This window comes from Clarias gariepinus, chromosome 1 (assembly GCF_024256425.1).
Source record: "Clarias gariepinus isolate MV-2021 ecotype Netherlands chromosome 1, CGAR_prim_01v2, whole genome shotgun sequence".
NCBI classification, from domain to species: Eukaryota; Metazoa; Chordata; class Actinopteri; order Siluriformes; family Clariidae; genus Clarias; species Clarias gariepinus.
Window position 1 is genome coordinate 23,458,407 of NC_071100.1, and position 63,984 is coordinate 23,522,390.

The 63,984-nt window shown below is 38.6% G+C and overlaps 6 protein-coding genes across 9 annotated transcripts; 2 read left to right on the top strand and 4 right to left on the bottom strand.

Annotated features, from left to right (window-relative positions):
• The first annotated feature begins 1,063 nt into the window (after positions 1 to 1,063).
• dhrs4 (dehydrogenase/reductase (SDR family) member 4) lies at positions 1,064 to 6,325 on the top strand. Its single transcript, XM_053500528.1, has 9 exons — positions 1,064 to 1,276; positions 2,776 to 2,891; positions 3,068 to 3,245; positions 3,332 to 3,433; positions 3,880 to 3,950; positions 4,812 to 4,863; positions 4,959 to 5,093; positions 5,272 to 5,327; positions 6,098 to 6,325. Exons 2-9 carry the CDS (start codon positions 2,779 to 2,781, stop codon positions 6,210 to 6,212), a joined length of 822 nt encoding a protein of 273 aa, XP_053356503.1. The 5' UTR covers positions 1,064 to 1,276; positions 2,776 to 2,778; the 3' UTR covers positions 6,213 to 6,325.
• Positions 6,326 to 6,342: 17 nt separating this feature from the next.
• Positions 6,343 to 14,383, bottom strand: tinf2 (TERF1 (TRF1)-interacting nuclear factor 2). Of its 2 annotated transcripts, none has more exons than XM_053500506.1 (10): positions 14,125 to 14,383; positions 13,325 to 13,527; positions 11,792 to 11,884; positions 11,436 to 11,537; positions 11,183 to 11,293; positions 10,576 to 10,699; positions 9,565 to 10,423; positions 9,325 to 9,383; positions 7,044 to 7,126; positions 6,343 to 6,951 (listed from the first exon to the last, which is right to left on the bottom strand). In XM_053500506.1, the coding sequence occupies exons 1-10, from the start codon at positions 14,186 to 14,188 to the stop codon at positions 6,832 to 6,834; spliced, it is 1,818 nt and encodes a 605-aa protein (XP_053356481.1). In that variant the 5' UTR covers positions 14,189 to 14,383; the 3' UTR covers positions 6,343 to 6,831. The 2 variants fall into 2 exon arrangements, with proteins under 2 accessions (XP_053356481.1, XP_053356491.1); XM_053500516.1 differs by lacking the exon at positions 14,125 to 14,383 and adding an exon at positions 13,940 to 14,086.
• Positions 14,384 to 16,185: 1,802 nt separating this feature from the next.
• cideb (cell death inducing DFFA like effector b) lies at positions 16,186 to 19,344 on the top strand. Its single transcript, XM_053501557.1, has 5 exons — positions 16,186 to 16,350; positions 16,751 to 16,865; positions 17,975 to 18,124; positions 18,324 to 18,520; positions 18,869 to 19,344. The coding sequence occupies exons 1-5, from the start codon at positions 16,325 to 16,327 to the stop codon at positions 19,014 to 19,016; spliced, it is 636 nt and encodes a 211-aa protein (XP_053357532.1). The 5' UTR covers positions 16,186 to 16,324; the 3' UTR covers positions 19,017 to 19,344.
• A 69-nt stretch (positions 19,345 to 19,413) lies between these two features.
• On the bottom strand, positions 19,414 to 26,751 carry homezb (homeobox and leucine zipper encoding b). 3 transcript variants are annotated; one of them, XM_053501534.1, is made up of 3 exons: positions 26,675 to 26,751; positions 23,861 to 24,145; positions 19,414 to 22,092 (listed from the first exon to the last, which is right to left on the bottom strand). In XM_053501534.1, the coding sequence occupies exons 2-3, from the start codon at positions 24,134 to 24,136 to the stop codon at positions 20,227 to 20,229; spliced, it is 2,142 nt and encodes a 713-aa protein (XP_053357509.1). In that variant the 5' UTR covers positions 24,137 to 24,145; positions 26,675 to 26,751; the 3' UTR covers positions 19,414 to 20,226. The 3 variants fall into 3 exon arrangements, with proteins under 3 accessions (XP_053357509.1, XP_053357519.1, XP_053357500.1); XM_053501544.1 differs by lacking the exon at positions 26,675 to 26,751 and adding an exon at positions 26,525 to 26,626; XM_053501525.1 differs by lacking the exon at positions 26,675 to 26,751 and adding an exon at positions 25,892 to 26,162.
• A 3,851-nt stretch (positions 26,752 to 30,602) lies between these two features.
• On the bottom strand, positions 30,603 to 37,764 carry LOC128529077 (E3 ubiquitin-protein ligase TRIM39-like). Its single transcript, XM_053502408.1, has 8 exons — positions 37,682 to 37,764; positions 34,358 to 34,419; positions 34,211 to 34,273; positions 33,326 to 33,421; positions 32,955 to 33,185; positions 32,720 to 32,858; positions 32,582 to 32,608; positions 30,603 to 31,198 (listed from the first exon to the last, which is right to left on the bottom strand). Exons 2-8 carry the CDS (start codon positions 34,412 to 34,414, stop codon positions 30,651 to 30,653), a joined length of 1,161 nt encoding a protein of 386 aa, XP_053358383.1. The 5' UTR covers positions 34,415 to 34,419; positions 37,682 to 37,764; the 3' UTR covers positions 30,603 to 30,650.
• A 5,535-nt stretch (positions 37,765 to 43,299) lies between these two features.
• Positions 43,300 to 53,654, bottom strand: LOC128526339 (E3 ubiquitin-protein ligase TRIM39-like). The gene is made up of 7 exons (XM_053498107.1): positions 53,571 to 53,654; positions 48,534 to 49,069; positions 48,117 to 48,212; positions 47,744 to 47,977; positions 47,485 to 47,647; positions 47,336 to 47,371; positions 43,300 to 44,114 (listed from the first exon to the last, which is right to left on the bottom strand). The coding sequence occupies exons 1-7, from the start codon at positions 53,578 to 53,580 to the stop codon at positions 43,570 to 43,572; spliced, it is 1,620 nt and encodes a 539-aa protein (XP_053354082.1). The 5' UTR covers positions 53,581 to 53,654; the 3' UTR covers positions 43,300 to 43,569.
• Positions 53,655 to 63,984: the final 10,330 nt, after the last annotated feature.

Sequence of the window (63,984 nt, forward strand, 5' to 3'; positions counted from 1 at the left end):
TGTACAATTTCACATATTTTTTGAAATTCCTAATAATGTGGTGTAAAAGTGCCATTAAATCTGGCAACCCACGCACAGTTTCTTAACAACGTTGTCAAATGATAAAAAATAAAATAAGAATTTGCAAACAAGTTTTATGACTCAGTATCTTCAAATAATCGTTAAATTGCTAATAAAATAGATATACTTTATTGCAGTGTTATGTTCTGGTCAATTCTGGCAACATTTTCTAGAACACGAGAGGGTTTTCTTTTATATTACAGTGCAGTGTTTCATTGTAATAGATTTTTCTACACTGTGTTGTGTAAGTAATGTGAAGTGTGTTCTAGCAGGGCTCCAGTAATGAATAAAAAATACAGTCTTTAATCAAGATAGCCTATCACCGACTATGCAGTGTAAACCATGGTGCATTAAATAATAATAATAATCGTCATCAGTCTCAAATTCCAACCTATGAAGCTCACACACTATTTCATAGCAAACCTTTCATTAGAACTGAACTGCACTCAGTATTTAACATGAAGATCACTGGTCATGTAATTTTATGGTCGTAGGTATACAGTACTGGCTTCAATTTAGTTCTGCTGTCTGTTGCAACAGCTCCCTCTAGTGGACGAGAGAGATATTTTCTTTTGAGTTTTCTTTTTTTAACTAGTAAATGAATATTTTGGTAAATCCTCGAAATAAGTGACAAATAATCAGAGAAGGATGTATATTAATTGATAAAAAGAATAGTCAATCACACTATTTGCACAATGATCAAGAAAGGATAAAATTGCTTTATGTCCTTTATTGTTCTTTACATTAACTCACTTTAAATCATTATGGCTATATATAATTTACACTCGGGTAAAAATGTAAAAAATAAACATGATTTATGTAATATCTCATATGTCCTATCAAAATATTTCATATGAAAAAAAAACCTTTTTAAACATTTTTACTTCCCCTAGGTAAATATAAGTCTACAGCTGGTTATTAATTCAACCAATACAGTCATACCATAAGCGAGGAGCAGCCAATCAGTTACAGCTACAGTCAGAACAACTTCCGCAAATATGGCGGCCTCTAGACCTGGCAAGAGGATAAATATCAAATAACTTCCTCCTCATTTTGCAAGTGCACTTCAGACTATTGAGAGTAACAGGTTTCATACCCTAGGTAGTGCACTAAACAAATGTATATGCTGTTAGTAGAAGTCAGACGTATTGCTAAATAACCAACCGGATTAAACATATACTCTACTGCTGAGAAAACTTTGACCCAGCTGCCAGAGGTAAAGGTAACAGCCACAGGGGTTTTTTTCTCTCTCTCTCTAACATCAATCAATATATATATTATAGTTTGGTAACTAGTTTAGTTTTGATATTTAACTGCTTAGTAAACGACGGCGCTTATTTCTCAGGTAAATAATTGCTTGCTTTGGGAAATAAAGAAACTTAAACTGGAGTGCAGTGTTGCATTGTGGTATATTTTTACACTGTGTTGTGTTAGTAATGTGAAGTGTTTGAGCAGTCCTGTAGTAACGATCGAACAGTTCAGCCTGTTATCAACATGACCTATCACCCACTTGTCAGAGTGAGCCAGTGGGCATAATAATAATAATAATAATAATAATAAATCTCAAATTCCAATCAATGAAACTCACACACTATTCTACAGCAAACCTTTAATTAAGAACTGCATATTCTGTATTTATCATGAAGATTACTGAATTTTATGATTGCAGATATACAGTATACACTTACTGACTGTAATCTCACACTACCCTTCACTACCCTGTCTCTTAGCTCTAATGAGATATATTCTTAGCAATTACACTTACATCATAGTGTGTGTGTTGTGTTTGTAGTGAGTGTATCAAGGTACAGCATTGTTACTGATTTTTATTATTATTATTATTATTATTTACAAACTTTTATTTGTCAATTCCGGGCTTTGAAATGATCCATCAAAGAAAAAAAAAAAACTTAAAAAAAAGAGGCTGTGTGTGTAAACAAATGATTGAAAAGTCTCTAACTTACTGTAACTAACAAGGTTGGAGTGTGTGTAATAAAGGCATCAGTCAGAGATTAAAACCCCAACAGCACTGCTGTCATGATGCACTCCTTACACACCAGCACCACACACTGCTGTTAACACCAATGTCATAAGATCATAGTGTTGACATTTTGTAATGTTCTAAAACGTTTAGAGTCAGCATGTCTTTACATGATGTTTAGTTGTGGGGTGGAATTTTCATGAAAAGTATAAGGGGTCCAATTAGGACTTTTAACCGTGGAAAATAACAGAACACAGTTATGAAAGTAAAGACTACCTTTATTTCTCTATATACATCCCCATCGTTCCTGAGTACTGAAATTTCCTGAGTTCCTGTAACGTACAAGTGGTTGGTGGGCAATATACATGTAAGGGTGTACATTGTCCTGCAATAACAGATCTTTGGTGATCAAACCAGGCCATTTTATCCATTAAAGGAAGGGGCCTTCAGCGTTCTTGGGAGGCCATAGTTTCAAACGTGAAGCAGGCAGATTGATTATGGCTTAAGCGTACTGAGAAAACTTTTTGCCTTGATGGTATCTAAGCACTAGTGAAACACTGGGTTAAGTGCATTAGTATAGCAGGGAAATAAAGGGAGTTTATATCTTATAACTGTGTCCTGTTATTTTGCATAATCTAAAGTCCCAGTTTGACTTGAACACCTTTTGTAATAATGTGACTGTCAGTATAATTGGAATAGCACGCTCCACTAACATCCACATTTTTTATTCATAGGTAATGTTGAGAGCTGTGACCAAACGCCTTCTGACCAATTCTGTCGCTGGTGGAACAACGATGTCATACAGCAGTCTTGCTGGAAAAGTGGCCATAGTCACTGCTTCCACTGATGGGTATACATATACTGTAGATGCCATGGTTACTGCACCCACAGATAACGTCACTGTAATAATCCCGTCACAGCTTTAATTTTAGATTCAGCGACAGAAGTAGCAATCATGGCTAAGTAAGCTACAGCCATAGTATTAATCCACAGCTGTTTATAACTACGCACTGTGTACATTTCCAGGATTGGCTTGGCAGCTGCACAGGCATTAGGCAGAAGCGGAGCTCATGTTGTCGTCAGCAGCCGTCGACAGTCTAACGTGGACAAGGCCGTGTCGCTGTTACGCAGTGAAAACATCCAAGTGACCGGCACTACTTGTAATGTTGGAAACAAAGAGGACAGAGAAAAACTGATCAACACAGTAAGAAATTTGTGTTTCATACAAAAATAAAAAATACACCTTTTAACATTTTTGGATAAGATGTGTTCCACTTGTTTTCCTTGTAGACTGTGGAGCAGTGTGGTGGTATTGACATTCTCGTGTCTAACGCAGCTGTAAACCCGTTTTTTGGAAATATCTTAGATTCCACAGACGAGGTCTGGACTAAGGTGAGGCTTAGAGATCTTCTAGATTCCTTTGTATACACGTTTTAATAGGAACATTAATTGGAGGCCTCTTCAGTCATACAATTCTTCGGTCAGGCAGTGGTGTGGCAGCAGTCCAATACATTAACTCATACAATGTACATTATACATCAAAAAGAGGTAAAGTCTAAGTCATTGACTTTGATTGTAAAATGGTTGTTGGAATCAGATTTATGTTGTGATCAAAGATGATTTTCTGCTCATCATAGATGTAAAGATCTTCCTGTCATTTTAAACTATTATGAACATGGTAGTGTTCACGGTACCATTGTTAAAATTAGCAGGGGAACGCATTCAGATCTGCCAATATCACATGCCAGGATTTTATCCATATCCTGTGAGCTGCTGCTCCTCTGTTTCATAAACCTGCATGTATGATTCATTTGCATTGTTTTGGTCTTTTTCCTTAGATTTTAGATGTGAACGTGAAGTCTTCTTTCCTTCTGACAAAACTAGTGGTGCCTCACATGGAGAAAAGAGGGTGAGGAATACAAAAAAGAAAGAATTAATTAAAGAGTAAACAGTTGTTCTGATAGTGATATTGATGAAGACATGATTTTTCATTTGATTTATTAATAATTTAACTTGTGATGAGCTGGACATAATTTCCTCAACACATAAGGAATTCACAAAAGATTGTTTCTTAAAGGAAAAAAAAAATAGCTACATCTAGGTGTACTAAATTGTTTTAGTATATGCATCCTGTCTAAATAAACAGTTGTTCTTCTAAATAAGGGAAATAATAAAAAAAAATCTGTAAACAGTATCTGTACTATATACTACAACTGTACTGCTGTTGCTGCTGATGGCTCAGTGATCCCTTCTTTCTCAGCATAGTAAATAAGGAGCAAGCCTTTCATGACATGAAATGTCACTACTACATAAGTCACGCAGGGTATTATTCCCAAAACCAAGTTTTTTCCTCTGTTTACAGAATGACATCAAATCTGCACGGCTGCTCACAGCTTTAGAAATCACAATTAAATGTCTTACCTTTAAACAGGGAAAATACTGTATATGAAAATATAAACTTTCAATAAATTGGATTACAGACGTTCATTCGTTAAATCTAAATCAAATGTACATCACTCATCTAAGTAAGCTGCTTAGCATGTTGCTAGCAAAACCCAAACCTCAAGGGGTGTTCAAGTAGTTTCCTACTACGTCTGTTAAACACAACAAAGTTAGAACTGTCAAAATTTCTGACTTGCGAGTTATCTTTCAGGATGGAAAATTGGATTAGATTTTCTTTTTCAAAACTATAAAATTCCAACACATCAAGTAGTATTAATTAGAATGCCTGTATCATTGGACCACCATTAATTAACATTCTGCTTTTCAGAGGTGGCTCAGTGGTCATCGTGTCTTCAGTAGCAGGCTATCAGCCAATGACGGCAAGTGATATAAGAAAAAAATACATATTTCTTATAATTGAATAAACGAGTCATGCATGCTCAACTTTAATGTGATCTGATCGAATGTGTATTAGGGCCTGGGTCCATACAGCGTGAGTAAAACAGCACTGTTGGGTTTAACACGAGCTCTCGCTCCTGAACTCGCTCAGAGTAACATCAGGGTCAACTGTGTGGCTCCAGGAATCATCAAGACCCGCTTCAGTTCTGCTGTAAGTATTCATACATCGACTATACAGTACATGTATACATTAGTTACTGTCTCAAGCTTAAATGATTTAAAATAATAAATCAAGTAGTGTTTATTTCCATGATCCTCTCTTCCTGTGTTATCCTCAACCATTATAAATCATATATTTGTTTTTACTAAACTCATTTATGTTGTTGCAGCTTTGGCAGAGTGAAGAAATCGCGTCTGAGTTTCTGAAGATGCTAAGCATAAAAAGGTATCTGGATTTTTGCAGTAAGAACAGTTATGCACCAATCAGCCATAACATTATGACCGCCCAGGTGTTGTTGAGTAGGGTCCTATTTTGCCACCAGAACAGCGGTGTACTGTGTGCTCTAAACCTTTCTATCAGAACCAGCATTATCCTTTTCAGCAATTTGAGATACTGCATCAATGAACCTTGGCCACCCATGAAGCAGTCGTCCAGACATTTTGACCTTTGTCAAAGTCACTCAAATCTTTATAGTTGCCCATTCAACACATGAACCTCATGAAAAGGAAGGTTCAGTTGCTACCCAATATATCCCACCCTCTTCCCAGATGCCATTGTAACAAGATATTGTAACTGTAGCTACTGTGACAGGGTCATGATGTACACAGAGAGTGAAGGCTGGACCATGTAGTCTGATCTAATAGAAGAGTTACTGTAGTTTAATTAAAAATAAATGGAAAAAAAAAAGAATAGAAAAAGTTAATACTGGTTCTAGTCATCTGGTTATCAGAAAACAGGTCAGTACTGTTTTGGTGGCAAAAAGGGAGAGGACCTATACAATAACAAGCTGCTGATCAGTGTACACTTAGTGATGTCATCTTTTATACTAAAGCAAGAATGCATGTGGCAAAACAATACAACACTGTACTGTTGCTTGATTTTGCCAATCATGTGACCAATCAACAGAAAAGGTGCTGTGTTTAGTGGCAGGCACTGAAACGTGAAAGGAAAAAAAAAATTTTTTACGCAAAATGACATGAATGTTTTGCTCCTAGGTTAGGGAAACCAGAGGACATTGGAGGCGTGATCGCTTTCTTGTGTACAGACGATGCCTCCTACATCACCGGAGAGACTATTACAGTCACAGGCGGAATGAACTGCAGACTGTAGGGGTGAAGCATGGTGTTGAAAATGCGCTTAAAAAGCATTTAATTTTGTATATCATTAATCTACTGATGTTTAAATGTCTAAGTATTACTTATGAAATTGCGCAATTTTTAATAATAGCTATACAATAAACCATTTTTACTTAAGCTTCTGATTTTGTTTTTTAGAGCTACAAGAGCTGCATGTGAAAATTTTAACAGTGAGCAAATTTTACTTTCTGCTCTAGAAAGCAACATCAAAACACTTCCTGGTTTTGTTAAAGTATATTTATTGATAATTTAAACACATTTTCCCATAGGTAGTATCAAATATGATGATTCAAATAAAATATATAAAAGCCAAACTAATTATGCATGGATATAGTGAGTCTCTTAAAAGGTTATGCATTAATATAAAATAAAATAAAAGGGTAATGTCCATTTACTACTTGGTAATGAAGCATAATTATTTATGCTGATAAATGTACTGTATAAATGTAAAAACAATTTATGACAAGGTGACATTAGGAATGCTTTCATATATGAATAAACAATAATAATTATAACAATAATAATAAGAAAGGCTACATTAGGGGGAGTAAACAGTTGTGTATAATTCAGCCAAATGGTCTTTAAACCAAACCTCATCTGCAGGCATTCCCTGGAGAGAGGAGGTCACGGCGGAAGAAGGCAGGAGTCCAGAACTCGTGTAAAGTCGGAATATAAGTGTCACTCTTTGTCTTGCAGTATCGCTTTGTAAACAGCTGTAAGAAAGAAAATCTCACAACTATTAATATCACATTAGTAAGTTGTGTCCCTTGCTTATTATGCTTTTATATAACAAACATGTACTAACCCTTCCTTTAACCTTCTCAGTGGCTTCATCTTCTGAATCTACAATAACGTCTTCTGGAGTTTCACCTACAGGAGACCCCGTGTCTGCAAGAAACGGAAGGGTTTAGCAAGCCGTATCATAAATCAGATTGCATTCATTTTTAGGAACAAAACATCAGTAAACAACAAAGTGAGATGTTTGCCAATGCCACATAAGAGTCAATCTAAAGATCACTCACAGATCTTAATACAAACTTTTTGTAGCCTGGCCTTGGAAGGGCTCTTTCTTTGCTACAGGTTTTCTGCTAAAGGGCTCTTTCTTTGCTACAGGTCTCTGGGCAAGGCTCTTCAAAGTGTAACAATGCACAACACAAGACAGTTTGTAACCCAAAAAAAAAAAAAAAGATTTTGTTATCTAGATTAAATTTATGATAAAATAGCACTAGTTTAAGAAGAAGCAGAGCGTGGATACTCTCTCTTGGTTGACCGATCTATGATGCCATCATTATTGATAATCATGGAAAGAAAAACTCTGTGAAGTTACAGACCTTCAAAGAGGATGATAATCTTCACGAATACAGTAGATGAATAAAACTAATCCACCCTGAATTACCTGCATATCAATGTGTGTCATTAAGACTAAGCCTGTAATAACAGTCAGTGACCTCCCGTATCTGCAATTAGTCCTTTAAGAGGGAATGCCACCAAGTGTAAAAACAGGCTCCTGCTTTCTACACGTTTCATCTGTTGAGCTCCAGTATGGTGACGCTGTATGAGATGAGATGATGAGAATCACCAGGTCCATCATGATAGCACTTTGAACCTCATGACAACTAATCATCACCAGGGATTGTAGACTGACAACAGCACAAGGATAATCAATCCAACTCCCACTGCAACATGTCTAACCTGCATTAAAGTGCCAGTAACAAGCTGAGATCACTGAGGTTTCCAGGAAACAAACCCTGGGTACAGAATGTTAAAATAAAAAAAATAAGAATACAATGTTGACCCCCTGTGCATCCAAGAAACCTTGAGTTGCTTTATTTCGGTGTACCTTAATTTTCTTTAGTGGTTTCCATCATCATCCACAATGCTGATGACTGTACACTAATGGAGGTAAATTCAGTGGGAATTCAGCAGGCGTCCATCTCTACCTAAACGGAGCAAATGTGCGCTTTAAGCCTTTAGTTTGTCCAACTCTCTCAGCTCCTTGTCTGTATACTCTGCTCAAACATGTCAGCTTCTACAAATGTGTATCGTCACATTATCCTGATTATCACCATCGTGATCATCATCATCTCATAGGTTGTTCATTCGAGTCCAGCCAAGTCTCCTCTGCAACACCCCATAGCTGCACTGCATTGTGGAACTGTCAAGCCACTGTTTCTTGTCTTTACTCATTATACATCAGATCTTTCATGTATATGCAACTGAATTTTGCTGGAAAATGCTGAATGGGAAAAGAAAGCTGTTGTTCTTATTTGTAAAAGTGAACAGTGAAATCTGTTAGCCATCACAGTTGGTTATTGTAACTGTACTAGTAAATAAAAAAACCTACAGAATCACTTAAGACAAATATTTCAATATACAAGGGGTGTTCACGTCAAACCGGGGCTTGTGATGAAATTTCTTATGGATGAAGGTGTAAAACCGACTGACATTTACAATAGACTTCGAGCACAGTACAGTGATAAGACTCCTAGTTGCAGTAAAACATTTAAATGGTGCAAACATCGTAAAGAAGGCCGTACTTGTATGAATGACAATCCTGGCCGAGGTGGCTCAAAGCCCACTGCAGTCGCTCCAGTGAACGTTCAACATCTGATTCTTGAAAATCGACTGGTTGCTAACTTGCGGAAGAGATGCATCTGTCTATAGTGATCTGTCCACAGAATCATTCAAAGACCACTTACAGGAACGCAGCTGGGAGTTATTGCGACATCTCTCATATATTCCTGACCTCACGCCAAGCCGTTTCCACACGGTTGGGCCATTAAAGGAGTTCGCGGGAGGCAAGCATCTCGGATGTGAAGCAGGTAGTCTGATCACGGCTCTGGCATACTGAGAAAACTTTCTACCTTGATGGTATCCAAGCGCTGGGAAAAGTGCATTAGTGTAGCAGGGGATTATATAGTCCTCATATTCTCATAATGGTGGTTATTCTGCACATTCAAAAGTCTCAGTTTTACTTGAACACCCCTTGTGTGTAATCATTTTTGCGTTTCAGGATTAAAAAAAAATCTTAATTATTCATTCCAACGATTGTGGACTTCATCTGATGGTTTTAACGTCATGTTTACCTGAATTCTCCATCCTTAAAGGCATGAGTGTAGGGATGCAAGGAGAGCCAGCATAAACTCTACATGAAAAGAAAACCCAGGTATTATTAAAAGATACCAGGAAATGTTTATTTATGATCACTATAAACCATTTCTACACTTATATTTGTCACAAGTCACCTCCATTTCTCTTTATCTCTGAAATTGCAGAATATTCCACATATATTTATAGTGTATTAATATTTAAGGAGCCTCTCTCACTGCTTATCAGTATTGCTGATCAGGTTCTTCTCGGGGGTCGCTGAGAGACTGAGCTTCCTCTTTCGCTTCCCAGCATTTGCATTTTTCACTGCAGACACGTCATCAATGGCAGCAGACACTGTAGCGCATTCCCCCTCGGTCTTGGTCTTCAGCAACACCGTTTGAGAGTAATCTTTCATTTTCAGTCTTGGGATGATGACTCTGAGCTGACGCTTCATACAGAGAGCAATGTCAGGATGTAGACCATCTTCTTCCTGTGGCTTTGTGTCTTGGGAATTTTTCTGAGTTGTCTTGCTGCCATCTTCCCTTTTCCTTTTCTTTTTTCCCAAAACTGGCATTTTATTACCACTTCCCAGCTCTCGTTCATCTTTTTCACCAATCTTCTCGCTACTTCTTCTTGCTGGTCCGATTTGAGCTTCATCCTCCTCTTCGACCTCACTGCTGGTGGGTGTAGGGGTCTGACTGATTACTGTAACCAGCAGCTTCCCTACACAGTGCTCCTCGTCCGGGACTTTATCTAAAATTCCACTTTTCTGACATGACCTTAGTTTGGCCCTTATGTAGTTAGAAGCCTCTGTGTCTTCTTCCTCACTGTCATTTTCTGAAATGGATGCTACATTTTGACGGGTTGAAGTTTGAAGTGGGACGTCTGCAGTTGATATTGAGCCGATAACCGGTGTGATGTTGGACATGGTTCCTCTTGTCTGCCTATTATTAGATTTTTGTGCTGATTTGGCGGTACTTGGGATAATGTTCGGTAAGGGACTGGATCCTGATTGGTTTCTGTCTCGCACTTTGCCTGAGAGTGGGAGGGAAAGCGAGGAAAGGATAGAGTCTCCAGTAGAGGACAGAACAGATGCTGGGAAGAGGGTTTTCAGAAAAAGAGGAAAAATAGAGACAAATGGGGAGAAAAAGATGTGGAAACAGAAACCATTACAAAACTGAGCATGTAGATCAAATCAGTCTTTTAAATATCGTCATGACCCTCTGATATGTCATCACCGATCTTACCTGCAGAGTTTATGTGTCCGAGGCATTTCTCATGCTGCAATAGAGTCCTGAGAAGCTGCGGCTGAGACGCAGAGCGTGCACACTCCTCCAGGACAGCCGGCGCTGCAGTGAGCCACGATACAGTCTGAAACAGGCAAGACATTTACTGTAGGTTAGATTGTAAAGTACACACCTCTCAACTCCAGAGGTATCTAATCACTATGTAAGTATGAGGCATGTTCAAGTCAAACTGGGACTGTTGAGTAAATTAAAACTCTCTTTATTTTTCTATATCATCCCCTGCTACACTAATGCACTTATCCCAGCGTTTTATTAGTGCTTGATTACCAACAAGATAGAAAGTTTTAGCAGTACCCCACAGCCATAATGAAACTTGCTGCACCATGTGTAAAATGCTGACCTCCCAGGAACTCCTTTAATGCCCCAAACATGGAAATGTTTTAAAGCGAGATCAGGATTGTTTGCCGGATGGGGCAATAACTTCCCGCTGAGTTATTATCCTGTATTGTGCAAGTGGTGTTTGTGACTACACTGCGGCTAAGAGTCTCATCACAAGTCCCGGTTTGACTTGAACTCCCTTCTGACAAGGGAGGACAGAAGGACTAACCTGAGCCAGATCAGGGACAGGAAGCAGCTGGTCCAATCTGGTCAGAAACTCCCACAGCAGCTTCTCCAGAGCAAAGTCATAATGAGGCCCATACTGAGAGTTAAACTCTTCCTGAAGTACAAACATGGATAAAAAAATAAATAAATGTAAAAGAAAACAATGTTGCTAAGACAAGAATGCCAAAAGAGTAATTGGACAAGTGCTAATTTTACTCCATCACGCCATATTGAACTTTTTCTCCAGAGAGTCTTACCTTGAAGAACTGCTCTCTCTCTGCTGGATTCTTGAGCAGAGTCTGCACAAGTGTGTGGAAGTTATTCACAGCCATCTCTACTTTCTGGTCAGCTCTACTTCTCTACAAAAGGCAAAGAAGAAACAATGCTGTCATATATTATCAGTTTGTACAAGCTGGTTTCATTTTTATATTCTCATATGAACCTTACCCGTCTTTTTGTTCATGGACACCTCAGTAGTAGCTTTATGGTGTTAGTATAAAACGGTATTGTTATTGTTAAATGCAGTGGTTCTCAAACTAATATGCAGTCTAATAGTCTAAGTGTGGAAAAGTGTGAGAAAGAGAGAGAGAGAGAATGGTTAAAGGCCACTTACTTTACTGTTGGATAAGGCAGGTGCACGTAGTTTCTCTAGCTGGGGGAGAATAAGCTCAGGAGACTGGGCAAGATGGAGCTGCTCCAGGATCAGCTACACAAAGAGCACACATCACATACATAGTAGTGAAATCCACAGAAATACAGCAGAATTAACTAAAAATGTAATGTCTGTGATAAGACTCAGATTATTATTATTATCACTATTATTATTATTATTATTATTATTATTATTTGTATTTGTATTCTTTGCAAATACTATGAACTATGATCAGTATCGACCTAATAACAACAAAAATAAAATTATAAGCGACAAAATTGAAAAATAATAGGGACGGGAATCACCAGCAGATACGATATTATCAAGATAACTCCGTCTCGATGCGATTTATATTGATTTTGTAAGTATCATGATTTCATAAACATCTCAAATCAAGATATACAGTGAGTCCCCAACTTAAGTCTGAACAAAGTGAGTATTATACACCTTTGACACAAATGCTGTACACAATGTCAAGCATAAAAATTGAAAAACACAGGTTTGGTGTTTTGGTTCCATATAAACTCTGGCGAGACCGCGCCTTTAAATCACGATGGGAATCCATAAGCAGGCTCAGCTGACCTCGTTTAAAGGGAACCCCCAGAAAGACAATAATGCTACATGGTGTCTACTTCATGCTTGAATGGACACTATTTTGCCTCAGAGCTTTTTCGGACTGTGAACTCTGTTTTGTTAAAGATTTTCCGAAATTAGGATTATTCACCATCAGGACAGCTTTACAGGACAGCCACTTTCTAGCATCGTGCTCCCACATTGAAACCGCTGAGGCCGACTCATTTCTCCTGCTAAATGAATGAATGAATGATTGAATGAATGAATTAATTAATGAGTTTTGAAGTGGCCAGCAATGAGTCCAGATCTAAATCCCATTGAACACCCGTGAGAGATCTTAACATTGCTGTTGGGAAAAGGCACCCTTCCAACTTAAGAGACCTGGAGCTGTTTGCAAAGGAAGAAAAATTCCAGGTGAGAGGTGTAAGAAGCTTACTGATAGTTATCGGAAGCGACTGATTTCAGTTATTTTTTTCAAAGGGTGTGCAACCAAATATTAAATTAAGGGTGCCAATAAATTTGTCCAGCCCATTTTTGTAGTTTTGTGTGACATTATGTCAAATTATGTAATTTTTTTTGTTCCAATTCACACTAAGGGAATAAACATATGTATAGCAAAACTTATATACAATACTTTTCTGTGAGAAATACTTGCTTTTCTGGAAAAATTTCAGGGGTGCCAACAATTTTGGCCATGACTGTTCAACAGCATTACATATCACTGATTCAATTTGTTCTTTAATTTCCCCCCCTCTTTCTGAACAAAATTAAATGTGAACCGAGTAAAGAGTGCAAGTTTTTTTTTTGTTTGTTTATTTTAAATAGAAAAATAAAGCATTTAATTTATTAATCCCACTGTCAATTATTCTTGATAAGCTGCTAACACAATCTAATCTTTCATATTCTTATCTTTAAACTCACCCGTGCCCGCAGACCCACGGTCAGTTTGGCCTGATGTCTGTAACTCAACAATCCAGGAACAGTCTCTGAGACAGAAGTCACGAACTCCTCCAGCTTTCCATAGTGCAGGGCATCCCGCTGCTGCATCACCTTCCACATGGCGGCCGAGACCAGCCTTAGTGGGGGAGCCAAGAGCCGCAGGGAAGCGATGGGCAAAGAGTCATCTGAGTGGAAAAGGGCATTGGAGAGAACTGATAGGAGAACTCAGATCTGATGCTTGGAGATTAATAACTGAGCCAGGTTTTAGAAAACTGTGATGGTTTTAGGTTATTTCAAATGTTTATATATATATATATATATATATATATATATATATATGAAATGATAAAAATAGATAAATGTAGATAAAATAGATAAAAATGTCAGCGTTAATTAAAAACTATATGAAAAACACACCTTTTTATTTACTTTTTATATTAAAATGTGCAATATCACTAATATTTATTTATTAATAACCCACATCCTATTCCATTTCTTATTAATTGTATTTTTGTTTGTTTGTTTTGTTTCGTGGTGTGTGTGCTGTCATCATCTCTGGAAGCAATGAAAACAAATTCCTTGCATGTTTAAACGTACTTGGCAATAAAGCTCTTTCTGATTCTGACTCAGAGTGACTTTACTTTTGACTGACATGGCAACCTCATCTCTTTAGCTGCTGATGTTTGCTTTAAGAACGGCGGTAGTAGTCTATATTGACAACAGATAAGTATAAGATAGTTAGTTAAATAATCTATTGTATAGTCATTTAAAAGAAAACAAACCGTTGCTGCTGCTGCCGCCGCTGTTGTTGTTGTTGTTCCTATTGCGTGTTGTTCCTGACCTCATATCGCGGCTGTCAAATATCTGGCAGCTTCAAAATATTTACCGATCTACTCAAATAAAGGCGATTTTACCTAACGTCAATGTATCTAACGTTAACCGATCATAAATAACTGCTACACATTCTTTAATTAATTTAATCCAGGACAAGCAGACTGTAAACACCGGGTTTCCTCTGCAGTCCTCTTCGGCTCCTTTTTCGCGCCGCAACAAAATAACTGCTTCCGGTTAAGACGTCACGCGTCCGGTCGCGTTTAATATCGGCTGTCAGTTTTAATGCTGTAGTGCACTATTTTCGCGGAGTTCAACTTATCGACTGCATATCTATTGTGTGTTTTATAGATAAGCAACTCACTGTGTGTAGAAAACATCGAGTCAGACACTATTATAAACGATTATGTGCTTTGTTTCAATTCGGTTTTTAAGTTTTCCTTGCCGACTTCTCCTCGGAAGTGACCACTTAAAGACCAAGTGGTGAAAGGGACAATGTTTTAAATTGATGAATTAAAGATGAAATTCTGAATACTTTTTTTTACATAAACTATATGATAAAGAAACAAATGATATTTATTTGATATAATTTAACAAAAAGATTTATTTTTTGTTGCATAACTTTTATACTGTAGACATTGTTGAAATTGGTAGATTAGTTGTAGTTTTCTTGTCTGCCATGCAGTAGGTCCAGGTTCAATTCCCGCCCAAACCCAAGCCACTGGATGTAGTGCTGGTCCCAAGCATGGATAAAATGGGAGGGTTGTTTTAGGAAAGTTGTGCCTATCCCTGGAAACCTTGGGCACAAGGTAGGATGTAGGGCACACAAACAATGGGCAATATGGAAATGCCAATTAACCCAACCACATTACTGACCACTACACCACTGTTGCATAGTTTACAAATAAATAAATAAAGTTTCGCAAACAACAAACAACTTTCTTAACATGATATGATCTACGCCTAAATATGATCTATGTGAGTCGTCTTTCTCAATGTTTCCTTAAAGAACCAATTAGTTTACAACAAATTATTAACTGGAACGATAAGGCTGCTTTCCTTTAGTTAATCAGTATATTAATAATAATTTTTGTAAAGAGGGACTCAATCAATGGCACAGCAGATAGCGTTGCCTCGTCACACCTACAGTCGCTGGTCTCGCCCATTGTGAGTCAGATGACTGTAATCACATGCACATGGCTTATGTTTGTTTCTGATGAGTTTGTTTATTTAAAATCCTGGGTTTTCAGTAGGTATTCTTCTTAAGTCTGTGCTGTTTAATAGCATTCCCAGTTTATACTTCTTATTTTCAGCTAATATTCCTGTTATGGTTCAATGCCTATTAAACAAGAGCCTACACCATTAATTCATGACACTCCCTGTGTCAGCATTAGTTTCCCCTGGGTCCTCTGGTTTCATTCATTTTCTATGACACTTACCCTTTACAGGGTTGTGGGAAGCCTACAGCCAATCCAAGAAGTTTTTGGGTGTGCGGGGCACAATCATCCTAGGTCATGTTTTTGGACTGTGGGAGAGAACCAGAGTACTGTACATGGAGGAAGCCTATGAAGCATAGGGTGAAATTCCAACTTCCAAGCACACAGAGGCATGACTCTTTAACTTAAGTTAAATTTCTCTGCTATGTTATGTTTTAAGAGCATCCATACTCTGCCATAATGATTCATTTTAGAGCTTCTATGATGCATGATCATGAATTGGTTAGTTTGCATATAAGCCTGTACACATGTAGCATTAATCAGTCTTTAACTTTAACAGTGGTGCAAGAATATATACAGTAATAAAAAAATATTATTCTAACTTTCTTTCCAATTTATTTAATTTGTCATAAAACAGTCTTGAACTATTAAACAAACAAATAAACAACAAATCCCTTTCTTAGATACTGTATTTATATCTTCTTGTTTATGTTTCAGATACATCCACTCTGAGCACGTTATCAGGGACAGGACTTTGTCCAATTACACTGCGATATGAATCATTCAGGTCAGGACGAAGTCCACAGAGACAGAGCAGGCCTCAGGGCAGGTCAGCTAGCTCTATCACACACCAGCTCGTTTAATCGAAGGACTACATTATCTGTGTATATAAATATATAAGGAACAATACGACTGGACAACTGAACTCTTTAAAATGGAAACCACATCCTCACTTATTAAGTAAGTGGCTAATGTCTGTGAGTTGCTTCAGGTAAGGTGGTGTTTACATATGTACAGTAAATATTATTTAGATTAAGTTAGACAGAATGCTATTAGTAACTACACTTTCTGTGAACCCTTCCGGCCCTTTTTACTACTTATATTACTAATTAATAGCATTGTCTTCAAAGCCATTTTACAGATTTATAGTATTGTACGTCAATTAGTTTCAGGCTACACATTTGTACAGTATACAACACACACACACACACACACACATTACTGTCACATAGTACAGTGTGTCTGAAAAGAGCTAGTCTTCCTGTACATTTTAAAGCTATTAGTCAAAATATTCTACTCATCACATAAACCATTCATCATTTTCTCCCTCATTTTGATCACATCTTTGCCTGTGTGTTAGATCGGTGTCTCGGCGTGTGTGGTCCGCACCTCAGAGACCTTTTAGAGTTTGCTCATCGAACAGGGAGATCAGGAAGGGGCTCACCGCGTCAAGCTTAGAGGAGCTGAAAGAGAAGGTAAGTCAAGAGTTTCTGATAGGTAGGGATAGGGATAAATCAGGCCTCATAGTGAAAAGGGCAGAGTAGAACCAAGGGATCCTTAACTCCAGTCTTTGAGGGCCAGTGTTCAGCACAGTTTGTAATTCATCAGACACCTAAACTCATCCACTGAACCAGGAAATTAACCAATTAGTTTAATCAGCAGTGTTTAAGCAGAAAAATAACTAAAGTATGTTGGCCACCGGACCGGATTTAAAGATCTTAGGTACAATGAAATTAAGCCTGTACACATTTAAAATACATCAGTCTTTAACTTTAACAGAGATGCAAGAATACATTAAAAAAAATATTCTAACTTTCTATCCAACCTATTTAATTTGTTATATAAAAAAAAAGATTTTTTTGAGGATCTCATTGGAACTGTGTTTGTTGTGGAAATATTTTTTTTTGTTTTAGTTTAAATGTACATGATCTTCCTTCAGACAAAGTAAAGAACCCTTAACAGCCATACAGTACCAATCAAAGGTTTGGATACACCTTCTAATTCAATTGTTTTTATTTTTGGATTTTTTTTTCTACATTTTAGAACAATAGTGGATTTTATTTTTTTCAGAACTATGAAATAACACATATAGAATTATGTAATTAAGTACCAATAACAAAAAACACATTCATGAAGAATTTTATGACATGAAGGCCAGCTGTTCAACAGTTTTTGTAAGAACAGTATTGCCAAGTGCCTTTGCAAAACCCATCAATCTTTATGATGAAACTGGCTCTCATGAAGACCATCCCAGGAAAGCAGGACCAAAACTTACCTCTGCTGCAGAGGAGACAGTCATTTAGTGTCACCAGCCTCAGAAATCACAGATTAACAAACAGCACCTCAGATTAGAGCCGTTATAAAGGCTTTACAGAGCAGAAGTAGCAGATACACTCTCAAAATCAATTGTTCAAAGGAGATTATTGCACATTTGGGATGGTTTCAGGATTATTTTACAAATTTGAAAAAGACCGTTCAATTAGAAGGTGTGTCCAAACCTTTGATTGGAACCGTCTATTTAACCTTTTTTTCCTTAATGTTGAAAATCGTTGTGTGTGTGTGTGTGTGTGTGTGTGTACACTAGGCTGCCCACACTCTGCTCATTTCTATCCTGCTGTCTCTGGTGTGTGAGGAAGATGGCACTGAAGTGGACTCGGATGAGTTTCTCATGACCCTGCCAGACAACACAGTGCTCATGGCCTTGGAGCCAGGACAGACCTGGAGACCACATCCTGTATGTGTTTGTGTGTGTCACATGCTGCTGATATGAATGTCTGGTTATCAGTAACTGATCAATCACTTATCATTCAATATAAATTTAATTTCTCTGTGTTACTTCTAAACAGATAACCATTTCAGAGTATTTGTAATTAAGTTTGTGTGGATTTAAAACCTCACCTGTACTGTATGTGATGCTGGTTATTTCTTGACAGCTAGCCAAGAGAGGCAGCAGCATCAAACCAGCTGACAACAAACCCCGCACTGGTCGTGACATCGCCAGAGTGACCTTTGACCTTTATCGTCTGAACCCTAAGGACATTTTTGGCTCTTTAAATGTGAAGGCAACATTCCAAGGTCTATACTCGGTCAGTGCAGATTTCCAGTGTCTGGGGCCAAAGAAGGTACTCAGGTGAGTCAGGAGACAACCCTGAATCTGTAGTGTGTGTGTGAGCGCATGTTTTTTCCTGAAATCTGGCAGCTGCTGTTAGTACGCAGTTAAATGATGCAAACGTTGATTTGGCAACAACACGTTGGCTAATTATAGAAAAACAGTTGCTGTGTTCTTTACACCGAGTAGTTTTATATTCAGAATTAAACAAGCTGCAAAAATACATCTAACATGGGAGTAAAAAAAGTATTTCTGCCTTCTGAAGATTTCTATGCTTTCATACACAATTCAATAAAAATACAATTGACTCCGAATATGTCGGCTTATTAAACAAACAGCTCTTGTGTTCTTTCTTGATTTTGACACCAGAGAGGCCCTGAGGATGATCTCCACCATACTCCAGGCAGCGGGTCACATGTTACTCACGTCTGCCACTGTGATTCGGCGGATCATACAAGGAGCAGACTATCTGGAAGCTCACGGTACTCGTGAGATTCAGACCGAGTACTGGAACTGACCTGCTGTGTGAGGCTTGGTGAAAAAAATGCTTTGTAAAATGCAACCTATATTAACAATTCTTACAGCATTCTTTGTTGTCCGGCAATTCAGCCATGAGTAATACAGTAGAAAGTGAAGAGGAGGCAGTCTATTAAATCAGTGTGATGTATAATATAGTAATGGAATGTGTAACGCTGATATTAAAGAAGCCTGCAATATGTAAATGAGTTATCTAACAAACTAAGTTTTTATTGGTGTTTTGGGTTAATAAAAATATTTCTCAGTCAGTCTGTAACTCTTCCACATCACAGCTTCATTGGTATATTGTGATGGCACTATAGAGCGATCACATTATGCAACTTTTGCCAAACAGTCCTTTTGTAATCTGTCCAGATAAAATATACTAAAGAAAAATAAATCCTGAAGTCCACTTTATTGAGTTAAAATGTCATTGTAACCAAGGGAAAACATTTTCTAGAAATAGGTACAAAAATCTTCAAAAGCAGTAAAGGAAATTTTCTAGTCAACTAAATAATAATTAAATGCATAGAATATCAAATGCATCATTCAAGCTTTTTGTCTGTTGGATTATGGTCCTGGTCTAATAATTTATAACTGAAATGCGCAATAATTAACATACAAGAAAAGGATGTAAAAGAATAATCTTAAAACCGTTTCAAATGATTTTCACACTGCCTGTTCTTTCAAAAAGCAACACTTTTAAAGGATTCATGGTCTGGAAGATCTGAACCATGTTAGTACACTAAAAGTCAGTTATTCTTGTTTTTTTTTTTGTTGTTTTTTTAAATAAACATCTGAAAATGTGCATTAAAAAAGACCTGAAAACTAATTTCTACTCACGCTCCTATCCTGTTGAACACTGAAATGCTACACATGAAAACAGCAGTTTCAACCAGTGCTTGTGTTCTGCTAGCCGCTCTGAACATCGTCCTTAGTGTTCTCATAAATAATTTCAGCTTAAATGAAACTGCTCAGATAGATAAAACTAATATATGTTGTGTATTAAAGGTCCTGACGAGGCACTGGATTATATCAACGCGACAATCCGTTAGTGGTGTGAAATACTGGACATGAGAACATATGAGACAGAAAAAAAAAAAAAAAAAAAACTTCATGAAATACAGCATTTGGCAGCAATGTAGAGTCCAGCCTCTACTTTCCTGCTATTCTAAATACTCTTTAACATTTAATCTAAAAATACCCCAGGGTCAAAGTTCACCCCCTGGTAGTACTGAGGAAGCCGTCTTGTATAATTCCTCCCATGACTTCGTTTCACTTCCTCCTTTCCTGTTACTTGGTTGAGGTTCCCTAAACCTGAAGCTTGAATTTGTTCCCTCTGTCCATCTCCTGCTTCTGGGACCCTTCCCTGCTCTCTTCTGTTGCTTCATGACACCTGCACGAACACGTTCCCTGTCGTCTGGGTGAATCCAGCGCAGGTTGGAGTGTTTAATGTGGTAGCGCGTGTCCCCATACCACTGAACGATCTCTGTCCGTGTCAAGCCCGTCTTCTGCTGCAAGAGTGTGTAGTCTTCGCTTGTGGGCCACTGACACTGCAGGAAACTCTGCCTCAGCATGTTCAACTGCTCCCATGTTTTCTTCCGGAGGTTGGGCTCGGGACCCAGGCTGGGGTTCCAGCCTTGGAGGAGAGATGGAGATGGAGAAGAGGACGCAGGAGATGGAGAAGGGATAATAGAGGACTCCCGGCGCTCCGGTTTAACGGGAGCTTGGTCGTCTTTTTGTGACAGCTCTTCACTTTGTTCGTCTTTCCTCGACTCCGACTCACTCGCTCCATCTTCTACAGGCCCCTGCTGATCCTCCATGTCGATATCGAGCTCAAAGTCAAGCCCCGCCCCTGAGGTCTCGCCATCTTCCTGAAAATCATCGCTGTTTAGCTGCTGTTGGCCCGACGGCTCTGGTGACTGACTTGGCTTGGCCAGTTCAGCCAGCCAGGACCGACCACTCCTGCGAAGCTGGTAGCGACTGTCAGCGAACCACTTCCGGATCTCGTGCCTTCCAAGCCCGGTGACCCGCTGCAGCCGCTGCACCTCAGCCTCAGATGGCCAGTTTTTTTGGACAAAACTACGCCGGAGTGCCATCAACTGGGCTTTGGACTTCTTCCTCTGCTGGATGATGGGAGGTCCACAAACCACAGCTGATTTTGACAGTGATCGATAAGTGCTGGAGCTCTCAGTCTTGGGCTCATGAGGAGGTAAATGATTTACATCTCTGGGCAACTGAGTGTGCTCTTTGTCCACAGATGCATTTTGAAAATTGGCGACAATATGGTTTACAGGTTGTTCCTGAACAATAGGTGGTAAACCATTGCTGTACTGAGGAATGATGCTGTTTTGCCTGCTGTTGTAGTCATTGACTTCTTCCTGGGAGAAAACTGGTTGTGGTATGTAGTGTGTATAACCCGTATAGATGTCCATCGCAGGCGCTTGTTTCCCGCCCTGATGAAAACTCTCAGGTGTCCTTTCTTCAGGTACTATATAATCCTCTTCTTCGTCTTCCTCACCCTCCTCTCCGAGCGACATTCTTTGCAGATGCCGTAGCTTGAGCCGTGTCTGCTGTATGTCGTCGTCTGCCCAGCTGATTCCATAGCGCACGCGCTGCATCATAAACCACACTTTGACACGCTCGGGTGACAGGGAGCAGCGGCGCGCCAGAGCGCTGGCCTCCTGCTCTGTGGGGTAAGGGAAGGCATTAAACGCTTCTACCAGCTCTGAAACTGCATCCAGCTCAGTAGTCTGCTCAGAGCGCACCCAAACCAGCTTTAGTCCCTCGGACACCAGAGGAAGACACACAAAGTGCGTCTGGTTGAGGCCGGATGTGCCTGAAGAAGCTGTGTCCTCGCTTTGGCTTCCTTTTATGAACTCCAGAGAGGATGAGGCTTTCCTCTGAGGCAAAATGGAGGCAGGAGAAGTGCTTTGGCTGTCTTTAGCAGCAGGTGTTTTTTTCACAGTCTCTTTTTGCTCTGCTGCTGGTACCTGGTTCTCTGCATTGCTTATACTTATGCTGGTCTCTTCTGAGTCCATGGGTGAGGAAGACATGGACCCCTCAGAAAATTCAGACTGTAGGAAGAAAAGGAAAATAACATTATTATTTTCCTCCCGTCCAAATGCTGAATAAGAACACACCACAGGAACTGTCTCAATGCCCAGACTAGCTATTAAAATTATGTTAAGTTAAATTTTACTTATTTATAGGACATTTGTTCCCCACAGGTCTGAAATATACTTGCGGTGGTAAACCAGCAGAGAGGGAGAGCATTACCTGACAACACAGAAGTGCATTAAACTATACCTTTGACCTTTAAGACAATATTTTGCTTTATTTGCTTTTTCTTTTAATTTTAGACCTAGTTTCAGAGATCCGACCTACAAACCCTCCCTTCCATTTACCTATATGTGAAGAGTAAATTGGAGTAAAAAAAGTAAAACTAAAAGCTTTTTGGTGAACAAAGATGACACTGTTTGCTAAAGCCCTTTAAAACCAGAGCATTTTAGCCATTTATTGCAATAAATGTCTTAATAAAAATATATATAGTTCAGGATTAAGCAATTTAAAGTGACATTTTTTTAGCATAACCTATGAAATATGATAAACTGAATTTGAACTAACTATATGGTGGTCGAATATACTTGGACAGCCCACCTATGTGTGGGGAAACACTGCTGTTTACTACAGACATTGCAACAAAGCAGTGCTATAGAAATCCAGGCAGATCCTTAATGAACAAACTACAGGTGACAATGGCACAGAATAATAACATGAAACAGTAAAACAAAAACAAAACAAAAAGAAATTCATACGATACAGCCTAAAATGGAAACCTATCCTGTTTTAAGAAATGTCAGAAAGTAAGATGATTAATCATTATGGTTATAGTCACTGAGACAAATGCCTTAAGGGGAACCGGTGTCAAATAGAGGAAAGAAAATAAGGACTGTGTGTACTGATAATTAATCAGGATGTTCCATATAAAACTAAATGTACTAATAAACACATATAAAAAAGCTCTATTATTTAACACAGTAAATCATTGATACAAGCAGGTTTTCTTTTAGAAGATATTTATTTAACACTTACGAGAGTAGTCACAAATATCATAACTTAGTAACAGCTTCACAACAGCAACATCTTCAAGACAAGCTGAGAAAACTTTGAGCTTTCCGGTTTCTCTGTAATACTACAAGCTGTGCTTCATCACCCTTTTCTTATTAACTTTAAGACAAAAGATCCCTGGTGGACCAGCGACGAGCATCGGTGCTCTCACTGACACAGGGAACCAACCTCAGCTACTTCGGGCGTTTACAGAAGATTTTAAGCCACAGAAAAACAGCTGAATGGTGCAAAACATTTTAAAGAAGGCCGTACGTCTGAATAACAATCCCGGCCGAGGTGGCTCAGGGCTCAGTGCAGTCATTCCCGTGAACATTCAGGACAACACATGACCTCATACTGCCCACCAAAACCACTTGCACATTACAGGAACTTGGCTGCCATTGCGTGAAATTAGAGTAGCTGGCAATTATATAGAGAAATAAGGAGTTTTTACTCTCAGCACTGTGTTCTGTTATTCTGCAGAATCAAAAGTCTCACTTTGACTTAAACACCCCTCGTTCTTACGTAGTGATTCAATTTCCTACTGGTGATATCTTACATTATTATGATGTATGTTCAAGTCAGACTGGGACTTTTGACGGCAGTACATAACATAGGCCTTGATTACATTTTTATAACAGCATACCTCAATAAGAATTTACCAAAACCAAAGAAACAAACGTACTTTTAATGCAAAAAACACTGAGATGGGTGTGTATGTATGCAGTAGCTTACATTTCCTGCAGGTGGGCTCTTCTGTCCCTCTGAGGTTTGGTCTTGCGCTTCTTTACTCTCCTCATCTTTAGCTGAGGTCGGGCCGGGCAGAGCAGTAACTGGATGAACAGAGCGCAGATGCTGACTGAGAAAAAAGACATCCGGTGTTTTGTGGCCGCAGATCCGACATTCATAAGCATCACTCGCCTCGCTGTCCCCCGAATCCGCACTGGCTCGAGCCTTCAACTTCCGTTTTTCCTCGTGCTGCTGCTGCTGCGGGGGTTCACACTGCTGCATGGCGACGTGCTGAAGGAGACGAAACAACATCAAGAACCCAAGTTACAAAAAAGTCACTCGGACATACAGTACATCATAACAATAAGGCAATAAACAGGAACAAGTCAAAATTAGCATAAGCATTAGATAAATATTAATCTAGAGATTAGTTTTCTGACATTAAAAGTTAGTTACTAAGCAAAATAAAGCATCTAGTTGAGATGTTCTCATAATTTTGTTGACATTTTCCTGAATTTGTATTTATACGAACTAGTAACAGTTACCACTACCATTACCAATAGGTAATGCAGTGGAACCTCGCAATACAAATTTTATTTGTTCCGGAGGAGAGTTCTTCGAAGTTTGTATTACGAAACGCATTTTCCCAGAAGAAATAACGTAAATGTAGAAAATCCATCCAGCCACCCAAAAATATTACCAATATTACCAATTTCCAACACAAAAACAATAAAAACTTTCACAAAAAATGTTAAGTACCTAAAATATGAAAGAATTAAATAAAAAAAATATATGAAACAAACAGGCATTAAACTTCTCTTCTCCCTAATATACGATTAGTCTTGGCATATGGATGACGCAGGAGCAAAGGGGTTACTGTTTGGGAAGGGAGCCAACCCCTTCCAGTCAGGGATTCTCTCCGTCCTGGGGCGCGTTGCAAGACCACTAGGACCTGGATATAGGAACTACAGGGAAGATGACTCCTCTGGCAATAGTCCCTCTAAGTCTGAAGGATGGGCAGGGGCATGATCCATCAAAATAACTGCCCTAAGTGACAATTTTTTTTTATTATATATTTCTTGATGGTCGGGCCTCCATCCTTGGTAATCCATCCAACAAACAAAAGTCTCGTTACCCAAGCCCTAGAATTAGACATTCACATTACGTTCAGCTTGCTCTTTTTTTGTCCCACATGAAAACCCTTGGTGTATCAGAATGGTAAACAAGCAATTGTTGGATTTTTTAAATCCTCACTGGCATTTGCACATTAAAAGTTAGGCTGCAACAAAGTTAGCCTGTCTTTCATGGGCTTATGTCCGGGACGTTTCATCTCAGTTAAAGTGCATTGCGTTTTGGCATTCTGTCTCTTTTTTTTAAAGCCTATTTCATCACAACTAAAAACTTGTTCGGGCACATATCCCTCGCTTTCGATGAACTCTTGGATTCTTGGGTGACTTCTTGGCTGCTTCTCTGTCAGGGGGTGATGCTTCTTTGTTCCTTACAACACCATGGATAGCAGACCTTCTTTTCAACTTTTCAAACCATCCTCTACTCGCCTCAAAAGATTCGATATCTTCTTTACTCAGCCCAGGGATTCTCTTCAACAAGTCTGCATGCAACATTCTTGCCTACTCACAAATCGCTGCCCATGAGACACTGTCACCAGCAATCATTTTCTCGTTTATCCAAACGAGCAATAATTTTTTAACGTCCTCTAATATTTTATATCTTTGGCTTGAAAGCAGTGTTAAATCTTTCGCTACGTCAGCACTCAAAATCTTGTTATTCTCCTTGAAGATTGTGCTTATGGTGGATGTTGGCAGTCCCTACTCTCTAGCAGGATCGCCCTTGCGCTGCGTGCACCAGCTGCAATGATGATTTCTCTACATCTTTCTGATTTCGTTGCTAAGTTTCTCTGGACTCATGCTACGGGTTCAGTAAATTTTGCACGAAATACAAAAAAAAATAATATATATATATATATATATATATATATATATAAATGATACAAACAAGAATTATGTGTAAGCTGCTTACAAAGAACTGAACTTAAGCCAAGCATTCCATATCAAGAGTCCTCACAGGAAGCCATGCCACCACACTTCGGCTAAAAATGCTTTTTTTCCACGCTGACTCAAACATGTTTTGAAGGGCTTTACACGCAACTTAGCCGGTTCATCCATTCGTATGCCGAAAATGCTTCATAAACCGAGGAAAAAGTCTTGCAAAATTTCAGTTGTTAAGGAGGAAAAAGTCGTAAGGGAGGGCGTTCAAATGCTAGCGCGATGCTAGCTAATGTTTATTTCTCACACCATGAACATAAAACAAACCGCGTTCATACAGTAAAATAATAATTATTATAATAGTAATAAGTTAAGTGACAGTTTCATGGATTATGTTTGTAAACAATTAGAAAAGGTAAACTATCTCAAGATTCGGTTATTTGCTAAGAGCTAAATCAGTTTAAATCTCCTGTTGTTTAAGCTCCTGACCATAACACAGCAGCGCCATGACAGTTATAGAGCGGCGTGAACTCATGGCGATGCTGCCACACACACACACACACACACAGGACAGCACAGCTCCGTTTCACATTCCTCCCCTGGCTAAAAGCTAACATTATCGATCTGCTAGTCCGAACAAAGGCTTTTAGCTCTGTGGCTAGCTAACCCGCTGGAGCAACACGGCGAGGCATCTGAATGGAGCCGCGTGAAACCACGAGAGCCGACGGTTTCAGCCAGAAAATCTCAGTGTCCCGGGATAACAAAGCTGTCCCGCGTTAACGAGGCGGGAATCAGCTGCCAGCGTAGGTACACTTGCCTCAGATCGGAGTTGTCAATCTGTCACAGTTTGGTTTGTCGCATCTTCGATGTGTGAAAACAGCAACGCTGAACCCGTTACACGGTTCAAAATAAAAGCCCCAGGACATTGTCAGGTTTAATAATTTCATTCATTCGTCTTATATACTGATCCAATGTAAACACAGACACAGATTTGAGTAAACTGTAACGGAGCCTTTATGAGCTAAAATCCAATTTATAACTGGCACTGCACATCATCCTAATTCTTCTATCTTAACATTTACATCTACTCTTTTTTTCATTTACAGCTGTGTGTTCTGCAATGTCTCATCCTGGGAGTGTGATCAAAAGCCCTTAACTGAAGATGAATAAACAACTGTGATTACAGTTCATTATTAACCTCAAATCTTCTTGGGACATTTCTATTGAGACATCGGACATGTGAATTTAAAGTCTAAAAACATAATTTGAATAATGTTCCCGCCTGCGTTCCTGGCCTCGGCTCTAAAATATAATCGAAACGTAGTTTTAATTTTCGTTTATTTTACATTAATGCACGCACAAACTTAAATTATTGATCCAACTGTCCAGATGTTAGGATTTATACCTGACATTTTTTTATGGATCCACAGGCAAAAATTACAGTAAATGCTCGAATTTCTAATAGACTACTGATTTCCGACAATCTCAGTGGAAAAAAGAGGGATTAGTGTTATGTGTGGATGTTTGATTTTCCCTGGTTAGATTTAACACCATCCTGGGTGTGAAATAAAAAGAGAATTATCAAATTTCACATAAGTGAAACATGTATGGATACAGACTATTGGGCTGCCCTGTATTTTAATGTATCCCATTTCACTCATCTACTCATGGAAGAACTGTATGCTATTAGAAAAGGATTTCCAATTTTAACCACATTAATGTTGTAAGTGTTCAAAAATACCCTCATTGTTTTTGTTCCAGAGCAGATACTGAGCCCTTAACCCCTGTACTGCTTAGCTAGTCTTCGATTTTATTTATCGATTTTAATTTCTAAGTTGCATGGGAATGTTAACTATATTGTCAGGAGAAAAGAGCTTGTTTTGAGAAATTCAGTGAGATTTTAGTGTTTCTGAGAATTACTTAGAATCTGTACAGAAAAACCGTACAAGAAACAGTACAGTACATTTTAACATGAAAACATGAAACCCTAATGCAGTTTCAGATCAAAACTCATCATTTAGCAGTGATAAAGATAAGCATTCGAATAAACTTTTCCTAACTTACTTCACTTCATATTCGTATATCAGTGTCTTGTGATTGTGTCAGTGATTCCCAGCCACTGCCCAACCCCAAGCCTGGATAAAATGAGAGGGTTGCGTCTGTGCCAAGCTTGTATGTGCGCATTGGATGATCCACTGTGGCAACCCCTTGCAGGGACCAGCCAATAGTGTCTTTTAGGATTTTGCACATTTAGCTTTGCCCACAAATACCATCTTGACAAACGTTAGATGCAATGATTCATTACATGCTTTAAAATACCACACAGAGAACAAGGATAAGCATAAAAAAAATCCTTTATTTTAATAATCGGAATCAGAAAAAGTTTTATTGCCAAGTACGCACTTGAGACCGAAACTGAATGGCCTCATGTAGTTCTCCTTTATTGGAACATTATTATGTTGTGTGTATATGGCTTGATGGTGGTGTTTTTTATTTTCTAATCATTAATAATTCCAGAGGCATCAGTACAATTCCATGATGTGCTAATTCACGTTTTCATCCTGAGATTATCAAGCTTTAGTAAATTACTGTTACTTTACTAGTTACTGCTAGTACTACTCTCTTTTTTTGCATGCTAACTATTTAAAACTTCAAGACCAAAATTAGTCTGTTAATAAAGGATGGATAAAAGATGCAATCATAAAATAAAAAAATTAAGCACCCTGTGAGTGACAAACGTACATAAGAGTGCACAGTAAAATGCGGTATACATAGGCAACATCATTACAGCAATAATTTTAAGAAAATTTTAACAGCATATAATATTATGCAAAATCTACTTAATCCTCATATCCTGCTAATTATTTTAAGTTTTCTCTAAAACACATTTAGTAATATTACTTTGGTGCTTTTAGTAGATATATTGCATGATTATAACTGCATTCATTGTCTATGTCACTTATTATATCACACACTACAGGCGATTTAGAAACACTGATCAGCCTAGTCTTTGGACTGTGGAAGGAAACCTGCCAAACACAGGGAGAACATGCACACATCACAGAAAAACTCCTAAAGTGCGATTTAAACCCTCAATATTGGAGGTGCAAGGCGAAAGTGCTAACAATTAAACCACCGTGCCACCTGTATGTCGTGTTCATCTCTGTTTAGTGACACATTTTCTTTGGCTCAGGTTTTGTGGAATGCGGGCAAGGCATATTTTCACAAGTTTTTACAAAAAAACACAAACTCAGGTTTGGCTCAGGTGGTAGAGGACATGGATTGGCCAGTTCAGGGCATGGCTCAGATGATAGAGTGTGGCTCAGGCGGTGCAAGGCATGGCTCAAGTGGCGCGGGGTGTGGATTGAGTGGCGCAGGGCTTTTGGAAGGCACCTTGCGGTTTTCCAGGTACTATTGAATCAAAACAGTGTCCTTAGAGCTAGCAAGACATTCCTGGTTCTCAGAGCACCCAGGATTTTAAGAGTGAACAGCACTTTCAACAGGGTTACCAGAGCTAACAGGCAAACAGGGCCTTCAGGACTAACAGAGCTACCAGTGCTAACAGGACTAACAAAGCAATTAGGACAAAGCTCTGAAAAATAGCACTGGGTGAATGTCTAACTGTTAACCTCCATATGGACATGAGAGAGCTGTGTCCAGTGCTGCTCCTCCCTCCAGCAGTTCCTGAAAGTGCAGCACAACATACTGTTTATCTATTCATATGTCGAGCTTCTCTGCTCTCTGCTGGATGCCACACAGCTGCTACTTTTCCTTTTGCCCTTGTCAGTGCTTGTTCTGGGTTTCTCCGCACACTGGACAACTCCATGCCAGAACCCATTGGTCCATTATTTATGTTCGTTGCAGGAAGCCAAATCACCCTGAGCAAAGTTACATTAGGAAATTAAAAGGATGCGTTGCATCACAAGCTGGGAGCTTGTCAAGCTCAGCTATTTTGCTGGCTCACCACTTCCAGTCTACTTCTGTGTGCTATGCGGGATTTTGCTCCTCTCTCTCCCGCGATTGCGTGGCAGTTGTCCACAAAGTCCGACTAACCTGCTGGTGTTGTCACAGCCCCCCCAACCCCATATTTAGGAGAGACCCATCTGATACACCTAGTTGAAGGTCTCGCATTCTGTTAATATTATGGAATGCAGGTAAGGCACATTTGCGAACATATTATTTATTTAAAAAAAACACACACACACAAACAAACTGACAAAACTGGAGCAACAACTTGAATGATAAGACGATAAGATTAGATCAAGACAGGACGGGACAGTGACAACAGCAGATGTAAGACAGAGACTAGACCCAGGACTACACTGACTACAAAGAACTAGATTTAGGTGAACTCAGAAACAGGACTATGGTGCAGTGCATACTGGGAAATGAGGTCCAGTTAAAACTCGTCAACATAAAAGTCTAGACACAAAACACAAATTCCATGGCAAACCCCCTACAGGGGTTATCCCTGAAATTCAACTGATGCCAACAACAGAAAAAGAAAAAAAAAAAGTCTGCATCTACAATAAATGTACTGGCATGATGCAAGTATTAAATCAGATAACAAACACCTGAATAAACTTATCTTAAAATAAAAAACCCAACCTGACAAACAGCAACACAATCAAAGAGAAATTCAGGTCATCAAACTGAATTTGGCTAAACCCTTCAAAAATGATTAGATATCACACCTTTGGATCTTACAAATGAAAAATTGGACATAAGAATCTATGAAAATAAGATTATGATTGTTTTCTTTGTGTTAATTTTATTTAAGAAAAAAAAAAGTATTATTCAGTCTTAATTACAGGAGAGATGATCAGTGGTGCTGAGTTTTTACCACCTTCATTTAAACCAAGACTAAGGTATGGATAGAGTTTCTCAGTGAAAGACTGACCAGTGAAAGAGTAGATAAGAGATTTGGACTCCACATCATAAAAGGAGACCAGACCCTCCTCATAATCCACAAACACCCCCACCTTCTCCACCTTCTCTCTCAGTGTGAGGGGGACAGAGGAATCAGCACAAGCCTTATACTGATTCTTATTCCTTAGTACCACAGTCCAAAATCCATCCTCAGGGCTCAGTGTAATCTCTCCCTTCCTGTTAATGGACTCTCTCGCCACTCCTAATGTCCACTCAGTTTTCTTTCTGACCTGCACCTCATAATAAAATCTCCCTGAGGAGAAACTCTGCTTTCCCAGAACACAGGGACACGAATTAAACCTCTTTGATGTATCAGGGAGATCCTGTCGTGTGTCTCCATCTGTCACTTGTTTTCCATCAGCAGACAGGATGAGATCAGGAAGAGCTGTATCAGGATCCAAAGTCACATCCACTGAGAGAAACACACAGTGTGTGATGTGAGTATGCAGGTAAAGATCATGCAATAGTTTAAAATGATCATATAATGATGCAGCAGACATATTCAAAATGTCTCCCCATCAGGCCCTAATATTTTAACATTTATGCAAACATGCAATGCATAGTAGTGCCAAGAATTTTATTTGCTGTTTTTCAAAATAAAACCTCAAGTGAATGATTTCTGTTTGTGTATCAGTATGTTTTTTCAAACATTTTCAACACCACATTTTTACAATTCCACCATAATGCTGATAACCGAAATAATTTTGGTCATATACAGTGGCAGGAAAAAGTATGTGAACCTTTTGAAATTTCATGGTTTTCTGCATTAAGTTGTCATTAAATGTGATCTGATCTTTATCTAAGTCAAGGGTATAATGTGCCTACAATAACAACACAAAAAATCAATTCTGATCTTTCATGTCTTTATTGAACACACTCATTCAACATTCTAAATAGTAGTGAAAAACATAAGTGAACTCTTGGAATTCATAACTGGTTGACTGACCCTTGGTAGCAATTACCACAACCAGGAGCTTCCTGTAGCTATGGATCAGACCTGTACATTGTTCAAGAGGAATTTTAGCCCACTCTTCCTGTCAGAACTGCTTTAGCTCTGTCAATTTCTTTAGACGTCTCATGGAATGAATCTCTATTCCATATCCATTCTATAGCATCTCTATTGGGTTGAGGTCTGGGCTCTGACTTGACCACTCCAAAAGTTTTTTTGTGCAGTGCCCTTTTTTGTGCCAAATGTAGAACTGCATGTTCTTTCTAAATGGTTAAGTTCTTATTTTCATCCGTGCACAAAACATTTAACCAATACCGATGTAAAGTGTCTATGTGTATATGCTATGTGTGTAGCAATGTTAGGCTGTTTGTATGTTTGGTGCTCCTTTGCCCCCATCTACAAGCTCCCCTTGGTTTGAGGACAGGGAAGGTTGTGCCCACAGTAACATTCCATTACATACTGTATGACTGTTCAATTCCATTCCATTCCAAAAATACATACAACAGTTTTTGACTCTCTAAACAAACTAGAGGACGAGTGCCACCCCTGAATTTCAGGTCAGCTTAGGGTAGTGTAGTTGGGTAGTTTGATTTGATTAATAGCAAGTGCTATCTAGTTGATTTTTTTTGTTTGTTTGTTTGTTTGTTTATTCCTTTGGCACTGTCCAAGGTTTTCATTGTGTCTTTATTTTGGTGTCCATCCTGTTCATATTGTGTGTACATGTCAATCTCACTATTTGTAAATAAACACTAACCTACACACTACACTACACGACAGCCTTAGATTGAAAAATCTAAGTCTGATTTAAGTCTAATGCTGATCAGTAAAACAGAAACATCACTGTACCTGCATACTGCTGAATCTTTTTCAGTTCTGTTAAAATAAATACAACAGAACATAACATTTATTAGTTTTTTTAGATTGTAAAAACTAAAAAATGTTGCTAACAATAACAAATATATCACTATGTTTAAAATTTCTTACCAAATTTCTTTAACTTGTCATTGAGAATCTGCAGAAACTCAGACTGAGCTGCCCTCTCAGTGTCCTCACTCAGGTCAGTGTTAATACTGATCTCAGTCCAGTTCTTGGTGTGTGGAGGGCTGCACATGGAGGAGGAAATCTACAGTAGAGCAGGAGAGAGGAGAAATCCCTCAGCATGGTGAGTGTTGTTCTGTGATGTTCTGCATTGCCAGTGAGCAGAGAGAGGAACACTGACCTGTAGGAGGTGGAGATGATCCTCAGTGTGTGAGAGCTGCTCCAGCTCAGTGTCTCTCCTCTTTAGCACAGTGATTTCCTGCTTCAGCTCTTTGATGAGTCCTTTAGCCAGACACTCTACTGCTTTCTGCTTCTTCTCCATCAACTGGATCAGCTCAGTCTGAATTCTCTGAAGTGAGCCAATCGGTTTCAATAATTCATCATTGTCTGCCTTCTCTTTCTCTGTGTTTCTCTAAAGGAGGAACATATTTTAATTTTCATCAGATAAGACAGAATAGTGAACATGTTTAATGACAGTTTATTAATTTCTACAAAATAAAAAGAAAACTACTAAAGGTAGAAGATATAAAACTCATGCCATGTTGCACACACTTTGCTGAGCTCTACTGAGTGTTTGATCTCTTGGATCTTCTTCAGTCTGTCCTGAATCATCTGCTGCACATCTGTCTGTGTTTTCCTCAGCTGATTCTAAGAAGTTAGCAGAAGACAAAATAATATACATACTAACATATCCTATTCTTGTACATACTCACCAACTCAATATTTATGCTTGAATTATATTCATTACAAAGATTAATTAAAATTATTTATTTTACATACTGTACTCAGAAGTGAAGCCCAATAAAAAGCATATAACTGAGCACTAGATTAATGCCTTATCAGCCGTTTGGCGTTTGAACCAACCCTTGCATAAATTTGTTCGCATTACCTATAAGAAAGTTTAAACTTCATGCTAGCCAGAGTTTCGTTTCTCACCTTTCTCTCTCTGTTCTCCTCCTCTATAGTAACAGTGTTGTGATTCTAGCTTGGGCGGAAATTTCATTTAACAGTAGGGGGGGACAGTAAATATAAAATTTCTCATGAGCAATTTTTGAAGGAGACCCAAATAATACAGTCAAATTGTACTTACGTAAGATATGTCCCCACAGTGAAAAACTTGGCTTCTATTATTATTATTATTGTAGCGTGGAGACTGCGCCATTATGGTTATTTTTAAAGTTTTTCTCAGGTTCAATGACAAAGCAGATTTTCCTTAAAAACTATTTATTGCATTGTTTGTTATGTTGTTTACGGTCAAGCCAACAACATACAATAAAAATTAAACATGACTGTTATTGTGAAAAAGATCTATAAAATAATTAATGTTTTGTAACAAAATCAATTATTAAATAATCAGTTTTCTTTACAGTAACTGCTCTATGTAAAAAAATAAAATAAAATCTGTCATTATCCCTTCAATAAAAGCACCACACTTACCTGATACTGTACATCTGATTGACCCTGGTCTACCTGTCCCTCAATAATTTCTGTCTCCTTTGCCTGTGATTGATATTGTGACATTAGTATTTTCATAAGAACCCATTCTTAAAGCCAAATTGCCTTAATATGTGAACTTGTACTTACTTGGCGTTTAGGTGCACTGACAAATGATCTTATGTCCATTTTTCTTTTCTCTGTCATTTTATCTATGACCATGCAAGGCAAGGCAAGTTTATTTATACTCTAGCACATTTCATACACAATGGTAATTCAAATTGCTTTACATAAAGAAAGTAAAAATATCATAAAAATAATCACAACAATAAAAACAAGGAGTTAAAAAAGGAGGATTGGGAACTCAACTGCTTCTAAAGGCATTTTTTTGCGTTTTTTTTTTCTTTCTACTTACACAATTATCTTAGGTATACATACATATGTTTTTCACAATAGAGAGTGCGACTTTTTAAATATTTTTTTTTTTATGGTGGACAACCCTCGGATTGGGGGGACACACATGTGTGTTGAATATTTAAATTTGCATGGCAAACTACTGTAGCACAACTTGCTGAAAAATTTCATGCTGGATCTGGCAGAAAGATATCAGAACACACAGTGCATCTAAGATTGCTAAATGCAGACCGATTAGATTGCCCATTCTACAGACTCCTATCTACTGCCGAAAGCACATACAATGTGCATGTAAGCATTCAAACTGGACCATGTATGAATGGAAAAAAAGCAGCTTGGTCTGATGCATCATGGTGTTCATTCCATGTGGATGGTTGGGTGCAAGCATATGTTGCTTTTCATGGCAACAGATGGTGCCAAGATACACTTTGAAAAAAGGCATACAGTATCAGCAGATGCAGTGTGTTTTGGCCATGGTTCTTTTGGGAATTCTCGGGTCCTGGCGATTATAGGAATGTTACATTTACAATTACCACCTACCTAAACACTACGACAAATCAATTATGACCCTTCATGCACCAGTATTCCCAAACAGAAGTGGCATCTTGCAGGAATGGTTTGAGGTACTGTACATGACAAAGAGGTAAAGGTGTTAACACCTTACATCACAATCGGTCAAGTAACTGTGGGTTGTGCCAGACAAACAGCTTCAATAAATGCGGCCTCACCTCTCAACATACAGTATTAAAAGAAGCTGCTACTAACATCTTGGTGCAGGATACCACAGCACAACATTAGGTAGGTGGGCTTAATATTATGACTGCTTGGTGCAGTTCCCTTTAATTAATAATATGTCCAAAGACCAAGATAACGAGACGCTCTGGAATCCTACTCCACCCCCCCCCCCCCTTCAAGGACACCTGGCGCAGACTATTCAGGGATGTTACAGGCTTACAAACTGACACGCACGCACTCACGCACTCACAGAACAGCTACAGATAGACACTCTACCTTCCCCATATCCAACGCCTTCGTGTGCTTATTCCCTTAAGTGTGGGCAGGCGGAATCGGGACCAGCGCTCTCTAGCTGCAGGGACTGGAGCTGTTTGCCTACATTGGACATTTCCTATCCCCTGTACCCTCATCGTTGCAATGTTTATGTCTTGTGATTACATGTTTTTCTGTGCTTGTTGCTGAGGTATTTTTTGTACCCCTGATCGCACACTGCCCTTATGGTCATATTCGAAAAGGGCAGTGTGCGATCAGGGGTACAAAAAATACCTCAGCAACAAGCACAGAAAAACATGTAATCACAAGACATAAACATTGCAACGATGAGGGTACAGGGGATAGGAAATGTCCAATGTAGGCAGTCTGGGAGGGGATTTTTTACCCTCGTTATCCTAATGTATCTTATTCCTTATTTTCTATGATGGCGCCCTAGGTGGCTGCCGTCGCGACTCTGTGGTCGCACATAATCATTTCACTGCATATTGTACTCTGTATGATTGTGCATGTGACAAATAAACTTGAAACTTGAACTTGATGTCTGTCTCAATGACACTGAACACTACGCACACACACATGCACACACACACACACACACACACACACACACACACTGTTTTTCTTAAAGAATATATATTTTGTATCCCTACAACAGAGTGAAGTTAATATAGGGATTGTGATTGTTGCAGTGATCTGGTCTGTCCTTTTCCTTCTGCCTTTTCTTGCTTGTTTTGCTGAACTTTCTGCTATTTTCTTTTCACTCACCTGTTACATTAAACAACATTAGGAAATTGTTCTTTACACTCATTTAAGAGTATGTATTGGCTGTTAAACATGTTATTGTAAAGATGAACAAGAAACTCATTGTACATAAGCAAGGATATTGAAAACTTGTTTGTAAGCCAGTGCTGTTTGCTGTCTGATATTCTTCATGCAACGCAGCTTACAAGGTACATCACTCGACACAAAATACAAAATAAGTGTTTCATTTCTGGTGAATAATAACAACTTTTTAATTTAATTAAACATAAATATTTTACCATTTTGGTGTTTTAATTTTAGAGACTCTGTCCTGCAAATGCTCAAAAACTTAGAAAAGTTCAAAGGAACTTAGCTTACCTGCTTTTATTTTTCTCTTTACTTTTTGCAGAAGCAGATTTTTACCCTACTTCTGAAGTTATTCAATGTGCTTTAGTTAAATTCTTCAGTTAAAAGAGAGATTTCAGCTTGATATAAGGTAAGCTTTTTAAGTGCTCCAGTTTCTCTTTCACTTTCAGTGTGACCTTACTTTCTTGTTTCTGAACAGGGACCAGCCCTGATTTTATCACAATACTGTACCTTGTAGTGTGTGTAGTATTGATCAAAAGCGTAAATGGATAATACATTGAATATGACCATAATAGACAGCCATGACACACATATTACATTATTAATAACACAATATGTTAAACTAATAACTGTTATCATCTTCTTTGTACAACAGCTGATTCAATAGTCTACTATTTAATAATTCATTTAGACTACTAGATTCACAAGTTAATGTACGAGCTGTTAATGTGAGAGCTGCAGTTAATGTACGAGCAATGTCCAAGTCAAGAGTTTGCCAAGGGCACCAACAGACCATCGGGTTGCTTTTCATGTGATAATTCCTCTTTAATATCTCATTCAACTCTGTCTCTGTGTCTCACCTCCTTGTTAACACAACCAATCAGATGGCTTAAGCTCATACACTAAGAGGAAAAATGCTGTGGAGATTGTGAGTTATCTCATGACGGTATAATAGCAGCAGACAACATGACATAATTTTGCAAAAGCATTACATAATACATTTACAAAATAAAGCTAAATGTAATACGTTAAAGTTACAAAAAAGCTGAATTACAGTCCGTAATCAAAGTATTAGAGATTAATAAAATGCAGATAATCTGTTCCACCCCATATAACACATTTCCAACATTATAATTAATTTGTGCGAATAAAAACGATCAACGCATTTAGAAAAGATAATAAGTAAATAAATAAAATATGAAATAAATAGACATATAACCTCACCTAACCCTAATTTATGGTTCTTCTTGACACCAGCTGCTTTAAAAACAAACTGAAAGTGACTCCCTCTTGGTCTTGCTGCTGTGTTTGCTTCTTGCACAAAATGCAAAAACCTCACGAAAATATGTAAAATCACTTCGTTTGGCCTTCCCCTGATGCAAAAAATTTTTGAGTAACTCCTGGACGTGCACACAATTTACGCACATGCGCAACATAGGCACAAGCTGGTGTTCTGTTTGGCTTAGTTGCTTGTATGATAAAAATGTGCAAATTTCTTGCAAAATTTCAGTTCTTAAGGTTAACTTCCACTGAGGTACCACTGTATAGTCTAATTTTATTAGTAAAATGTAATATAGCATATATTATATTACATATTGTATTAGTTTTAATTAAATGTTATAATAATTTAATCCAATTAATAGGAATCTCTCTTGAAGCATTTCACTGCATATCGTACTGTGTATGACTGTGTATGTGACAAATAAAATTTGAATTTAAATAATGTGGGAGTAAAATATCTTTCATATTTCCACTTTACAAAATGTACATTTTATATAAGAGAGTTATGACAACAATGCTGCTGAATTGAATAGTTTTCACAATAGCAAACTGGAGCTTTAACAAATGCTGATAGCAATTTGTTTTGAATACCAGTATTGTGCCAGGCTCTGTACCCTTGCTTCAGTCGTGTATAGAGAGTTTGCAACCAGGTGCCTGAATGTTGCAATTTCAGTGATCCACCAAGATTCTTTCAAGCTGAAAAACACATAAAATGTGCAGGGTAGGTGAATTTCCTGAACCAGGGTTGAGAACCACTGATACAGAGGTTGTTCTTTTCCAAGACCTAGGTGCAAGGAAAGAGTCTTGATCCATGTCTTCCTTGTATCCTTAGAGATGGAGGGATCGGCCAAGCAATGCTAGAGGTTTCAAGGGAGCATGGGGCCGTATGGGGTGTGACAAGTGGTTTTAGGTAAGTGGGAACTTGTCTTTCCTTGGCAAGCATCAGTGTTTTAAATCTAGCAGCTATAGGAAGCCAATGGACGGAGTGAAATAATGGGATGGAGTGGAAAAATTTATGAAGATTGAAAACATCATGCAACTGCATTCTGTATCAGCTGCAGAAGCTGAATGCTCAGTATGTTCTCCCTCATACCATATTTTAAGTTTAATAGGAGGTCACTATTAATATTTACAATTATATGTAATATTTTCAGTGTGTAAGTGAATGAATAAAATGTCTAAAGTCTGGTATATTGTATTTACTGTATGTGTGTGTGAGGGTGTGAGTGGAATGAGTCAGCCTCATTGGTTTCAGTGAATCAGTCTGGAAGCATAATGGTAGAAATGGTGAATAATCCTAATTTCTGAAAATCATTACCAAAACAGAGTTCACAGTCCACTCCAGTGGAAAACTTTAAGACAATATGGTGTCTATGATTCCCCTCGTGATTTAAAGGTGTAAAGACTAAACTGTTACATTTCACATACCAGTAAGTCATTAGACTGAGAGTAATTTAGTTTGCCAATGATTTGCAAGACAAGCAAAATATTTTAATAAATCTTAATTTGATAAACAAGTAAGATTTTGCACTATGAGCAGTATGTATAAGCTTTTACTGCCAAGCCAATGATCTGATCCAATAGTTCTTCTCTCTCTCGTGCTGTGGGATTTTGAGTAATTGTCACCCAGTCTCAGTGCATGTGCCTCACTTGTATAGTCAGCATCTGTGTGTGTGTGTGTGTGTGTGTGTGTGTGTGTGTGTGTGAAAGTCGTCTTACACAATAATCTCCTCCTACTCCTCTCTCTCATCTCCCTCCAACCTCAAACTAGCTACGATTCTTTAATGCAGGTTAATTACATTTATTATTTACTGTTATTTACTTTATATTTTGTATTAATAATTTTTATATAAATATTTTTGGATTGTGGAACGAATCATCAGTGTTTCCATAATTTTTTATGGGGAAATTCTCTCTGAGACAAAATGGCGTTCAGGATTCCTCTCGCAATTTAAAGGTGCAGAGACACCACTGTTAAATGGATTGGTATGCTTTACATTGTATATTCGTGTCAAAGGTGTATAGGACTCACTTTGTCAGACTTAAGAACAAATCTGACTTATGAACGTGCTCCCAGAATTGAACTCGTTCATAAGTAGGGGACAGCTTGGACAATTTAACTTTAAAAAGAGTGCCCTTAAATGATATTACCAAGGACCGAGACAAACTCACTTAACTGATGTAGTATCCAAGGGTTTACAGCACTCAAAATAAAACCACATTATAATGTGGAGAATATTAAAAATCTTAATGTGAGTATTTTTAGTGAGACAGAAACTGGATGGCCTTATGTAGTTTCCATTTACTGAAACACTATTATTATGCTGTGTATATGTATGGAGGACTAAACATGACATAATTATAAATAAATAAATGTGTGAATAAATAAGTAAATATAGAAATAAATAAATACATAAATACAATAAGCCCTAAAAAATTGCTAAATATATTCCTACTTTTGTTTATTAACATATTTCTTCATTTATTTATTTCTGCATTTCCACATTTCCACATTTCTTTATTTCTGCATTTCCACATTTCTACATTTCTTTGTCGCTGTATGCTGATATGGTAGGCGGTCCCAGTCTTAGATGGAAACGTGATTGGTTAAGTGAAGTGAGATTGTTTCGACTCAATTAGTAATGCCTTGGCTTGTAATGACTGCTGTCTGGCAATAGTGATGGGAAGTTCAAATCATTTTAGTGACTCGGTTCCGTTAATTCTCGTTCATCAAAATTAATCTTTTTTTGAGTCATTTTGTTCATTTCGTTCTTTTGATCAAAAATAAATTAAAATGTTGCGTTTTCAATATATAATATAAATATATATATAAAATACCCCAATACGTCTACATACACAAATTTTGGCTATAGTTCCAGTTATGAAAATATTACAGTGCAACTAAGGACATATTATAATAAACAGAATGAGCACCTCACCTCTTATATCTTCCAATCTGAGTGTTTTTTTCTTTTGAATCTATTGCACTGCATAGCGTGCAATACTGTACTGCACTGTATAGCGTCTATGGAAGTCACGTGTCAAAAGAACGAACGACTCGAGACTTGAAGACTCACTAGCAGAATCGTTTAATACTGTTTTCTATGTTCTGCACTGCATAGCGTCAATGGGAGACATGTGACAAAGGAACGAATGACTCAAGGCTTGAAGACTCACTAGCAGAATCGTTCAATACTGTTTTCTGTGTACTGCACTCATAGCGTCCATGGGAGACACGTGACAAAGGAACGAACGACTCGAGACTTGAAGACTCATTGCTGAGAATCGTTCAATACTGTTTCCTGTATATAACATACAGAGGTTTTGCAATGCTTTGCGCATGCGCGCCCAATAGAAAATGAACGAATCACTCTCCGAGACTACTCGTTCACCTGAGTCATGTTAAAGATTCGTTCAAAAAGAACAGATCGTTCATGAACGACCCATCACTAGCTGGCAACTATGGTGTATTTATTTTTTTTTTTTACAAGCTGCCGCTAATGAGTTAAAATCATTAGCCGGTAAAATTGAGAACCTCGCAGCAAATGACTACGTTTTATATCGAGTCGAAAGATGAATGGACAATTTAGTTCAGCTTGATGCTGAGATGGATGTTGACCTTAACTAAACTGTGTTTGACGGTCTTCAAGAAGTTGTCCCCCAACTTCATATCCTCACGCAGAAAGAGGAAGCGAACGTTGGGCACTACAGTGCGCTCATCTACTTTTGGGTAAAACACGCCGTGTAGGCCAAACGTTCCTTTCCTCTTTCTGCGTGAGGATACGAAGTTCTTGAAGACCGTCAAACACAAGTTTGGTTAAGGATCCCGCAGAACGTGTGCTAACGGTCTCTCGTTGGCAGCCATTTGCATAGTTTCGAACCCACGGTTTCGACTAAGGCTGGGACTGCCTACCTTATCAGCATACAGCTGTGATGTCTTACATGATGGATTCGAGGGACGCAGATGCAGGGTACAATTTAATACTTTTATTCGTTTTTTTGAAATAACAGAAAACACAACGAAAACAAACTGAAAACGACCTTCCGGTGAATTCTCCCCGGGCCGGGTCTGCAGGCGGCTTACTGTAAAACTAGACAAAGCGAGTAAATTAGAATTACTCTGGAGGCTAACGTGAGAGCAAGAACGCAATTTAGCCTTGAACTTGACCCTTAGGCGGGTTCCTCATGAGGAGTCGGTCCACGCCTGCAGACTCTGCTCGGTCCTGGGGAAACAAGTAGAAAAAAACATAGAAGTTAGTAAGACGTGAAACGTGAGGTTGCACCTCAGTGACCAGATGAAGTGGTATGGGTTCGACTGGGATATATAGTGGGACACACGAGGTAGACACAGGTGAGTTCAATTTGTTATTAGATACACTTAAGGGGGAAACAGTTTCACACGTAGACACACTAGGGGGAGACAAAGCGTCGGCTCAGTAAGCCGGTGAGCCAGATCTTATTCCCCAGGGCTGAGGTGGCTCAGATGTGACAACAGCGACAAAGAAATGTAGAAATGTGGAAATGCAGAAATAAATAAATGAAGAAATGTGGAAATTCAGAAATAAATAAGTCTTGAAATATGTTAATAAACAAAAGTAGGAATATATTTAGCAATTTTCCAGGGCTTATTGTATTTATGTATTCACTTATTTCTATATTTATTTATTCACACATTTACTTATTTATAATTATGTCATGTTTAGTCCTCCATATATATGGCTTGATGATGTTTTTTTTTAATATATATATATAATTTAATAATTCCAGAAGCATCCGTGCAATTGCATGATGTGCTAATTCATGTTTTTATCCTAAGATTACTGAGCTAAAGTAACTGAGTTACTATACTGCTCTCTCTTTCTGCATGTTAACCATTTAAATCCTCAAGACTTAAATAAGTGCAGTAATAAAAAATGGATAAACGATTTAATAATAAAATGGAAAATGAAGCATCAACTCAAACTTGATTTTACATAAGACTACACTGTTACAAGTGGTCTAATGCGCCAAAATATACAGTACTGAAAGTTAGATCTCATCTCTTCGTATGTGCATTTGCCGACGGGCCATAACTCCAGCCGCACATTCCTAGTCATGAAAAGGAAGTTGTGTTTTGCAGTTGTTGTTGGAAATAAGTCTCTCGACAGAGGAAAGGATATTAATAGTTGAGTTTTTTTCAGCTCATAATGAAGTGTTCGTGAATGGGGACTGATTTTAAAAAAGGTGGCAAAACAAGTCCTTCCCATACCTGTCCCATTCCCCTGATCTTACACCACCAGATGCCTACTTCTAGGGGATGTTAAAAAAAGAGTGAAAAGATCCACCAAGAACTGTGCCTGCATTACGCAAGCAAATCGTCTCCTTTTGCAGAAGTCTGGCGCAATCTTTGTTCTGGAAATCTGAGTTGAGAACTGCGTGAACGATACGATAACTGTCTACTGCACATACTCTTACATTACACATACTGTGGTAAAACAACATGCTTATAGTGTGCATGCTAGTTTCTTTTAGGACAAATAAATGCACCGATTACAACAAGGTAATATTGGTCATCTTTTTATTTTAGTCCAGTACGTTTTGTCACTTCAGTATGTGCATGAATATACAATACTGCACATAAAAAATGGGCAAAAATTATTACAGAAATACACTACCGTTCAAAAGTTTGGGGTCACTTGCAAATGTCTTTGTTTTCGTTTAGTGATTTATTTTCTACATTCTACAACAATACTGGGGATTTCAAAACTATAAAATAACACATATGGAATTAGGTAATTACTTAATAATTTTTTTTTTCATATTTTGATTTGTATTCATTTTCATTGAAAAAATCATTCAGGCTTAATTACAGGTGAAATTATCAGTGGTGCAGAGTTTTTACTATCATCATTTAAACCAGGACAGAAGTATGGATAGAGTTTCTCAGTGAAAGACTGACCAGTGAAAGAGTAGATATGAGATCTGGACTCCACATCATAAAAGGAGACCAGACCCTCCTCATAATCCACAAACACCCCCACCTTATTCACCTTCTTTCTCAGTGTGAGGGGGACATCAGAATCAGCATAAGCATAATGATTTCCTTCCCACAGACCCACAGTCCAGAATCCATCCTCAGGGCTCAGTGTAATGTCTCCCTTCCTGTTAATGGACTCTGCAGCGACTCCAAGATCCCAGTCAGTGTTCCTTCTGACCTGCACCTCATAATAAAATCTCCCTGAGGAGAAACTCTGTTTTCCCAGAACATTAACACACTCATTAAACCTCTGTGGTGTATCAGGGAGATCCTGTTGTGTGTCTCCAAGTGTGACTTGTTTTCCATCAGCAGACAGGATGAGTCCAGGATGAGCTGTATCAGGATCCAGAGTCACATCCACTGAGAGAAACACACAGTGTGTGATGTGAGTATGCAGGTAAAGATTAAATCATGCAATGGATCATATTATGATGGAGTACATTAAAGCAGACATATTCAAATTTCTTCCCATAAGGCTCTATTATTTAATTATTCATGTAAACACACAATGCTGATAATTTTATTTCTTGTTTTTTAAAATAAAATCTCTAAAAGGTGATTTCAGTTTGTGTATCGGTACATTTTTCAGAACATTTTTAGCACCAGATTTTTACAGTAACACCATAATAATAATAACTTTAAAAATTTTGGTCATACAGGTAAACCACAAGTGTGTGTGTGTGTGTGTGTGTGTGTGTGTGTGTGTGTGTGTGATTTAACTTTTTAATTCTCTGTCTCATCTCATAAGTAAAAACATTAAAAGACAAGTTTGTTTGCTGGCTAAGCTGCTACCCCAATTTCACTGAAGAAAGTATTGGTTGCTATACAGTACATACTCTACTGTATAAACAAATAATCACTATTTACTTACAATATTTGCAAATTACAATAATATAACTGTCCTGCATCAAGCACTGAAAATGATTGAGGAGATTTAAAATGACTGGAATTGGGTCAAGAATTGTCCAACACATTATTAAAACCTGTGAGGACTGTGCTGAACCTTCAACTTCATGGAATAAATGGGCTCAGAAAAATTAATGGAGATCACTTAAACGCTGAGTAAAGATGATTGGTACAAAAAGAAAACTGACAGTAGAAATCACAGTGCTGTATGTCGATGTTTGCATTTCTGTGTGATCTGTCTCTCTCTCTGCTTCTTTTCTATTGGTGTGTGTGTGTGTGTGTGTGTGTGTGTGTGTGTGTGTGTGTGTGTGTGTGTGTGCACATGCATGCATGTGTGTATGTACTGTATATGTCGTTAAATCAACTGTTCAAAATAATTGTTTATGCACATAACCACCATCTCTGAATCTTTGAAAATTAAGTGAAGAACTAGAACTAGTAGTAAAAAGCAAATAGTGAATCCTTATCTTTGTCTGTCTCTTTCTTTTTTTCTTTCTTTTTTTCTTTGTTAATTGTATTCATGAACATGAATACAATTAACAAGCCACTGTTTGGAATCTTTGAATAGAATATGTAAATTCACATGAAAAAAAGAAAATTCATTGAGGAAGGAAATAAATGTAAGTCAGGGTCTTTGACATTTTAACAATTGGCAGCTGGGTACAAGCTTCTGCATGTTAATGAAATGTTAGATGAAGCTGTGTTTCCTATGTATTTCTAAAGCAATCACCTTAGAGATATGCACATGCAGTTAAATACCTGGGGCTGTAGCCGGATGACTAACTGGACTGAAGAGTGAACATAGACCATCTATACAAAAAGGGTCAGAGTTGGCTATTCGTCCTGAGGAACCTGGCCTCTCAACATCTGTTAAAAGCACCTGCAGATGTTTTACCAGTCAACTTTTGCTAGCATAATTTTAGGCTGTAGTGTGCTAAAGAGGGAACCTCAAAAGCAGGGATGTCACACAGAGTTTGGGACTTAAGGGTCCTCTACCGCAAACTTAGCTCAGGTTCATCTTTCAGCTTCAGATGAATACTCACACTAATTTATTTATTACCCTAATATAAACTAATCTGGTCAATACCTCATTTTGCACTGCTCACTTTATACGCTGCTGTCACTTTTTCATTGCTAGAATTTGGACATCACAGATTACACTTTTTCATTCATTTATTTCCTTTTTTGTGGTTTACTTTTCTTTTTAAATCTTGCCTTTCTTTTATTTATGCTGAGTGCTGTACATAGTGTTATTTTTATTTTCAAATACCTGTAGTGCTACTGAGAGTGAGTGAGTATGTATGTATGTATGTATGTATGTATGTATGTATCAATATATCAATCTATCTACTCATAATTGGAGTTACATAATTAGTCACTCATATGGCAGCAGTGCAATGCATAAAGTCATGGAGATATGAGCAAATAGCTATCAAAATGGGGAATGAAGCATGATTGTTGGTGCCAGATGGGCTTGATTAATTTTTATTGTACCTGCTGATCTGAATCGTGAGTGTAAAAAAGCAGGCCAATTTATCCTTTTCACTCATACCTTTTATTACCTATAACTATGTGGAATATCAAATAAGATCCCATGAAAACAAACATTATTTTAACATTTTAAAATGACAAAGCTAATATAATTTGCTTTAGGCCTAATGAATCTTTTTGTGGCTGCCTATATGCCTTTTTCATTTCTGACCAAATCCAAACATTCAGTGCAGTGTGTGGTGTCCTTCCTTACAAATTTAGCTAACTGTTGGTCAGCAGTGTTGAGTGTAATGCGTTACAAAGAATCACGTTAGAGTACTTGGATTACTTTTTTGATGTAACGAGATCTAACGCCTCATGTTTGCCATGTAAGTACTTAGTTATTTAGTTTTTTTTTTTTTTTTTATGTAATTCGCAATACGTATGCAATCCCTGGGCCAGACAGCAGTCATTCCCAATCCGTTATTGTGTGTGTGTATGTGTGTGTGTGTGTGTGAGAAAGTCGTCCTACAAGCCACATATATATTGTGATTGAGACCTGGGGAGTCAACACCTACAATTCCTTGTGATGTTCTTCAAACCTTTTCTGAAGTATTTTGCAGTGTGGCAGGGCACCTGGCCATCCACATGATGTGAAACAAAAAAAAAAAACTGATCAGGCCACCATCTTCAATGGCTCCTTTGTCCAGGTGTGATACTAATGTGCCCTCTGTAGGCATTTTTGGTGGCAGACAGGGGTTATCTTGGGCACTGTGACCACACTGTGGCTATTTTAATTAATCTTAATCACTATAGAAGTAAATGTATGTGTGTGCCTGTGTGATTTTAATAATGATATTGAAACATTACAAAAGAAAACATGAAGTGAAAAGCTTAAGTGCCACTGATGAAGCTTACTTTGACTTTGTCTCTTTTGCTCTAAAATGTGTATTGAATAATCTAACATGTGTATGTGTGGAAAGAATTACCACAGTAATTCTGCTTTTAGACAAATAAGCTCTGTGAAACTTCTAACAATACATATAACAACAAGATCAGCTTTACTCTTGCAGAGCACGGCAGTAATAGTGAGCTATAGTGCAGAAGCTAATGAGACACAATTTAGGACTTCTTTATACAGTAGCTGGAAAAACCAAAGTCTGATTTTAAGCTTTATGTGAGGAACACAGGGAAATTTACTGTACCTGCATACTGCTGAATCCTCTTCAGATCTGTTGAAACTAAATACAATAAAATATGACATTCATTAGTTTTTAGATTGTATAAGGCAATGTTTGACTCAATGTAGGCTAAGAATAACACAAATATATCACTTTGTTTCAAAGTTTCTCACCAGATTTCTTTAACATGTCACTGAATGTTTTAGTGAGTTTCTTATTGAGATTCTGATGAAGCCGAGACAGGACAGACCTCACAGTGTCCTCACTCAGATCAGTGTTAATACTGATCTTAGTCCAGTTCTTGGTGTGTGGAGGGCTGCACATAGAGGAGGAAATCTACAGTAGAGCAGGAGAGAGGAGAAATCCCTCAGCATGGTGAGTGTTGTTCTGTGATGTTCTGCATTGCCAGTGAGCAGAGAGAGGAACACTGACCTGTAGGAGGTGGAGATGATCCTCAGTGTGTGAGAGCTGCTCCAGCTCAGTGTCTCTCCTCTTTAGCACAGTGATTTCCTGCTCCAGCTCTTTAATGAGTCCTTCAGCCTGCCTCTTTGCTGCTGTCTGCTTCTCCCTCATCACCTCCAGCAACTTAGCATGACTTCTTGCAATAGAGCGAATCAGAACAGTAAAGGCTTCAAAACTGTCTGCTTTCTCTTTCTCTGTGTTTTTCTAAAGGAGGAACACATTTTTACTTTCATCAGATGAGACAGAATAGTGAGCTAATATTTAATGACAGTATATAAATTTCTACAAAGTAAAATAAACTACTGAATGTAGCAAATATGAACTAATGCCATGTTGTACACACATTGATGAGGTTTCTGGACAGTTTGATCTCTTGGATCTTCTTCAGTCGGTCCTGAATCATCTGCTGCACATCTGTCTGTGTTTTCCCCAGCTGAGTCTGAGGACAGAGCAGAAGACAATGTGCTAATTAAGCATTACTTTTCCACTTAATACTCTTTTTTTCATATAACTTGCTATACGGTACCTAATTTAAACGTATTTTACTTATTTTCTTGTTTGATTGCTTAAGGGCTTATGTGGGGACAAGTACAGCCCAAGGGTGTAACTGAGAATTAAAGGGTTAATGGCTTAACATTAATCAACTTTAATCACATTTTTTTAAATTTAAACATATCATTTGTAGCTCTGTTGTCACTACTTTCAGCTCAATTAATGTTCATTGTCCATTAGAATGTTTATTCTAATCAGTGTTTCTCACCTTCCTCTCTCTGTTCTCCTCCTCTATAGTAACAGTGTTGTGATTCTTGTGGTCTGTCTCAGTGCAGAACTGACACACACACGTCTGATCATCTCTACAGAACAGCTCCAGAGCTCTCTCATGTTTCTGACATATGTAGTCCTCCAGGTTCTCCACAGGGTTTATTAATTTGTGTTTCCTTAGTCTTGGAGCAATGTTATGAGGTTGTAGACGAGACACAACACAATCAAGACAGGATTTCAGGATCTTCAGCTTCCCTCCAGGGCAGGCATCCTCAGGTTTGTCAGAAACACTTTTCTTCTTGAAATGATCTGCAACCTCTCTCAGTGTTGTATTAATCTTCAGTTCAGGTCTCTTAGCGAATTTTACATTACATAACGGACATTGAGAGTGTCGATTCTTCTCCAAGCACTGTGTAAGGCAGCTCTTGCAGAAGTTGTGTCCACATGGAGTGGTGACTGGATCAGTGAACACATCCAGACAAATCGAACACAGCAGCTGCTTTTTGAACAGGACACTACTGGAGTCATGTGACACTAGAGTCATAGGTTATAAAGGAAACATAATTTTAGCATCATAAAATTATTAAATTTGAACATCATATATATATATATATATATATATATATATATATATATACATATATATATACGCTCACCTAAAGGGTTATTAGGAACACCATACTAATACCGTAATACTAATACGGTGTTTGACCCCTTTTCACCTTTAGAACTGCCTTAATTCTACGTGGCATTGATTCAACAAGGTGCTGAAAGCATTCTGAAGAAATGTTGGCCCATATTGATAGGATAGCATCTTGCAGTTGATGGAGATTTGTGGGATGCACATCCAGGGCACAAAGCTCCCGTTCCACCACATCCCAAAGATGCTCTATTGGGTTGAGATCTGGTGACTGTGGGGGCCATTTTAGTACAGTGAACTCATTGTCATGTTCAAGAAACCAATTTGAAATGATTTGAGCTTTGTGACATGGTGCATTATCCTGCTGGAAGTAGCCATCAGAGGATGGGTACATGGTGGTCATAAAGGGATGGACATGGTCAAAAACAATGCTCAGGTAGCCTGTGGCATTTAAACGATGCCCAATTGGCACTAAGGGGCGTAAAGTGTGCCAAGAAAACATCCCCCACACCATTACACCACCACCACCAGCCTGCACAGTGGTAACAAGGCATGATGGATCCATGTTCTCATTCAAATTCTGACTCTACCATTTGAATGTCTCAACAGAAATCGAGACTCATCAGACCAGGCAACATTTTCAACCATCTTCAACTGTCCAATTTTGGTGAGCTCGTGCAAATTGTAGCCTCTTTTTCTTATTTGTAGTGGAGATAAGTGGTACCATAAGTGGTGGGGTCTTCTGCTGTTGTAGCCCATCCGTCTCAAGGTTGTGCGTGTTGTGGCTTCACAAATGCTTTGCTGCATACCTCGGTTGTAACGAGTGGTTATTTCAGTCAAAGTTGCTCTTCTATTAGCTTGAATCAGTCGGCTTATTCTCCTCTGACCTCTAGCATCAACAAGGCATTTTCGCCCACAGGACTGCCGCATGAACAGGTGTTCCTAATAATCCTTTAGGCAAGTATATATATATATATATATATATATATATATATATATATATATATATTACACCATGCCTTCATTAAAAAAAAAAATGAAGCTAAAAAGAAAATAAAAGTACATGCTGGCAATACCAAGTAGAAACTTAATTCAGTAGTTTGTAGATCCACCTTCAGCCACAATAACGTGAAGTAATCATTTCCTGTATGACTTTATCTCTAATCATTTTGTTTCGTTCTTCTTTACAACATTGCTGAAGTTCATTAAGGTTTTTGGGCTTTTGCTCACATCTGTCTTAAGGTGCTGCCACAGCATTTCAATTGGGTTGAGGTCTGGACTTTTTTTTTACTATTTTACAACCTTGATTCTTATATTTTTTAGCAATTCTGATGTAGATTTACGGATGTCCTCTTTTTGCATAAGAATATCAACCAAGTTTTAGCTGTTGGACATATTGCCTCATATTTGCCTCTAGAACACGGGTTGTTCTGTTTTACAAACAAGTTCCATTCCAGGAGGACGTTCATAAGTCGGACAAAGTACATCTTATACGCCTTTTACACAAATATACAATATAAAGCCACTTGACTCAATGTGTTTTCTTTCCCAACACTCATGTGGCCATTATGTGGCCAAAACCGTAACTGCACCTAAGGAAATTAATCTTACAGTGAAATGTTGTCTGTGCACTTTTAAATCACGAGGGGAATCCCTGGACGCCGTTTTGTCTCTCAGAGTGAATTTCCCCATAAGAAATAATTTAAACACTAATTATTCGTTCCACAACCCAAAAATATTTATATAAAATGACTAATAGAAAATATGAAACAAAAAAAATCTAATTAACCTGCACCCCTGACAGGAGAGGAGGAGGTGAGGGGTTATTGTGTAGGACATTTACACTCACATACACACACACACACACACACACACACACATACACACATGCATGGATCTTGACTTTACTAAAACTACACACTAAGTTTGCAAAGGAAATCCCTGTCACAATTCTGTCAAAGCTTTCCACTTTTTCTGCCTTTTGTACATTCCTTGTAAGCTACTTTTCGCAATCTGTTTGTAATGCTCGTAGGATACTACAAAATGCTGTGGTCTGTCCGTATCTGCGGAAATTTGTAACTCAAATGTTTGTAATTCGGGACTAGCTGTACTCTGATACTCAGAAGAGTTCATGTTCAACTCAATGACTGCAAGGTGCCCAGATCATGTGGCTGCAAAAACAAGCCCAAATCATCTCACCACCATCTTTTTTCCCCCTGATTTTCCTCTCTAATTTAGTCATGTCCAATTCCTCCCTGTCACTAGGGGGCTCCCACATTAACTACTACTACCACTACTACTACTACCACTCAGTCGGGAGGGACGAAGACTATCATGAGTTTCCTCCAAACCACGTGACGGCAGCCGACTGCATCTTTTCGAACTGCTCGCTCACGCTCCGTTGGGGGCGGCGTAACACACTCGGAGGACAGCGTTCAGATGCATTTTATTCCCTTGTTCCCTTCCAAACAAATCATACTTGTTTAATCTTCTTCTAATTGTGCTGTCATGTACTTTAGCATGTAACATGCTAAGTGAGGCCTGAGTTGTAGCTGTTAGGCTTTCTTTTATTGAGGTATGTGCACCTGCTGATCATCAAGTAATCAAGGGCTGAGGTATGGGGGTATTGGTATAGTCCACGTTTTTTTTTTTCTTTTAGCCTTTTTACCTTCTCTGCCATTTATGTTAAATAAATGCTGTCATGGTTAAAAAATATATATTTGTCCAAGGTTGTATTTGCCTAATGATAAGACCCGCTATGATCAGATGATTATGTTTACACAGACACAAACAAATAAAATAATTAATAGAAATAGCACTAACTTTTACAGATGATTGTACATTACCATATGTCTATGGGCACCTAAATTTTGATTTAAGGCAGACTTGAAAAAAGTCCAAACTATCACTTTAAGTTACACATTATATACTCAGCAAAAAAAAAGAAACGTCCTGACTTTCAACTGTTTTTACTTTCAGTAAACTTAATGTGTAAATATTTGTATGAACACTAAAAGAGTCAACACCATAAGACATAAACTAAAAATGTTTCACAATGTGTCCCTGAATGAAGGGAGGCTCAAAATCAAAAGTACCAGTCAGTATCTGGTGTGGCCACCAGCTGCTTGAAGTACTGCAGTGCATCTCCTCCTCATGGACTGCCTATTGCGGACAGTCTGAGCACTGATGGAGGGATTGTGTGTTCCTGGTGTGACTCGGGCAGTTGTTGTGGCCATCCTGTACCTGTCACGCAGGTGTGATATTCGGATGTACCGATCCTGTGCAGATGTTGTTACACGTGGTCTTCCACTGCGAGGATGATCAGCTGTCCTTCCTGTCTCCCTGTAGAGCTGTCTTAGGCGTCTCACAGTGCGGACATGGCAATTTATTGCCCTAGCCACATCAGCAGTCCTCATGCCTCCCTGCAGCATGCCTAATGCACGTTCACGCAGATGAGCAGGGACCCTGGGCATCTTTCTTTGGGTGTTTTTCAGTCAGTAGACAAGTCTCTATAGTGTCCTGCGTTTTTAGAACTGTGACCTTAAATGCCTACTTTCTGTAAGCTGTTAAGGTCTTAATGACTATTCCACAGGTGCAGGTTAATTAATTGATTATGGTTAATTGAACATGCATGGAAAACATTGTTTAAACCCTTTACAATGAAGATCTGTAAAGTTATTTGGATTTTTACAACATTATTGTTGAAATACACAGTCCTGAAAAAGGGGCGTTTCTTTTTTTGCTGAGTATATGAAAAATACTGGAGCAAATTTCTGTTTAATATATTTTGTGTGTGTGTGTGTGTGTGTATTGTCTGTGTATGTATTGTTTGTGTGTGTAGGTGGGTTGGTGGTTGTATGTTCATCCGGCTCTTTTCTGTTCTGGCACCTAGGTGGTGGAATGAACTTCCTCTAGATGTCCGTACAGCAGAGACTTTGACTATCTTTAAACGACTCAAGAAGCATCTGTTTCTTCAGTACTTGGACTAACCCCCACACACACACACACAAATAAAAAACCTCTCCTGAGTTGTGCTGGACTAATGGCACTTAGTTATTAACCTAGTTAACCCTAGTGTGAGTATGTATCCAATGATGCACTTTTTGTAAGTCGCTCTGGATAAGAGCGGCTGCCAAATGCCCAAATGTAAATGTAATGTAAATGTGTGTGTGTGTGTATATGTGTGTGTGTCTGTTTGTCTGTCTACTCTTGTTTCCTGCTTTACACACACACACACACACACACACACACACACACATATACAAATACCACTTGCACTGTTTCATTGTTTTTACCCTATTTTTCTTAGAAATATATTTTCTTATCAACAACAATACACCTTACTTAATGGTTTAACTGGTTAAACATCGAGGTGAAGTTAATTCTGTTACTTACAATCATCCATGCTTTTCTTTTCTGTCTTTCCTGCTCGTTGTAGTAAACTTTCTGCTATTTCCTTTCCTCTTCACCTGTTAAAGCCTTACATTAAACATGTTATTGAGGAATGAGAAACTTATCCATCCATCCATCCATCCATCTATTCATTCATCCATTTAATAGAAACATTTGTTTGGCCGGTGGTGTTTCCACAGTTGTTCCTCGCCGACTGTAACAGAAAGCAGCGTCATCTATGAAGCGAACAGATACTTAGACTGAGCTCATAGCTACTAAAACCTCAGATCAGACTGCAGAGCATCTACAACAACAGCGCATACATCAAGCAAATGACATCCCGGATCAGACTACAGTGCATCACAGCAACAGTGCATATGACAGGCAGAAGTATTTGCTGCCAAAATATTGGAGCAACATGGGGAGCAGAAGCGAGTTGACACTCCATTCACAGAAAATGGTAGCACGCAGATGTCATGACCTGCACACAGGCTGAGTCACGGGTAAATCTCTAGTCGCACATGAGCAAGGATATTGAAAACATGTTTGTAAGCCAGTGCTGTTTGTTGAGTTTGAGCTTTGTCACAGGGATGCAAATGTCTGATTCTCTTCAACACAGCTTACAATGTACAGCACTTGGCACAAAATACTAAATAAATGTCTAATTTGATTTATAATAACATTCCATGGTATAGTGTTAGAGGCTCAATCACTCTGTCTCCAGTGTTTCCCATACAGATCGTACTAGGGTGGGCTGGCTGAGTATATTGACGAGCAAAGTATATTTGCCCACCCTTTTTAAAAATGTCAGGGAGAAAAATGCCATCCATGATCGATTATCTCATAGCGGACAATTCCCTCTTCCGCTACAATCCCTGTACCTGTTTATTCTGGTATTACCTGTTATGCAAAAGGCGGGCATTGGTGACTTAGTGGTAGGTTTCTCGTCTACCATGCGAAAGGCCCGGGTTCAATCCCAGCCAATGCCCAAGTCTCAACTACTGGATGCAGTGCCGGTCCCAAGCCCGGATAAAATGGGAGGGTTGTGTCAGGAAGGGCATCCGGCGTAAAAACCTGTACCAATTTGTTGTGCGGATCAGTTGGTCCGCTGTGGCGACCCCTCAACCCCTGAAAGACTAACAACTTGTTATTCTGAGAGGCAGTAAATGAGAGGCAGCGGGTACCAGCTGTCATACACAGAAAAAGAAGGACGTACTGACGGTCGCAGGGATACATACTTTCACATGCTGAATGGGCTCCTCAAAGCAGTTTTAGTTTTTTTTTTTTTTTTTACATAACTATGTTTTAATGATTACATCATCACTTAGAGATGTAATATAGGGTGTCTTATGGAGATTAAAACTTATTTTCTTATATTTCAATTACAAAATGCATACTTAAACAAATACAATTTAAAATTTTAATGTAAAAAACAAGAATAAATCCTAAATATATATATATATATATATATATATAAACAACATTATTTTCTAGGTGGATCTTTAGTTTCGAATCAGACTTTTTAAATACATTTTTGTAAAACTCACCCACACGCCCGCGCGCGCACACACACACACACACACACACACACAGAGACACTAAACCTTGTTTACAGCTTAGAATTATAGACCTCTATAAATAAACATATACAAACGATTTTTCGTATAAACAACAACAAAAAAATAAATATCATAAATAACCAATATTGTCTATGTAGATTTTTTATTTATGATTAGACATAAAAAACCACAGATTAAACCTAATTACCATATTAAATCTTACCTTAAACAAGGAAGTAAAATCTAATCCAAGAGCGTTTATTTGAAGTATTTGCTGATATATTTTTTACAAAGATGTAAAGTCTAGTCATAATAAACAGTATATAAATAATATAATATATCACTGGGTTTCTATGGTATTCGCGAGGCGAATTATTGCGCAATAACGTCACGCCACGTCCTGCTTCACGTAGGCAAAGTAATACTATAGGCACATACTATCAGGTGGTTTTATGGTCGTTCTTAGTTGATTTTGCCACGCCATTCTAATATTTACACATTGTAAAAAAAAAAATTATGATAACTTTTGTTCTCCTTGACATCGCGGGAAACCTAAACCACAGGCATTACACCGATATACGGAGTTGTTTTTTTTTAAATCGGTTATTAATCAGTGTTACACTCATATTTTATTAAAAACCTAGATTAACTTAAATCTTAAGCAGCACCACAGCATTGGTAATAAATAATAAAAAAAAAACTTCTGCTTATACGGCAGTCCTGGCGAATACGAGAATTCAGACGTCAAACGTTGCATTTGGGTTTTCTGTTATGCATGTAGAACCAAAATTCTCATTACTTTTAAAACATTCAACACATTTTTAAAAAAATCTACTGCTCCCAGGATATGGGAATGACGTCACAAAAATGCTGACCTCATCAAATGCGCATATTATTATTATTATTATTATTATTATTTATCATTTTTGCTCAGTCATGTTTGTGTATGTAAGTTAAAATGAAATCAAATTCAGTTCGTCATATTACCTGTGTTATGCCACTCTATATTGCATAATTCTGATCCCATATGTATTTATTAAAACATACTGTAGTAATGCAAAAAAAAAAAAAAAAAAAAAAGAATTTGCTGTTTTTTTAAGGGGTACCTGCTCTGACAAACATTGCTATCGCTGTGTACCAAAATAGTTTTTACATTTTAGATGGAGATGGAGGTGAGGGTTTGTATGTTGGATCTCTAAAATGTGAAATTAAAGGTCATATGTATTTCAGACCTTTGGGAAACACTGGTCTCGCAAACTCACTTATCTCTGCAACATTCGACCTTCCTTTATTTTATTTATTTATTTTTATTTTTTGTAAAGGCAGAATATTTCCTTACACTCCTCTTGAGCTTACTGTTACATTCAGAGAGGAACAACTGTGACACACCGGTACCGGAACTATATACACAAACGCACAAAGCCACAAACAGAATTTCTTGTTTTATAAATATCCTCCTGACACCCGAAGATATTTATTACATTTATAGTTATCAGCAATGAATTAAAAGTAACAGTTAGTAGCAATTGCAATGTAAACAGTAGGGTCCGGGTCTCAGGGGGATATAGAGTAGAGGCTGCATTTAAGCTCAGTATAGGTTGCAGGTAAAATCAATGTTGCTGCTTAATTTAACTACTACTTAATTTAATCTCCAATAAGTAAGGAATAAAACACCTTGATGGGTGTGTTAAATAGGAACCTAATCAATGACAAGTCTGACATGAGCTTGAGCCACGTGACAAAAGTCCTTATGCTCATGTGCTAAGCATGTGTGCTAACATTACCTGCAAAGGGAGTGTGTGGTCACCTCGCTGAAGCCTCTCCCACTGCTCCAATGTTTCAACAGGCCTTACTTATGCACTGGCCTATGCTTGTTGTATGCCTGTGGTTTCAGTAGCTATGAGCTCAGTATCCGGACTGTTGTACCTGTTTTTGCTGCTCTTGCATTCAATTATGACATAATGAGATACATTATGACATAAAAGTAGCCTACTGTTACTGTACATTCAGTGAGGCACGCCTGTGACGGAACTCACTGCTAATTTTATAATTGTATTGCTATAAGTTATATATCGATATATATATAATAATATTGATATTATATAAATATAGTATACATTCTAATATTTTTCTTTTCCTTAAATGTGAATAAATTTTTTTGGCTGGCTATGCACATGCTTAACCACGTCAGTATGAAGGGGCAGAGGGCTGATAAACTTAATTATTACATACAGTATAAGATAATGGTGATGAAAGCAGGTTAGAGAGGGCCCCTGTAATTTTTTGGCCTAGGGCCCGAACCGACACTCAGATTGCCTCTCGGTGCACCTACATCTCTGCACAAAGTGTGGTGCTCCAAACTGTTCAAAACTATTAAACTATACTATATATATTATACTATACTATATACACTAGGCTATGTGTTGATTAGTCTATAAAACACTGAAGTTTTATAATATTTTTAAATAAACAAACAAAAACCTGTAAAACTGTGTATTTTAGTGCATTCTATATTTGTTAATGTATGCGGTGTGAGTGTGTGTGTGTGTGTGTGTGGTGTGTGTGTGTGTGTGTGTGTGTGTGTGAGTGAGTGTTTTCTTGATATGAAATTATTTTCAGGCTAAAGTTTTAAAATGCAATATATAATCAAGCATTTTTATTAGTAAAATATATGTGTAATAAATGACATGTTAATATTGTAGGGCACTGGTGGCTCAGTGGTAAGGTTTCTCATCTGCCATGCAGAGGACTGTGTTCGATTCCCAGCCAGTGCCCAAACCCCAGCCACTGGATACAGTGCCAGTCAGGTGACTGGATGTTGCCATTTGGTTACATTACAGGTCCAGTGATCTGCCAAGATTCTTGCAATAGCACTTGTGATAGTGTCTTTCTTTACATTGTACTGCTGCTCAGAAAAAAGATATAATTCCAAAATCTCCAGAATTTACTTATCATGACTTATATATGAAGCTACAGGTGCTGTTTGCCAGCCTAAAGACTGATGATTATGTGCCAAATTTAAATGTGGCTGGATAATGATAAATATCTCATCATCTTATACAACTCTGAAATACTAAAATTACAAATATAATTAGTTTAATCATAGATATAAAATAGAGCTTTACTTTAGGTATTTAGAAAAATGGAATTTTATTATTATTATTATTATTATTATTATTATTATTATTATTATTATTATCATTTGGACTACGTTTAATGTTGCATTATTCAATCATAGCATTTAATTTAAAAAATCTAAATGTTTTTAAAGACTGTGGATTTTACACACCTAAAAATCAGTCTTCACTGGCAAAGGACAAGTCTTAAGTCATTGATAGTGACTGAATTGTTCAGACATATAGAGCAGTGATTCTCAACTGTGATCCTGAATGACCAATTGCCCTGTACATTTTAATGTTTCTCCTGCTCTTTTACGCACGCGTACACACACACACACACACACACACACACACACACACACACACACACACACTTAAAAGTAGAAAAAGCTATTAATTAGCTGATGACATAAATCAGGTGTGCTGGGAGCTGATAAAACAAACAAAAAAATTCAGGGCAGGTGGCCATTCAGAACCAGGGTTGACACCCATTGATATAGAGGAAGTTCATTACACCACCATGTGCAAGAAACTAATAGTTAAATAATAATGAAGCCTTTATTTTGTACAGCTCTGGAGTATTTCTCACATCATTCATAACATTTGCAAAACTGTAAGCATTTTTTCAAAACAATTAGTACAAGCAGCACAACACAATGGATCACCTGCAAAAGCCTGTAACTTGCTCAAAATCCATTGTTTCCCTCTCAATATTAAATATTTATTTTAGTGAACATGCCAGTGCTTTTGTCATTGTATATGGACAAGATATCACAATCCTTAGTCTTTTAGTCGGTATAACAGTGCACTCTGTAAGTATTTTCTAATCAAAACTATGCATAAGAAATCACAACGCCATCTATGTTACTTTCTTACAGGTTCTCTTTCACATTACAGCGCAGCACTGAAAGAATTGTTAGGAACGTCTTATCTTCCTCTGCAGGCGTCTGCTGCAACGTCCTCACATACTGCATCCATGGCAGCCAGGTATTTTAGAGAACTGGTTGATCATTGTTTGAGCAAAGACTTTACACATTCCTCTCCACTAGTTTAGTCAAGATTCACCTGAGAGCAGCTCATCAATACAGGAAAAAATTACAGAAAAAAATAAGTCTAATAAAAATGACCAGAAAATATGCAAGATCAAACTACAAGAGCATTTGCAATTTGTTCAAAGGAATAAGAAATTGCTTTTATGATGTGCATAAGTGACAAGATTATGTGAAGTTGGACAAGTTCTTTTAAAAATTTCATTTCAGATTTGTGAAATGAACCCAAGCGAAAAACTGTAACCTCAATAATACGCGAAACCCTAATGCACAGTTTCAATCTCCGCTCTCTCCTGTGCTCCACATTGTTTCTGAGGGGCGAGGTGGCTGCCAACAAAGTCTGACCGCCTTGCCAGTGTTGGTTTTTCTCCATTATTCTTCATTTTTATGTGAGAAAAAAAGTAATTTAGTCTTAATTACAGGAGAGATGATTAGTGGTGCTGTGTTTTTACCACCATAATTTAAACTAGGACTGAGGTATGGATAGAGTTTCTCAGTGAAAGACTAACCAGTGAAAGAGGAGATATGAGATCTGGCCTCCACATCATAAATGGAGACCAGACCCTCCTCATAATCCACAAACACCCCCACCTTCTCCACCTTCTCTCTCAGTGTGAGGGGGACAGAGGGATCAGCACAAGCCTTATACTGATTTTCATTCCTCAGTGCAACAGTCCAGACTCCATCCTGAGGTTTCAGTTTAATCTTTCCCTTCCTGTAAATGGACTCTGCAGCGACTCCAAGATCCCAGTCAGTTTTCCCTCTGACCTGCACCTCATAATAAAATCTCCCTGAGGAGAAACTCTGCTTTCCCAGAGCCATAACATAGTAATTAAACCTCTCTGGTGTATCAGGGAGATCCTGTCGTGTGTCTCCACGCGTCACTTGTTTGACATCAGCAGACAGGATGAGTCCAGGATGAGCTGTATCAGGATCCAGAGTCACATCCACTAGAGAAACACACAAAGTATAATGTGAGTATCAAACTTTAAATCATGCAATAGATCATCATATTATGATGCAGGTATATCCCCGTGTGGCCCTATTTTTTTTATATATAGGCAAATGCATAATACATAGTATTAAAACATTAAAAGACAAGTGTGTTTCCTGGCTAAGCTGCTAACTTAAATTTTACTGAAAAAAATACTGACTGCTAGATATATAGATTTATAAACAAAAGCAGATGCACATAACAAAGCAAACATACCTTTATAATTACAATTTGTTTACATTACAGTTAAACCTTGGATTGCAAGCATAAGTTGTTCCAGAAGCGTGATTGTAATTCAAAGCACTTATATATCAAAGTGATCCCCACAAGAAATAATGGAAACTCCAATGATTTGTTCCACAACCAAAAAATATTCATTTAAAATAATTAATACAAAATTAGTGTAAAAATAAAACAAATTAACCTGCACTTAACCTTTGAAAAGAATCATGGCTGAAGTAAGACGAAAGAGGAGAGGGGCTACTGTGTAGGACAACTTTCACACACATACACATAAACACACTCTAACAGAATCACTGCTCTGTCTGCAAACTTCTTTAACAAAGAACCTCTCTAATGACACTTGCTTTTGAGGATTTCACGGACATGTGATGGCGCATTGCCAATAAACAGATTCATCTCCTGCACTGCTACAGCATTTTAACCTTTTTCTTCACAGGAGCTGTTGTTGCAGTACAGTTACTAAAGTCACTACACTTGGACACAAAAAAGATACTTTACCCGCACACACACACATGGTCACAATGTTATAGTACAGTACATGTGTGCACGGATGTTGACTATACGAGTGACACATGCGTACTGAGACTGAGCATGGGAGATGACTACCCATAATCCAGCAGAGTGAGAGAGAAAAACCATTTATAATCACATGATGCTTGGCCGACAAAGTGCATGTGTACAGTCAGTAGTATATTAGATAATGAGTAAATGTAAAGTTCATTGTGAAATGCAAAGAGGCAGGGTACACCCTGGACAGGGTGCTTATCCATCGCAGGGCACACACATACATTCACACACTGCGGGCAATCTGGAAAAGCCAATTAGCCTATGCTGCAAACTCCATGCACACAGACCTGAGGCGGAAATCGAACCCTGGAGGTGCAAGCCTCCGATGGTAACTATAAACATGCATTTTGTTCATAATCTGCCATCTCTAGTTTCTCGTGACTCCAGCGATCTCCTGTCTGAAGAGCAGCTGCTGTGTTCGCAGCTGAAGATCCCGAAATCTTGTCTGTACTGTTGTGTAAGTTTGTGTGAAACTCATCTAGAGTTTCATAATTATATGCCCAGGCATAAAAAACACAAACTAATAAACCCCGTAGAGAACCTTGAAGACTACGTACATATGCCAGTAACATGATAGACCTCTGGAGCTGTTCTGTAGAGACGATCAGACGTTTGTGTGTCTTTCTGCACTGAGACAGACCACGAGAATCACAACACTGTTACTATAGAGGAGGAGAGCAGAGAGAGGAAGGTGAGAAACACTGATTAACATCAACTTTGAACATTCAACATTAATTTATGGAGTGGTAGATCAGTTTAAATGCCAGGACTTAATTAAACTGCTGTTACGTTTTTAGTCCTTTCATGCTGATCTACTTGGTTTGATTGTATTTGGCTTCAATTCTGAGTGTGTGAAATAAATAACTGTAATTAATCTTTGTTATGAAAATAATTCATGCAAAAATATTGAGTTATAACATTAACATGTAAGAATATATTACGTTATTATGTATATTATATTGTGGCGTGGGCGGGGTTTCGACTGGCAACCATCATGCCGTGCTTGGCCCATATTACCGCTGGGTTGTGAAAGATTTCACCATGATCGCAAGCCCACTGCACGGGCTAACGAGAAAGAACCAGTCATTTCGCTGGGACAGTGTGCACACGCGTGCTTTCCCTCAGTTACATGAAGCTTTGGTCAGTCGCCCGTCCTCGGTTATCCTGACTTTTCTCGCACGTTCATCCTCGACATGGACGCAAGCGATGTAGGCTTGGGGGCTGTCTTGTCTCAGGTTTCCGAGGGCAAAGAGCATGCTATCCCCTACTTCAGCCACGCGTTGTCTGACCCAGAGAGGAATTACTGCATCACGCGGCGCGAGCTGCTAGCGGTCGTCGCGGTTTTTAAACATTTTAGGGTGTATTTATACAGACAATCCTTCTTGCTGCGGACCGATCACGCTTCGCTGGTTTGGCTGGTCAGTTTTAAAGTGCCCGAGGGGCAGTTAGCACGCTGGCTCGAGCGGTTACAGAATTACAATTTCACCGTTCAACACAGAGCAGGAAAATTACATGCTAACGCTGATGCTTTATCCCGCTGGCCGTGCAGCAAAGCGCGTTGTCGATACTGCGAGCGGATTGAAGAGCGTGTAGGTGGTTGCGACGTCGAACACTCTCCGAAACCCTCGACTCAGAACATTCTCCCTGCGCAATCCTCAGGACCCCTCGTCGGTAATTAGCTGTCCGAGCCGGCGTGCAGCCGAGTTACTGCGTCGTCTAGACCACTGCCTGTAGTCATTTCGCCTGTGCCACAGCTGGACTGTGATCAGCTCATTGCCGAGCAGGGCAAGGATCCGGCGCTGCAGCAGGTACTAGGTTGGGTTAAAGCGGGCCTGAGACCGGATTATACCATGGTCGCTGATCTAGGGCTAAAGGTAAAAGCTCTCCACCCGCAGTTTACCCGCCTGGCGTTGCGGGAAGGTTTACTTTACCGCCACTGGAACCGGCCATGTGGCACTGGCGAATATTTTCAGTTGCTAGTACCGCGGACTCTGCGGGCATGTGTGCTGGGGATGGTTGATGGGCATGCAGGTTTGGGACACTTCGGAATGACTAAAACTCTGCGGCGTTTGCGCGCTCGCTTTTACTGGCCAGGCTGTCATACTGATAGCAAACTCTTTGTTCACAAATGCGATGTCTGCACGGCAAAGAAGGGCCCTACCCAGCGCTCGCGAGCACCCCTGCAGGACTTTCAGGTGGGGGCACCTATGGAGCGTATGGGCGTGGACATTCTCGGGCCGTTTCCTATTTCCGATCGCGGGAACCGGTATATGCTGGTGGCCATGGATTATTTCATCAAGTGGCCGGAGGCTTTTGCTGTTCCTGACCAGAGCGCTTCCACCACGGCTCGAGTGCTGGTGGATAGGGTGTTCAGCCGATTCGGCGCCCCGGAGCAGTTACATAGCGATCAGGGGTGCAACTTCGAGGCGGAGGTGTTTGCGGCGGTGTGCGAGCGCCTCGGGGTGAAAAAGACCCGCACCACGCCCCTTCATCCGCAAAAGTGACGGCCTCATGTACAAGCGACGGCCGCGCTTACCAGCGACCGGCAGAAGGATTGGGATGACAATTTCCCTTTCGTGCTTTGGGCATATTGCACAGCAGTGCAGGAGTCCTTACAGCTGACGCCAGTTGCGTTAATGTTCGGCCGCGAGGTGCGCACTCCCATGGACCTTGTGTTCGGACCACCTCCACAATTGGATTTACCCACGAAGCCTGGGTTGGATTATTTTTGTTTGTTGAAAGACAAACTGTTCCGTGTTCACGAGTTGGCGCGTAAACACTTGGCAGACGCCGGTGTAAAGCAGCGCTGTGTCTATGACACTCACAGCCGGGAGCGAGACTTTGCTACGGAGAGCAGGTATGGGTGTATTCCCCCGTAAAGAAGAG

What these genes read in the sequence shown, in the direction of transcription:
- dhrs4 (XM_053500528.1), top strand. Translation starts at nt 2,779, where the DNA reads ATGTTGAGAGCTGTGACCAAACGCCTTCTGACCAATTCTGTCGCTGGT. An exon ending in GAGAAAAACTGATCAACACA is followed by an intron (nt 3,246 to 3,331) that starts GTAAGAAATTTG and finishes TTTTCCTTGTAG; the next exon opens with ACTGTGGAGCAGTGTGGTGG. An exon ending in CAGACGAGGTCTGGACTAAG is followed by an intron (nt 3,434 to 3,879) that starts GTGAGGCTTAGA and finishes CTTTTTCCTTAG; the next exon opens with ATTTTAGATGTGAACGTGAA.
- tinf2 (XM_053500506.1), bottom strand. Translation starts at nt 14,188, where the DNA reads ATGAGGTCAGGAACAACACGCAATAGGAACAACAACAACAACAGCGGC. An exon ending in CCGTGGGTCTGCGGGCACGG is followed by an intron (nt 11,885 to 13,324) that starts GTGAGTTTAAAG and finishes CTCTTTGTGTAG; the next exon opens with CTGATCCTGGAGCAGCTCCA. An exon ending in CGGACACATAAACTCTGCAG is followed by an intron (nt 10,424 to 10,575) that starts GTAAGATCGGTG and finishes CCCTCTTCCCAG; the next exon opens with CATCTGTTCTGTCCTCTACT.
- cideb (XM_053501557.1), top strand. Translation starts at nt 16,325, where the DNA reads ATGGAAACCACATCCTCACTTATTAA. An exon ending in AGACCTGGAGACCACATCCT is followed by an intron (nt 18,125 to 18,323) that starts GTATGTGTTTGT and finishes ATTTCTTGACAG; the next exon opens with CTAGCCAAGAGAGGCAGCAG. An exon ending in GGGCCAAAGAAGGTACTCAG is followed by an intron (nt 18,521 to 18,868) that starts GTGAGTCAGGAG and finishes TTTTGACACCAG; the next exon opens with AGAGGCCCTGAGGATGATCT.
- homezb (XM_053501534.1), bottom strand. Translation starts at nt 24,136, where the DNA reads ATGCAGCAGTGTGAACCCCCGCAGCAGCAGCAGCACGAGGAAAAACGG. An exon ending in AGAGCCCACCTGCAGGAAAT is followed by an intron (nt 22,093 to 23,860) that starts GTAAGCTACTGC and finishes TTCTTCCTACAG; the next exon opens with TCTGAATTTTCTGAGGGGTC.
- LOC128529077 (XM_053502408.1), bottom strand. Translation starts at nt 34,414, where the DNA reads ATGACAGAGAAAAGAAAAATGGACATAAGATCATTTGTCAGTGCACCT. An exon ending in ATCATCTCCACCTCCTACAG is followed by an intron (nt 32,859 to 32,954) that starts GTCAGTGTTCCT and finishes GCTCTACTGTAG; the next exon opens with ATTTCCTCCTCCATGTGCAG. An exon ending in TGACAAGTTAAAGAAATTTG is followed by an intron (nt 32,609 to 32,719) that starts GTAAGAAATTTT and finishes TTATTTTAACAG; the next exon opens with AACTGAAAAAGATTCAGCAG.
- LOC128526339 (XM_053498107.1), bottom strand. An exon ending in ATCATCTCCACCTCCTACAG is followed by an intron (nt 47,648 to 47,743) that starts GTCAGTGTTCCT and finishes GCTCTACTGTAG; the next exon opens with ATTTCCTCCTCTATGTGCAG. An exon ending in TGACATGTTAAAGAAATCTG is followed by an intron (nt 47,372 to 47,484) that starts GTGAGAAACTTT and finishes TATTGTATTTAG; the next exon opens with TTTCAACAGATCTGAAGAGG.